Source organism: Spinacia oleracea, chromosome 5, assembly GCF_020520425.1.
Source record: "Spinacia oleracea cultivar Varoflay chromosome 5, BTI_SOV_V1, whole genome shotgun sequence".
In the NCBI taxonomy this organism is placed as follows: Eukaryota; Viridiplantae; Streptophyta; class Magnoliopsida; order Caryophyllales; family Amaranthaceae; genus Spinacia; species Spinacia oleracea.
In genome coordinates this window covers 28,086,559-28,149,594 of record NC_079491.1, presented here as the reverse complement: position 1 = coordinate 28,149,594, position 63,036 = coordinate 28,086,559, and the positions used below count along the sequence as shown (strand labels likewise).

At 36.0% G+C, this 63,036-nt stretch overlaps 4 protein-coding genes across 13 annotated transcripts in view; all 4 read right to left on the bottom strand.

Annotated features, from left to right (window-relative positions):
• Positions 1-25,737: 25,737 nt before the first annotated feature.
• Positions 25,738-26,688, bottom strand: LOC110775928 (F-box/LRR-repeat protein At4g14096-like). Its single transcript, XM_021980526.2, has one exon. The coding sequence runs from the start codon at positions 26,686-26,688 to the stop codon at positions 25,738-25,740; it is 951 nt and encodes a 316-aa protein (XP_021836218.2).
• Positions 26,689-37,762: 11,074 nt separating this feature from the next.
• Positions 37,763-41,423, bottom strand: LOC110775927 (F-box/LRR-repeat protein At4g14103-like). The gene is made up of 4 exons (XM_056828720.1): positions 41,183-41,423; positions 39,148-40,127; positions 38,818-38,964; positions 37,763-38,726 (listed from the first exon to the last, which is right to left on the bottom strand). Exons 2-4 carry the CDS (start codon positions 40,108-40,110, stop codon positions 38,379-38,381), a joined length of 1,458 nt encoding a protein of 485 aa, XP_056684698.1. The 5' UTR covers positions 40,111-40,127; positions 41,183-41,423; the 3' UTR covers positions 37,763-38,378.
• Positions 41,424-43,627: 2,204 nt separating this feature from the next.
• On the bottom strand, positions 43,628-55,371 carry LOC110795444 (mitochondrial import inner membrane translocase subunit TIM10-like). 9 transcript variants are annotated; one of them, XM_056828627.1, is made up of 9 exons: positions 55,182-55,371; positions 53,298-53,349; positions 53,097-53,188; positions 52,888-52,935; positions 52,766-52,824; positions 52,238-52,290; positions 51,821-51,859; positions 51,647-51,716; positions 43,628-44,100 (listed from the first exon to the last, which is right to left on the bottom strand). In XM_056828627.1, exons 3-9 carry the CDS (start codon positions 53,167-53,169, stop codon positions 44,050-44,052), a joined length of 393 nt encoding a protein of 130 aa, XP_056684605.1. In that variant the 5' UTR covers positions 53,170-53,188; positions 53,298-53,349; positions 55,182-55,371; the 3' UTR covers positions 43,628-44,049. The 9 variants fall into 9 exon arrangements, with proteins under 9 accessions (XP_056684605.1, XP_056684606.1, XP_056684608.1 ...); XM_056828628.1 differs by having other exon boundaries at positions 53,148-53,188; positions 55,182-55,370; XM_056828630.1 differs by having other exon boundaries at positions 52,766-52,807; positions 53,148-53,188; positions 55,182-55,366.
• Positions 55,372-62,152: 6,781 nt separating this feature from the next.
• LOC110795445 (glucuronokinase 1) overlaps positions 62,153-63,036 on the bottom strand; it is an 11,383-nt gene continuing 10,499 nt past the window's right edge. Inside the window, exons 5-6 of one of the 2 annotated variants that reach the window (XM_022000460.2) lie at positions 62,810-62,970; positions 62,153-62,731 (exon numbers count right to left, since the gene is read on the bottom strand). In XM_022000460.2, coding sequence (XP_021856152.1) covers positions 62,488-62,731; positions 62,810-62,970 — 405 coding nt within the window. In that variant the 3' untranslated portion in view covers positions 62,153-62,487. Of the gene's footprint in view, positions 62,735-62,809; positions 62,971-63,036 lie in introns of both variants that reach the window. The other variant, XM_022000459.2, reaches the window with a different exon arrangement.

Below are 63,036 nucleotides of genomic sequence, written 5' to 3'. Positions count from 1 at the left end.
CATACAATTGGGCCAAATTCCATTTGGGCCTTTGGTAAAGCTAAATCTGAATTTTCAGATTTTTAATTTGTCAATACTTATGGTTTAATAATTTTTTTTTAATTTTTTTTTTTACAAAATACATAATTACTAATAAAAATTGTTTATTATTTGCAGAATTTCTATGTTTTAATAAATAGTTTTTATAATCTAATTAATTACTAATAAATTATTTATTATTTTCAGATTTTATTATCAATTTTATGAGAATAAAGATTCTAGTTTTTTTTTTTTTTCAAATGGAATTTAAATATTAATTACATGAAAATTTAGTTATAAAATATATATATGTATTTCGATTAAAAATTCGATTAATAATAATATTTTCTTTAAATGTTGAAATTATATTTTACTAAAATTCGTTATTTATAATTTCATTACTTATAAAATTTATGATTTATAAAATATTAATTTTATAATTATTTATCGATTTAGTACTAATTCAATTATTTACTATTTTTAAAGAAATTGGACTCGGAGCTCAGGACGAACGAACCCAGGCAAATCCCTAGGGAATCGCGGAGTTAGGTAACGGCTATTGCTAGTACCCGCAGTTCCCTTATAAATGCGATTATGAAATTATAACGTTATGATTGTTTTATGAACTGAATGTTTTAACATGTCTTATGAATTGCGGGAAATGAAATATGATTTGATTGAATTATTTATTATAATATGATTTGATTGAATAATTTATTATATAATTTGATGGAATTATTTCTTATTTTATGATTGATTATAAAATGATATTATGATTGATTGAATTTCTTATAAAATGTTGTTTATAAGAAACCATGAAAGAAAGGATGTTTGATCATATGATCCAAAGGAAATATGTTACTTCAATCGAAGTAAAAAGACTAAAATGTAAAATTAAACGAAACATGATAAATGAAAGTGAAAGACCTAGTCCGTTTGGCAGTATATGTTCACAGGTTACGATTCTCGGTCATGCATGTACCCACGGGGCATCCGCCCATTGAGCCAAGGCTCTCATGTTTTTCGGGCCAAGGCCCCATGTTTTATGGACAACGGTCCATCGTGGAAGACGTTCCACCATGTCATACTTGCCACGGCTAGCATGTGCACCCAAAAGTTATGAATGAATTAAATAAAGGACTTTATAAAATGTTTTACATTATTCTATTCTCCATGTGTTATTAAATAAAATGAATTGAAATGAATTTACGTTGCTAGAATAGTTCGTTACTGAGTCTTCGGCTCACCGTTATTTTGTTTTCTGTTTTAGGTACCGCTGGGAACGATGGGAACGAGTAGTGGCGAGGATTTCACTTTAATAATATTCACTTAGTTTATGCTTAATGTTTTAATAGTTTAATTAAAGACTTTTAGTAAGTTATGTACTTTTATTTTGATAATATAAAGGATTATTATATATTTTCGGAGTAATTAATAGCTTACGAGTGATGTTTGCCTTGTAATTTCCAAAGGGAAGTTACGGCAGGTAATGCCCCGACCGAATTAGGTTAATTCCGCTGCTAATTATGCTTTAATAATTGAATTAGAGGTCGGGGTGTTACATCCAATACTAGCAAAAAGAACAAAAGATTACACAAAATTTCTAATGTAGCTCAAATCTAAGTTCTACGTTGTTTCTTTGCATGCTCGGACGATGAAAATGAGGACTCATCCTCCTCGGCAATTGGCTCGGGACGTTAACTAGGAGAGCAATCCTTTTGTCGCCGGTAAGTGAGAAGCTACAAAGGAGATGAAAATGAGGACTCATCCTCCTCGGCAATTGGCTCGGGACGTTAACTAGGAGAGCAATCCTTTTGTTGCCGGTAAGTGCTGGAGGGCGTGGAGGAGGAGTAAGCTAGTGGTGGAGGGCGTGCACGTGGTGGTCGAAAACCACGCCCTCGAGGAACATGTGAGGTGGAGGAGGTGTCGGGTGTACACTGGGACGAGGCTAAATCATATTGTTGGAGGATATATATGGTCTTGCCCCACTCTTGATAAGGTCTCAATGCAAGAGGAACTCAAATTGCGTAACGTATCAAGAGTGAGAGGATGGGCCAAACTGGGAGGTAACTCTACCGCAGAATCCACAGCTCGAGTGCATCTTGAGGCAAGATCAACCAATGCATGTGACTAAAAAAAAGAATGTGAAACAATAATTAGAATTCAACATTAGTTATGAATATAAACATTATACATGAAAATGGTACAAGGATTAATTTACCAAAATAATATCAGAGGAAGACGACTGATAATGAGTGGTGGGGGGTGATCGTGTAACAGGAGTAATGAGGAGTCTCGTGATGTTACAATACCAATCCATATACTCCTTCATCCTCTCACGATGACCGGCAAAAGGAGTGCCTTGAACAATCCGACTCTCACGATCACGCCACTCCTCCACATATTTGCGATGCAGCATCTCTTCAAACTTCTTGTTTTTATGCCGTCGATCCACATTATGAAGATCAACACTCGTGTCACACGCAACGGGAACTGACTGTTCCAATCCAAACTGACGCATCACTCGATTTGGGTAGTGGTACTCAACAATGTCAAAGCAAATCAACGGTACAACTGAGCGCCATATATCTCTATCACATCTACAAATGACGGGTAGTAAACCAAGTACCGTCTCTGAATATGGCTGCCAAGTCATCTACAATAAGTAAAAAGTGAGTATTTAGGCAATTTTAGGTGAAATTAAGCAATTTTAGGCTATTTTGGACAATTCTAGGTGAATTTAAGCCTTTTTAAGCTATATTATGTGATTTAAAGCTATTTTAGGCGAACTTAAGCGTTTTTAGGCTATATTAGGTGAATTGAAACTATTTAAGGCTAATTTAAGTGAATTTAGGCCATTTTAGGATATTTTAGGTGAATTCAACCTATTATAGACTATGTTAGGTGAATTTAAGCTAGTTTAGGTGTATTTAGGCTATATTTTGGTGAATTTAGGCTAATGAAGGTGAATTGAAGCTATTTTATGCGATTTTAGGTGAATTTAGGCCATTATTTGCCATTTAAGGTGAATTTAAGCTATTTTAGGTGAACTTAAGCGTTTTTAGGCTACATTAGGTGAATTAACTATTTAAGGCTATTTTAAGTGAATTTAGGTCATTTTAGGATATTTTAGGTGAAATTAGGCAATTTTAGGATATTTTAGGTGAATTCAAGCTATTGCAGACTATTTTAGGTGAATTTAAGCTAGTTTAGGTGTATTTAGGCTATATTTGGTGGATTTAGCCTAATTAAGGTGAATTGAAGCTATTTTATGCGATTTTAGGTGAATTTAGGCCATTATTTGCCATTTAAGGTGAATTTAAGCTATTTTAGGTGAACTTAAGCGTTTTTAGGCTACATTAGGTGAATTAACTATTTAAGGCTATTTTAAGTGAATTTAGGCCATTTTAGGTGAAATTAGGCAATTTTAGGATATTTTAGGTGAATTCAAGCTATTGTAGACTATTTTAGGTGGATTTAAGCTAGTTTAGGTGTATTTAGGCTATATTTGGTGGATTTAGGCTAATTAAGGTGAATTGAAGCTATTTAAGGTGATTTTAGGTGAATTTAGGCCATTATTTGCCATTTTAGGTGAATTTAAGCTATTTAAGGCTAATTAAGGTGAATTGAAGCTATTTAAGGCAATTTTAGGCCATTTTAGGTGAACTTAAGCCTTTTTAGGCAATCTTTGGTGAATTTAAGCTATTATATGCCATTTTAGGTGAATTTAAGCTATTTTAGCCTATTTTAGGTGAATTCAAGCTATTCTAGACTATGTTAGGTGAATTTAAGCTAGTTTAGGCCTTTTTAGGCTATGTTTGGTGGATTTAGGCTAATTAAGGTGAATTGAAGCTATTTAAGGCGATTTTAGGTGAATTTAGGCAATTTTTGGTGAATTAAGGGATTATTTAGACAATTTTTGGTGAATGTAGGCTATTTAAGACAATTTAAGGTGAATTGACCTAAATTAATCTAAATTAACATAACTTCATCTGAATAGAATCGAGCGAGCTCAAATTGACGTTAGTTGACTTAATTGACCTAAGTTGACCTAACTAGTTGAATTGATCACAATTTAGACCAAAGTTGACCAATATTGACTTAAATTGACCGAATTTGACCTAACTAGTTGAATTTAGGTCATTTTAGTTGAACTTAGGTCAATTTATGCTATTTTAGTCGAATTTAGGTCATTTTATGCTTTTTTAGTTGAATTAATCACAATTTAGACCAAAGTTGACCAAAGTTGACTTAAATTGACCAAATTTGACCAAAGTTGACTTAAATTGACCAAAGTTGACATTACTAATTGAATTTAGGCAATTTTCGTTGAATTTAGGTCAATTTATGCTATTTTAGTTGAACATAGGTCATTTTATGCTTTTAACTTGAATTAATCACAATTTAGACCAAAGTTGACTTAAATTGACCAAATTTGACCTTACTAATTGAATTTAGGAAATTTATGCTATTTTAGTTGAATTTAGGTCATTTTATGCTTTTAACTTGAATTAATCACAATTTAGACCAAAGTTGACTTAAATTGACCAAAGTTGACCTTACTAATTGAATTTAGGCAATTTTCGTTGAATTTAGGTCAATTTATGCTATTTTAGTTGAATTTAGGTCATTTTATGCTTTTAACTTGAATTAATCACAATTTAGACCAAAGTTGACTTAAATTGACAATTTAGACCAAAGTTGACCTAGTTGACTTTAATGCACCTATATTGACAAAAATTGACCAAAGTTGACCTAACTTGAAACAAAAGAAGCATTTGAGTAATTAGTAAGGTGAGATATTAAATACCTGTGTCTCCTTTTGATGGTCAAGTGCATCCCTAAAGAAAGAGAGTCCACTAGCTGTATGGCCACATGAAAAGTGAACCCTAAGCCAACTAACAAAACAAGTAAAGTAAAGTGTTAGTAAAGTAAAGTGTTAACAAATTACTTGATTTATCGAAGTAGTAACGAATAGTTAAACAAATTAGTTACCTGCATGCTAAGGGGTCCACTCCACGCCATGGGCGGACCTACGAATACCCGGAGGGGTCCAGAGGGACCCCCATTATTTTTGAAAAAATTGTAAAATTAAAATTAGGGTAATTAATTGCACTTAAAATAGTTAACTTATGTGTAATTAACTTACATTGATGACAATGAAATACACTTGTAGTATAATGGTTATATGAATATTACATTACACATGTTGCCAGGGTTCAAATCCCCCTAAAAGGATATTAAATGTGATTTTTTTTTCCTTTTTTAGTCTTTTACTTGTCCTTCGTAGATCATCTAAATTCTTCATGTTTATTTTTTTCCTTTTCCCTTTGCAAGTCGTTTTTCCTTCACCGTTTTATTTTTTATTTTTCCTATAATGGCTCATGATTTTGCTTTTACAAAAACACAAAAAATAGTAATGTATCTTTATACTCCACTTTTATAGACTTATAGTTGTATGTTTTTTAGACTTATAGGCTTAATTAATTCAATCTTATACTTCCTCCGTTCCTAAATAGTTGCACCATTTTGACATTTGACACTATTCACTTGTCTTGCTTTGACCTCAATTTTCTACTAATAAATAAATTTAAAAATTATTATACAAAGTATTATTAGGTTTGTCTTAATATATATTTTAAGTATATCTACTTTTATAATTTTTACTAATACATAATTATAAGTATTGATGGTCAAAGTTATGCATTGGCAAACGTGAAAGTCAAAACGGTGCAACTATTTAGGAACGGAGGAAGTATAATAGCGTAATTCTCCATAAGCGTTAAAAATGATATTCCTTTTTTTATTAGTGTCTTGGTGTTCTATTTGTTTAGTGGAAATTATTGTAATAAAGGTAATCTCCGTCAAAGTATGAAAAACTCGTTTTATCAATTGTAAATTGAAATCGCGCTAAGTTATTGTTGCAATTTGGACTAGGTGTTGAGTTTTATTTTTATGAAAACCCAAAATTAAAGTTCATAAATCCTTCATATATTTTATTATGGCATTCTTAATATTTCGACTACTTACCAATCCACTTTAACCCCCCTAAAAGAAGCAAATACGAGAAATTAGAAAGTTAAAAATCATAAAAACAATTTGGACCCCCATTTATAAATTCCTGGGTCCGCCCCTGCTCCACGCTGATGCTGAGTACCAAGAATAGATGGATCGTCGTCGACCTCAATAGGATGATCTGGGTTAGGAGGTGGAGCATCGCGAACTCTCGAAATTCTCGGACGACCAAGGTGAATATGCTCCCATGACCATAACTGCAGAAGTATAAGTGGACCACCAATGTCACGGGATCGTCTACGAGCGGTTCGGCACATCTGTCGATACAAATAAGCAAGGGTCGCACTCCCCCAGCTGTATGTCCCAGCTCTACGCAAGTCGCGAATCAATGGCAAGTAGACGAGCTGCACGACATCACCGCTCTTATCAGCAAACAAAATGGACCCCATAAGTGCAAGAATATATGCTCGGCTAAACCTCTCATAAACAATATCAGCAGCGTCATCAGGGGGGCCCTGACTGAAGTGTCGCCTCAACCAAGTCATCCTCAATGATGAACCCTGGAGAACAGGTTTTCCATCATCACCAGGCTCTAGTCGTATCCCTAACAACTCCTCGACTAAAGCTGACCACACCTTAGTACCATCCCCTGTGACAGGAGCCCCATGAACTCTGAGCCCCAACAAAACAACGACATCCTGTAGAGTAATAGTAGCCTCACCAACAGCCAAATGAAAAGTGTGCGTCTCCTGTCTCCATCTCTCAATCAATGCTGTGATCAAAGACCTATCTAAGGCTAATCCACCACCAACCAATCTGTGTACACCATAGAACCCTGCTAACCTAACAAACTCCAAGACTCGATCATGTATCACCCACTCTCCTAAACCAAGCACATGCTCCCGACACGTCAAAAGCCTGTCCATACCCCCTCCCCAAACATCCTCACTCCTATGCTCCGCCTGCAACGTCAAAACCGAAGTATCACGTGGGCCGGGATGGATCGTCGGCTCCATGAGACCTGAAAAAGAAGTTTATTAGAAACTCGTAAAATCACACGTCAAAAGAAATATATGCACAAAAATTAAACTTAGAATCACACATCAAAAGAAACATAAACTGAGTTTATTACCCCGATGATCCACACCACCCCTAGCTGCACAAGTTTTCTTATTATGCCCTTGACGTCGACAAATGCTACATGATTTTACATTGACACTGCGTCGAGCACTCGAATCCATCTCATTAGGGTATCGAGACGACTTTGGGCATCCCACACCACGCCGTTTACTTTTAAGAGCACTTTTAATCAATAACCAATTCAAAAATTAAAAATCAAAGGATAATCATTTTAAATTAATAAGAATAATAACATCGCTATCTCAATTAGCGGTTGGAAATACATTAACAATAAAAAAAATGCAGTTCATGGCAATTCATGGAATCATGATCATAAACCATCAACCAAACCTAAGCATGATCTTCATATAACATCATCAAGAAAACCTAAACATAGGAACGATTTCTAATGAATTATTAATAAGCTACGAATATATTAATTCAAAAAAAAAATTAGGGCTTTACCGGTAGAAGCACCGACGGCCGGTGGTGGTGAGGTCGAAACTCGACGGCTGTGGTGGTGACTCAATTTCACGACAGCGGGTGATGGTGAGGAACAAATCCGACGGCCGGCGAAGGCTGAGGAACAATTCCCGCAACCGAGGAGCGAAGGGGGAAGGGTGAGAATGAGGAGCGAAGGCTGGCTGTGGCTGCGCTGGCTGTGGTGGTTGTGACGGCCGGAGGAAGGGTGATGAAGAAGATCGACGGCCGGCAGAACGGGAGCCGGCGGTGACGCTAAGAAGACAGGGAGGAACGGCGCTCCGGAGAGAGAAAGAGAAAAAAGCGGGGGTTTTTTTTTTTATTTTCGTAGTGAATTTGCGCCTGGAAGGGTGTATGCTTTGAGACTAAACCGCCATCTGAGATGGCGGTTCATTAACAGCAAATCGCTATCTCAGATAGCGGTTAACCTATACAAATCGCTTTCTGAGTTAGCGGTTTTGCGCTGATTATTTTAAAAAAAGAACCGGTTCAATACGCTGACGTGGACGGTATGGTGGGAATTAATAAGAAAAGTAACGTATTTTGGGAATTAACGTATCTTTGTGCAATATTGAAGGAAATCGCTCATCCCTTCACTGCGAAAGCTGTCATTGCTCTTCTAAGATTATTACTCCCTTTATCCTTTTTGTTCTTTACGTATTCCGCTTATTTTTTACATTGAGAAATTTTTCCTTTTATATTATCACATAAATGTCAATATTTTATCAGAAATTGTGCCAAGAACGTAAAGAATAAAACGGGACAGAGGGAGTACTATTGTTCGAGTAATACTCTTGGGGCAGGATCTCTCATGAACTTCATTGTTTGTAAAACTTCAAATATACATATATGAAAGGTATAGGTAGTATTTTGTGATTTTATATTCGACATACAAATATGTGATTATAGGGTGCAAATTAAATGAGCCGAGACTCTCAATAAACTACTCGGCTTCGGGCTTGTTTAAAGCACGTTCATGTTCGTTTATTTAATAAATGTGCCGAGCTTGAACAACTTTTGAAACTTGTTTAATAAACGACCTTGAACATGAACATATGATGCTCGTTCATTCAATTTCATGAACAACTCGTTTATTTATGTTCATAATCAAGTTTGTCATACATAATTGTTTTATATATATATATATAAATCGTATTCTAACTTTTAACATCCAAAAAAGTATTTCATAGAATATACATATTTTTGAATTTAAAAAGCTAAATTAGTGCACTTTCAAAATTATGTTTTCAAATGGTTAAACTCTAAAGCGCAAAACTCGTTTAATAAAAAAAAAAGTTGTTTATGAACTCAGCTCGATTAAAAAAAGAGACGTTCACGAACCGTTAATGAACAAAAAATATCACTTAAACGAACTGAGCTTGAAAATTTTTGGAGCTCGGTTGAAAGCTCGTGCTTGGGCTCGAGCTCGCCTAAACTAAGTGAACATGAATATGAACAGGGTGATACTCGATTCAGCTCGGTTCGTTTGCACCCCTATATGTGGAGGTGTGTAGTAGTCATGCTAATTTTGAAACTCTGAACATACAAATATATGATTCAATTTACGAAACACTTAATACACAAATACAGACAGTTTAATAATACTAAATTAATGGAATATTTTATTCAATATTGAATTGACAAAGAACATACATACAGTAGTATAGAAATTGGCTTATTGGACATCCTCCAAACACGATCATGATCAACACACCTAGGTCTCGTCCAAATCTCTTGAATTTTTTTAGTTTTTGGTAATCTTGTAGGGATGTTCAGAATCAGTTTATTAGTTAAAACATAGCCGGTGCCCTCATCATCATCTCTATCAATTCACCATGAAGAGACGCGACAACTCCGACTGGATTGGCGTCCAAATTCGCTTCTGATAACCGACTCCCAAATTCGCTTTTGGTAACCCGTACAAGTTGATATATGAAGTCGAAACTATTAAAATACTCTTTGTCATATAAGTTAGTGCACACTTTGGTAGAGGACGTATTCTCCAATCCGATGTTTGATACTAATATTAGCCGTCAAATACAGTATACTAGAAATGAAGAAATTCCAGTTAATTTCTCTCCAAAATTCATGATCCGTGAAGTTTGCATCATATCAACCAAGTTGCAAATATAGATACCAAAATCTTGTTGAAACCAAAGGATGTTGTTAGTTGATCCATGCATTACTTTGTTGGATCTTCGAAGAAATCTTCTAAATAATCTTCCATTCCTCAACTTTAGAGTATCATCCACAAAGTTTTCCGCGCGAATAAAAACTTGCATCAAATAAGTCATGCCTTGAAAAAATCGGTACGAGTTGTGTTACAAATTAAAAAATAATTCATTTTCTTGACATGTCGGGTGGAGGGTCATAAACCGGATTTAGCGAGGCGTGGTGAGTATTAGTTAGGGGTGTTGGTATTGTCTATGTAGAAGTTGTATTGGTAGAAGTTGGATTGGTGTTGTGGCTTTGGTAGCAAAGGTAGGTGGAAAGGTTTGGTCCTCGTCTCTATGTGTTTTAGAGAATCTTTGGTTTTAAAGGTTAGAGTTTCCGAGTGTGAATTTGTCAAATGTTTGAAAGCAACTCTTATTTTTCCACTTAAAAAATAAAGCGTCAAATTAATGGAATTGGATTGGGTGTGTATTTATAAAAGATGAATAATTAACTTAATTTCAATTTGATTTAGGTCATAGTTTTGGTTTGACAACTTCTTTATGGAAATGTAATTGGAACTTAATTGCTTGTGCATCAAAGGGAATCAAATATCAGAAATAATTGTATTTTCATTTGGGTTTATGTTGGGTAATCAGATAAGTAACTGTTAAGGTTGTGAGTGCATGACAGTAAGAAAATTAAAGAGGTAGATGTTGAGAAGGGATAAATAATAGAGAAAAAAATATATGGCAAAAAAAAAAAGCAATCCGTGGAGTATAATATACATTTTAATTTTTTGTTATAAAAAATAATATATTATTTTATTATTTATTAAAAATATGAGTAAAAAATATATTCATCTTCTTTTTATAAGTAACCAAATGTTTTAATTATATACTAGTGTTCTTAGCCAGAAAAGTAGTATAGATTAAAGATGGACACACAATACATATAAATACGAGAGTACAAGAAAAGAGCTCTTATAGAGAAAGGGCTTGTAGTATATGGCTACTTGTCGTTGTGTGCATTTGTGTCTCCAATTTGATGATCAACTCCTTGTTTATAGGAGAGTATGCCGATGGAATTCCACTAATGTGTAGATCCTTCTACAATGCAATTATATTTATGTTTAGCTCTTTCTAGTTGTTTCACAATTATATTTGTGAGTAAGATACTAGAAAGAGAAATTACGTACACCCCGTAGAGAATTCTAGAATAATTTAAGTTGGTCTATTAAATTTGGGCCACAAACTCAATTGTAATGATTTTACACATATATTTATATGTTTTTTGGTGCATAATAAACATCTTGTATACATGATATGTCCATCATGTAATTTGACGTCAATAATTGTTCGAATCCAAGACCATGCTCATATGAAGTACCAAAAAATTTAAAATTAGATGTTGGTTTGAGGATAGCATGCAGAAGGCAACACCGCCTTGTAAGTTGTAACCACGCTACATAGAAGTTGCTCATGTTAAAAGGCAAGCAAAAGTAATTAAGTAGAGATAATACCTAAATATGGAGAAATTGTTGTAGCCAATATAATTCAAATTAAATCCTAAGGAAGTTTTTGGTTTGCGGAGTTTTAGTATGATCAAGTAAGAGTTTGGAACAGGGAATAGCAAAAGGGTGTTTTAAAGTGTGAAACATTTCATAAAAATGTATTATACGTACAAATCAGGGGCGAAGCCAGACTCGGTTATCAAGGGGGGCCGAACACTTATTAAGCAAGTAGGCTTAGCCGCTTAGGGGGGCCAGTCCAATAGAAAGCTATCTACTGTTAACTCGTTAGTTTTTTATTTAATAGGTGTGGTTGGGCCTTCAGGGGGGCCATGGCCTACCTAATCCCTCACTATGCTTTGCCCCTGGTACCAATGATAAATAAAAAGAGAATTACATACTTCCTCCGTTTCATAAAGTTCTTTACGCTTTGGAAAATGTGTCAAAATTATAAAAATTTTGACCGTAAATTCTCACCATTATATACATCAAAACGTTACATGTAAGATCTTGTTAGATTGGTCTCTGGATGTATTTTCAGAATATCAAGTTTTTATAATTTTTTCACATACGAAATTGGTTATATTAGTAGTTAAATATTGCATTAGAGTCCGTGCAAATAATAACTGTAAAGATTTTTTGAAACGGAGATAGTAGTAGATAGTAAGAAATAATGTCTAAGATATACCAAAATGATTAGCCTATATATATATATATATATGTATGTTTAGCAGATGACAGGAACATAACACTAATGTGTTGGGTCTCTCTTAATTAGGTTGGTATCAAACGATTTCAACGTGACAGATAGTGGAGGCCCTAGGTAATTTTAGTATCCTTTTGTAGAACTTGTCTTTGATGTCTGGTTGAAGAGTGTAAATTGTCATCTTCTGCAATACTTTAGAATTCCAGAGCAAAAACTTGATCACATTTGTTTCCACATATTGGCCTCTAAACGACTTGATTCTGATTACCTTGAGCTGATGCAGCATGGAACGTGGGATTTTTTCAAGATCAGACCATATCCAATTAAGAGGCCGACTGTACTTGCGGATTCCATCCTCGTTTTCCTACATTCAAAGAGATTGAACAAACGAGGATAATCAATTTAATTTACTTGTATCATATAGTATTGGTTGCAGACGAGTAAAAGATTGAACAGGAAAGTCAGAGGACAACTTACCATTTGCAATGTCAGAACCTGTAGGCCGGGGGAGGCTCTGAGGAAGTAGAACAGCATTTGGCGCACTAGAAAATCGTGAATTGTGACCTCCAAACAAGCTAATTTGTGAAAACGGGGCATTTGTAAAAGCAACATGTTGGCTAGGGCCTTGTTTATATGAAAAATACAAGAGCAAATTAATATAAGCTGAAATATTGTATCATTGTGGACAGCTTCTTCCAGTAGACAAAAAGTAAACACAATTGCACAGTTAATGTCGAGTTCCATTTGTTATAAAACTCTGAACTAACTAATTACTCCTTTTATGTTTCTGACATAAGTAAACATGTGTTACAGAGGGAATTTAACTGAGTATTGAATGGAACTGAGTAATGATCAGTCTGTTATGTAATGAAACAGGAAATAGGAAACAGGAAACTTACAAGAGTTTGTTGACCCTAAAGTTTTGATGATGACAAAGCAAACTCCTGACAATTGGTTAAGTTATGTTGCATAATAGGTTCCGAGATCCTTAGAGGGATAATGCTAAGTTAAGGAGATCCTGAGTTGGATAAACTAAGCAACGTGGAATATAAGCAAGTAATTGATGTTGGAATTTAAAGATGGAAAAGCGCTCAAAACCTGCCTGCCAGGTTTTGGAAAACCGGCAGGTTTCTCAAAACCTGCCTGCCAGGTTTTCCGAAACCGGCAGGTTTCGAGTGTAAGTTGAAAATCGGACTTAAAAGACATTTTTTGAAGTGAACCGAAAACCGGCCGGTTTTGGAAAACCGGCAGGTTTCGAGATCGGTTCTTGGTGTTGTCCGTTTTTGATCTTCTCTTGGATTCCTCCTTTATGATAACCTTTTAAGTATTATTTATGGACAATTATCATTCTGATTATGGTAATTAAGTTGGTCCATTATTTCTCTTGATTATGGGGGTTATCAACTCTTCATTATCATGGGTTTATGGTTGATTAATATCATTGAATTCCTTTGAAACCTTTGATTTCTTTGGATTGTTTTGTCTCCTCCACACATCCTATAAGTACTCTTCATTTTCTGAGTTGTTGGTACACACATATATTGATCTCTTCCTCTCCTCCTCCTTTCCCTTTTGTTTTGGATGGAAGAATTTTGGTTCATGATTAAGTCATGAATATTTGTATCTCTTCAAACCGTTTCCTTCTTATTCTTTTGGGCATAAGTTTATGTGGCTCCATCTCATCACCCAAAAGTGCCTTTGTGTGTTGAGAGTTGTGTAAACCTTAGGGAACGAATCGGTGGATACAATTGTGCATCCCGGTTGCACCGAATCTCGTTTTCAAGGCAGTGGTTTGGTTACCACGGCGCAACGATTTCCTAAACTCGTTCTTATTCTTATTCTAGTATTTGCCTTGAAAACCCAATTATTACAACAATTTGAAAACGAGATATATTTCAATGGCTAAATACTTCTTATGATTTTTGAGGAAATTTATATTTGTGAGTTTGAGTGAAAAATAAAGGGAATTTAGAAGGTTTCCAAAGATGTTTTTCATTCACGTTTTTCTGGGAGAAGTCTCTAAGATTGATCCGGATCGAGGGTCATCCGTGGTCCGATTGTCCTGAAATTTTGACACAATATCCGGGACATCTTGGGCTTGATTTTTAACGGTCGGATTGTCATTGGATGATCGCGATCGTCAGTTACAACTTCAACAACGAACCTGATTTTTCTGGATACGGAAAGTCAAAAGTAACGTCTTGGAAGAAGATGATTGATGAATGATGGTCATGATATCGTGATGGAGGATTGATTGAAGATTTTGGAATGTCTTACAATACACATACTTGATTTAATATCAAGGGAGGTTCATTCTAAACTACTTCTTTTAATAAGATATTATTCTAACATGTTCATTTCTAATAGTCATTTCAACAAATTATATTTTGTGAAGATGACAATATTAAAATTGATTTTTATATTGTCAAATGATGTTTGTTGGAATGATTACTAGAAAGTAGAGTATTTGAATTATTTATGATGTATGAACATGTTATTGCACTCTACAGTTTACTTTGGTTTCATGCATGTTTAATTTCATGAGGAGACCTTAGTTTTATTAAAGTTATGTTTTTAGTCTTTTAAAGACTAATGTGAATTATTTGTGCATTGTCATATTTTCCTTGGTAGAGGAATTTTGGGCTTGTGACTTTGTGTACTTGCTTTACTAAGGGTATTTAGTAAGTAGTTTTATTCTAATAGTGATTAGATTATTAGCCTTGTACGTTGTCATTTCAAGCGCTAACTTGTCATAGTAATATTGGTGTATACGTATGATTCCAAGTTCTTGTTTATCACCATGAATATTGGGTATGTAACTTCATAATCAATGGTTTCTTATGCATTGTTGGAAATATGCATATTTAATTCCTTGGAGTTTTTTGTGTACCCATTGGAGCAAGTTATCATAAGCTTGTGATGACCCCCTAGAACATAAGTGTTTGAGTTTGTGGAAGCAAACTATGTTAACCCTTTTCCTTGGAATATGTTGAGTGAGTTTTTACGTATAATATTTTCCTTGGATGTATACCTGATTATTCGAGTCACTACACTTTTGGGAATTTGACCATTAATCTTGTCATGATTGGTATGGTGTTGTTTAATGAATTTTCTATGGTTGAGACTAAATAGCCTTTTTATTTGTGTTGGTGTTGGAATTTCATTAAAGTTGGCCAAAAGTTTTGAGACTTGAGTTTTAAGGGTTTATTGATCTTAAAATGGTTTTATGGGAATTGTTGAGTACATAATTTTATTATGGCATTTCTCATAGTTTAACCTTGTTGAGTGATCATTTTATGATCTTAATTTTTGGGCTTATTATTTCCATGTGGGGGTTGTTTTTGAATGCTCATGTATTTTTGAGAGTTTCTCTTGGGAAACCTTTAGACCCCGGTGTTTTTTGGAAAGTGGTTGTGAGTCCAAATATTCGAGATTCGAAATTTTTAGGTGTCATGTAAAAGAGACTTTTAAGTCCACTATATGGGAAGTGCCTAATATTTCAATGTTGGACTTGTTTTCTTGGTCCTTGTATTATTTGATTGTACTCTTTTTATTATGCATGTAATTCCATGACTTATTGGGATGTTCATCTTATTGATGAGTTTTGGTATGTATTTTTTTGAGTATTCTCATTTTAACGGTAATTCTTCTTTTAGCATGTTTGTGCATGATGCAATTAATTGTTTGGCTATGCATGTTGGGTTTAAAGTGTCTCTTGCTTGATTGTTCTATTTTCTTCTAATTCTTTTGTTAGTAGTGAACAAGTTGAATTTAGAAGAGACTTGAAGTCAGAGTTTTCAAGGCATGAGAATTGCCCGTTATGCTAAAGGACGTTTTTATGTATGCCTTGAATTTGTGTTGTGTTTTCAATTCCTATGAGTAAGACCTTAATTCCGTGATTTGTCAATGGAGACTTTTTGTCGTTAACCTTTGAGGGGAAGCTTTTGGGAGTAAGTTAAGCTTACTTGTGAGTTTCGCAACCTACCTAAGGAATATGAATATCTAGATGTTTTCTTGAAAGGGTTTCATGACTATTCACCGGATGGTTATTAGGAGTTTCAAGGCTATACTTGAATTGGGAGAACCTTATCAACGTAAGGGAGTGAGATTTTCTTATTCTTATTATTTTGGGAACAAGTTTTATATCACTTAGATTTTTGAGCAGTTTAATTTTCATTCCTATATTGCATGCTCTTTTATCATAGGTATGTAAAGTGATTGTTCTAAGTGGTAAAACCATGAGTGATGAGTTCCCATGCTTGAGGATAAGAATTATGTGTTTATGGAATTCATTATGTGTGTTGGAGTTATCACCATTGTAATGGTACATGTACCTTATCGATATCTTGATGCATATTGATTGTGTAGAATTTGAATTCTCATAGTTGTTTAGATTAATAAATTGGGTGGAGAATTTCAATTCTTATTTTTCCAAGGTGATAATTATGTGTGGTTATTTTACTCGATATGTGGATGATGTGCTCAAGTTATATTTACATCACATGTTGAATATTGAGTTTTAAACCTTCATTGAATTCTATGTCTTCTCCCTTGAAAGTTGAAAGTGTTATTTAAGTAAATGGTTTTGAGTAATATATGAAAACAAATGTTTGGTTTTCATAGTAAGTCATTTTCTTAATTTTTGAGAAGATTTGTGGAAATATAAAATCATATCATTTGTGGGTATGTGTGGAATGTAATTTTTAGCTTCAACATTTAAAAGGACCTAAAACATGATTTAGGTTGTGGACGCTAGTATATTTTCCGCTATGATAATGATATGTATTGTTGGTATTTTGACATAGCTATTATTTGTGAATTTACTGTGAAATAATTGAGTTGTTTTTAATTTCACAAATTTTTAGTGAACGAGGGTTTGCTTCATTTTAAAGGTATCATGGATAAGGTCGAATGGTATTTATTTGCTATGTTTTCAAAGTATGTCGCTTTGAAGTTTTCGATGCAAATTATAGAAGTTTGATATTGATGAAGTACTTTCACTAAAGTGGCTATGTTGATTTGAGGATCATACTTTATGAAGAACTTTTTGTAAAATTGAGTTTTACAAAATTGTCCCATCAAATTTAATTGGTGTTAGTTGAACCAAGAACAAAGCATCTTATAATTTCTTTACCATGTGTGCTTTTGAGTGAGCATATACCATTTAAATGTCCTTGCTTATGGTTATACTTTCTAACGGAAAATCTTAATGCAAGGTACGCTATGCACTATGGTACGAAGATTGAATTGGGACATGTAATGATCCTTGATGGTTGAAATGTCGAGGGGGATAGGCTTCATGCCCATTTGAGTAAAGTAATAAGCATTACTTGCTTATCCCTATGGCATGTGTTGTAATGCTTGAATGAGGTTGAGTCTTTGAACTCTTAATGGTAGAGTGCTAGTTGAGATGCACTTTAAAGAGAACCACCGCTTGTATGAGGGTTGAGTTGTATAAACTCTTAATGAATCTAACATATTGAAATGGACGCATTCAACTTGTGGATTCACCAACCAAATTATTTGAGAGGTTGAACATTATATTATGTTCTTAATGAATCTATGGTCTTGTGGGGGTTAATATAGCTGCGAGGTAGCTCTTGATGGTTCACTAAAAGTGAACATAATTTAACCCTATTGACTAAGTGCTATTTTGAGAAGCACTTGAGGATTCACCTACGTGGTTGTGAAGACTCGCCATCTTCTATGGAAACTTGGGCAGTTTCCTAGAGCTTCCATGAGAACTAAGGTAAACGCATGGCTTAAAACGCGTACACTTTGCGGAGTCCACATAATCTTTGGAGTGAGGTATGTGTTGTGGGGGCGTGACTTAAATCTTCGAGTTTCAAGGTTAGTCCACTATTTGATCAAGGACTTAAGGGTTTCAAGGTACGTCCACCCTTGGGTTTGTAAGTCATAATTCACTTCACTAAGCATTTGGTTTCAATTTACTTTATGTAACACCAAGTGTTATGTATTAAGCTCCTCTTATGCCCAATATCTTCCTCTTTCATTTGGTATCTTTTCTCATCTTTAGTGGGGGATTGTTGGAATTTAAAGATGGAAAAGCGCTCAAAACCTGCCTGCCAGGTTTTGGAAAACCGGCAGGTTTCTCAAAACCTGCCTGCCAGGTTTTCCGAAACCGGCAGGTTTCGAGTGTAAGTTGAAAATCGGACTTAAAAGACATTTTTTGAAGTGAACCGAAAACCGGCCGGTTTTGGAAAACCGGCAGGTTTCGAGATCGGTTCTTGGTGTTGTCCGTTTTTGATCTTCTCTTGGATTCCTCCTTTATGATAACCTTTTAAGTATTATTTATGGACAATTATCATTCTGATTATGGTGATTAAGTTGGTCCATTATTTCTCTTGATTATGGGGGTTATCAACTCTTCATTATCATGGGTTTATGGTTGATTAATATCATTGAATTCCTTTGAAACCTTTGATTTCTTTGGATTGTTTTGTCTCCTCCACACATCCTATAAGTACTCTTCATTTTCTGAGTTGTTGGTACACACATATATTGATCTCTTCCTCTCCTCCTCCTTTCCCTTTTGTTTTGGATGGAAGAATTTTGGTTCATGATTAAGTCATGAATATTTGTATCTCTTCAAACCGTTTCCTTCTTATTCTTTTGGGCATAAGTTTATGTGGCTCCATCTCATCACCCAAAAGTGCCTTTGTGTGTTGAGAGTTGTGTAAACCTTAGGGAACGAATCGGTGGATACAATTGTGCACCCCGGTTGCACCGAATCTCGTTTTCAAGGCAGTGGTTTGGTTACCACGGCGCAACGATTTCCTAAACTCGTTCTTATTCTTATTCTAGTATTTGCCTTGAAAACCCAATTATTACAACAATTGATCCATGTCAGACACTACATTGAAGAAATAATCATTAAGCAAGACGAGATCCTTAGGCGAGTTCCTAAGGCGAGATCCTCATATATTATGTGGATACTCGATGTTCCAGAGAAGGAACAAATTGGGAAGACTTCGAGTGAAGCTTCTAAAGGTGCAACATGAAGACTACAACATATGAGTTTATGTTTAGGATTTATTTAAGTATTTAATATTGTTTATACGTAATTTGGAACGAAAGGAACCTAAGTATTTTGGTACGTTTTAAATTGAAATATATTAACTGTAATTATAAAAGAGTTTTAAGTTGGAAAATCTTTGTTAATAAATAAAATGAATTTAATTAATAAATGTAAACATAGGATTCTGTTTTCATTCTCCTTGTTTCTCAAGCAAAAGATTTTCCATGATCCTTAAAACTCTCCCACGTATTTCTATTTAAACGTGCATTTAGTGTTTTGATTTGGTCTCCCTGTTTCTCTCCAACTATGCCCATGTTACTGAGCAGTAACTGTTAGTGGGAAGTTGAGGAGAACATGGGTACCCAACCTTAGGTAAAACTCTCCTATAAAAGGAGAAGAGTTTTGGCTTTTCAAAACACAACTGATTTCTACAAAATCTATCTTAAAGAGCTTAAACGTTTTAAAAGAATCAGTTGGCAAAATAGAGTTTTCCTTGAGTTCCTTATTATTATAAGCTTTATTACGTACTAGAATCTATCTATCATATTGTATTTTGGGTTTAAGGATTGAGTGATCCTTGAGTGACTTAGAGTTAAGTCAAAGAGAGAAAGATTGACTTAGAGTTAAGTCAAAGAGAAACAGAGCGACTTAGAGTTAAGTCAAAGAGAAAAGGAGCGACTTAGAGTTAAGTCAGAGAGAGAAAGAGGAGCACAGTAATCGAAGGGGATTGCTGTGGGGAACTCGTGTTCGAGAGGAACTCGAGTTAAAGAGTGTATTTGTAATAGAGTTATTGCATTAATACAAAAGAGTAGTGAGGTTCTTCTTGATTAGGGTCAAGAAGGTTCCTCCGTTTTATATCTTTCTTCGCTCATTGTTCTCAGTCTCTTTATTGTTTAAATTCCGCAAGAAACTTACTCAAGTTCCCAAGAAACAATTCACCCCCCCTCTTGTCAAGTGTTCCTACTGAACTATCAGTTGGTATCAGAGCAGGATCTCACAAAAATACAGGAAACCCTGTTGAGAAAAAGTTCCTGGAAAGTATGAACGCTTACGAGAAACTAGAGGAAGGTTATTCCACTCAAAGACCTCCAATGTTCAACGGAAAATTCTACACCTACTGGAAGAACAGGATGGAGATCTACATCAAGGCAGAGAACTATCAAGTCTGGCGAGTCATAGAAGTCGGTGATTTCGAGGTAACAATGATCAATGCTCAAAATGAGGTAGTTCCTAAACCCATGTCTGATTTTACTAAGGAAGATTTTGAGAAATTTGAAATCAACGCAATGGCTGTGAAAATCTTGCATTGCGGCCTTGGACCTCATGAACATAACAGAGTTATAGGGTGCAAGAGCGCAAAGCAAATCTGGGATCTCCTTCAAATAACTCATGAAGGAACTAATGAGGTCAAACGTTCAAAAATTGATTTATTAATGTCTAAGTATGAACGTTTTGAAATACAACCAAGAGAAACAATACAGGAAATGTTTACTCGTTTCACTAATATCACTAATGAACTAGTTTCTCTTGGAAGAAATATTCCCTCTGATGAACAGGTTAGGAAGATCCTAAGGAGCATGCCACAGGATGATAGATGGAGAACCAAGGTCACTGCATTGTTTGAAACAAAGGACTTCACCAAATTCAACATTGAACAATTGGCGGGATCCTTGATGACTCATGAATTACATCTAGGAGCAGCTGTTCCTGAGAACCGAGGCCTTGCTCTCAAGGCTGAGGAACAGGAGGACTCAGAACCTGATGAAGATGAGGTTGCTACGTTGGTCAGAAGAATGAAAAGATTTTACAGGAACTCTAAACCTGGAAATCTAAGAGGAAGGAACTCAATGAGAAAACCAAGCGGTTCCAAGTCTGACCAAGGATGTTTCAAGTGCGGTGATTCTGACCATCAAATCAAAGACTGCCCTCAGTGGGAAAATGAAAAAGGGAAAGGCAAGGGAAAGGATCAATATAAGGAAAGATTCAACAAATGCACCTTTGCCAAGCCCAACTTCAAGAAGGCAATGATCGAAGCTTGGGAAGAAGCCACTGACTCGGAAGAAGATGAGGATCAACCAGAAGAAACAACAAACCTTTGTCTTATGGCAAAGATCGATGAATCAACACAAGATCCATCACGTGAAGTAAGTTCCTCAACTCTTCAATCTCTGTCTGTAAATAAATTAGTGGAATTATTGATAGAAACTCTAGACATTTTTAAAAAGCTTATCGTAATAAAGGCTCAAAGTGACAAGGCAATGGAACTTAGCAAAGAACACACAACCTACCTCGATAATGTTAAATCTGATGTACATGGTAGGTTCTTTCAGTTGCCTGACAGGAACACCTCTCTTAAAGACTCTTTTAAAAGAGTTGAAAATGTACATATTATGCTTGATGAAACTAATGAAGTTCAGGAACAGAAGGATTTCGAAAATGGTTTGATTCACTTCACAGATAACAATGAGGAAACTTCTCCAGCTAGACAACATAAAGAGACAGTTGAATCAGGAGTTCAAGAAATCAAAGTGAATCAGGGAGTTCCTACTCAAGAGGAACAAGATCTTAGAGTTCATGATCCAGAAGTTCCTGTTCCTGAGGATCACCCTATTATTAAACAGGAACAAGGAACTCGAGGATCTCAAGGAACTCAAGAAACAGAAGTAACTGAGGAAAGTTTGAATATTCTTGTGGCTCAATCTCAACCTAAGCCATGGAAACATCAGAGTTCCTCTCCAATGGATCTGATCGTCAGCGACATTGAAAGAGGAATTGTGACAAGATCTGAACTCAGGAACTTCTGTACTTTCCATGCGTTCCTCTCCATAATCAAGCCAAATAACCAGAAGGGGATAGAACTCAAATGGATGTACAGGATCAAGCTTGATAAACGTGGAACAATGGTCAGGAACAGAGCAAGGTTAGTTGTTAAAGGCTACAATCAACAGGAAGGTACTAATTTGGAAGAAACTTATGTTCCTGTTGTTAGATTAGAAACTATAAAAACTTTAATTATTTTTGCAGCCCTTACAGAAATTAAGTTGTACCACATGGACGTCAAACGTGTCTCCATAAATGAATTTTTTAAAAAGGACGTATGTGTGGAACAACCTCCCCATTATAAAAATCATGAATTTTCAAATCACATCTATAAGCCTGACAAAGCTCTCCATGGGTTAAAGCAAGTTACAAGATCGTGGTGCGAAATATTATCTAAAATCCTTCTGAAAAATGATTTTAAACGAAGCAGATATGACAAAAATTTATTCTTAAAATCAAAAGGAACTGACTCACTAGTTGTACAATTTTACGTTGATAATATACTGTTTGGTACAACTAATGAAAATTTGTGCAAGGAACATGCAAAGTAAACAAGCAGAAAGAAGCACGGGAAAATGAGATTGGACCTCGGGATGATCAAGCTGAGATAAGTAAGCAGGAAAGTTCCTCACAAGGTATTACTTTTATAGATTTATGCATAACTACTATATACCATTATAAATACATGTGCGTAAAGCATAACTGAAGTTTACCATTGTTAAGGAACAACTAAAAATTTAGAATTAAAATATGTATTTAATTAGTCAGTAATATGAGATACGTGATTCAAACAGTTCCACTAAAATATGAGGATCATGGATATATATTTTTTCTTTTACAATTTTTTTCCCTTTTATTTATTTTATTTTTCCACCAATTATTTTTATTTTCTTTTATAAATATATCCAATTTCTTTTATTCCATTAAATTTTATTTTTTCCAAAATTAAAAGCTGATGGATCACACCTATGGATCTCTCATACCCAAGGCCACTACAAATTCAAATCTCACCAATTCAAAACACATGATCCTTTCCAAACACAAGGAACCCTAAAAATTAAAAATCCCCAAATTAAAACCCTAGCCATGAAAAACAGCCAAACTGAAAACCACCACCACCACCATCACCGGCGGCCGGACCCAACAGACCACGACCACCGGCGACCTCGGTTCGGCGACCGGACTCGACCCGGCCAATCGACTGAGCCCACCCGCTAGCCTCGAGCCCAGCCGCGAACCACCACACATTCGTACTTCTCCCCAGCCACGAACCACCACCTCCTCACCCCACAACAACCCTCGGCGCCGGCCACCCACACTAACCCGTCGTCCGACTCCGACAAACCAAACACCGTTCCTGTTCCCCTAAACACCGAACCGTCCGCGAACACCAGCCCTCACTCCACCCAGTTCGCGAACGCAAACCCTCGCCCTGCCCGTTCGCGCCCACCATCGATTCCCAGACCCGTTCGCGACCCGCCTGCCCTGTTCGCAACCACAAACCAAGCCCCGACCCGTCAGAGAAAAACCCACACCCCCCCGTGTTTCTGTTCAGTTCGCCGAGAGATAAGGAGGCCCAACACCGACCCGCGTTGGGTGGTGAGGTTATTGCATAAACCAAAAAAAAAATAAAAAAAAAATACGGATTGTTCTAAGGGGGAAATTACCTCATTCCGTGTTCCTTCGGTTGATGATGTAAATATGGTGACAAGGGTTTGCAATTAATATTGAAGATTTATGGGTTATGTGTTATATTAAAAGGATGGCGTTGTTATACAAAAAAAAAAATAAAAAAAAATAAAAAAGAGTAAATATGAAAGGGTTAACAACGTGGTTCCTAAGGTAAACAGTCCTCTGTTGTTTGTTGATACATCTTTTGATAATGAGAATATTGATGAGAAAGTGGAAGAATTAAAGGAAGCAGTAGAAATTGAGAAAAGATGTGGATCGATATGAAGTTGTGAAAGGACCAACCTACACTTGCTACATACCAAAACCATCCTCCCTGATCCTAGCTGTGTTACATTATGCTTTTGATTTTTTTTGGAATTTTTTATTTTATTTTTTTATTTTTTTTGTATGTAACCATCTGTTGGGAAACATACAATTTCTCTTCCTTTATTTCTGTGGAACTCCTAAAAGATCGTATCTCTAAAAACTTGGCTTGTTAATTATTATGTTTTATATTCGAATTTAGTACGTTGGAACTTAACTTTGAGGCTAACTTAGTTTGCCAACCGTTGATCGGAGGGCGCTATAATCGGTATATATTAGTACTGTATTTTTCTACTTTTTGTTAATGCCAACAGGGGGAAATGAATGCAAACTTAACTTAAATTGATCACTTGAGTCCGTCTCACTACTCTCTTCTCGATGTAAGTTTATAAAATTTTATTTCTCGTTTTTAATTTTATTTTCGTTTATTAAAATTAATTTCAATTTTCCTTAATTTCATTTAGGAAATTTAGATTAATTTTTATAAAAATACTTTATTTAATTTATTGTTTTATATTTATGCTTATTGATTATTATTGCATTTAGTGAAAGTTTGCTTTTGTTGTCATCACCAAAAATGGGGAATATTGTTCACCCTAAAGTTTTGATGATGACAAAGCAAACTCCTGACAATTGGTTAAGTTATGTTGCATAATAGGTTCCGAGATCCTTAGAGGGATAATGCTAAGTTAAGGAGATCCTGAGTTGGATAAACTAAGCAACGTGGAATATAAGCAAGTAATTGATCCATGTCAGACACTACATTGAAGAAATAATCATTAAGCAAGACGAGATCCTTAGGCGAGTTCCTAAGGCGAGATCCTCATATATTATGTGGATACTCGATGTTCCAGAGAAGGAACAAATTGGGAAGACTTCGAGTGAAGCTTCTAAAGGTGCAACATGAAGACTACAACATATGAGTTTATGTTTAGGATTTATGTAAGTATTTAATATTGTTTATACGTAATTTGGAACGAAAGGAACCTAAGTATTTTGGTACGTTTTAAATTGAAATATATTAACTGTAATTATAAAAGAGTTTTAAGTTGGAAAATCTTTGTTAATAAATAAAATGAATTTAATTAATAAATGTAAACATAGGATTTTGTTTTCATTCTCCTTGTTTCTCAAGCAAAAGATTTTCCATGATCCTTAAAACTCTCCCACGTATTTCTATTTAAACGTGCATTTAGTGTTTTGATTTGGTCTCCCTGTTTCTCTCCAACTATGCCCATGTTACTGAGCAGTAACTGTTAGTGGGAAGTTGAGGAGAACATGGGTACCCAACCTTAGGTAAAACTCTCCTATAAAAGGAGAAGAGTTTTGGCTTTTCAAAACACAACTGATTTCTACAAAATCTATCTTAAAGAGCTTAAACGTTTTAAAAGAATCAGTTGGCAAAATAGAGTGTTCCTTGAGTTCCTTATTATTATAAGCTTTATTACGTACTAGAATCTATCTATCATATTGTATTTTGGGTTTAAGGATTGAGTGATCCTTGAGTGACTTAGAGTTAAGTCAAAGAGAGAAAGATTGACTTAGAGTTAAGTCAAAGAGAAACAGAGCGACTTAGAGTTAAGTCAAAGAGAAAAGGAGCGACTTAGAGTTAAGTCAGAGAGAGAAAGAGGAGCACAGTAATCGAAGGGGATTGCTGTGGGGAACTCGTGTTCGAGAGGAACTCGAGTTAAAGAGTGTATTTGTAATAGAGTTATTGCATTAATACAAAAGAGTAGTGAGGTTCTTCTTGATTAGGGTCAAGAAGGTTCCTCCGTTTTATATCTTTCTTCGCTCATTGTTCTCAGTCTCTTTATTGTTTAAATTCCGCAAGAAACTTACTCAAGTTCCCAAGAAACAATTCACCCCCCCTCTTGTCAAGTGTTTCTACTGAACTATCAGAGTTGCAGCAAGAGACAATGATAGATATTTGGTGCTGGTAATCCCTGATAGAATCTGAACTGCACGATCCATCTGGTACATGGTTCTCTCATATATCTCAATATTCCTCAAGTCAATGACTGTTCTTTTGAGCTGTGGAAACGAACCCACTAAGAAAAAATGACACGTATCATCCATGATGTATAATTTCTCGAGCACTGGAGCAGTTATTTCAAATGTATGCTGGATATCCTGATCTGACTTGGCACGAACCATTAGCGTCAACCTCTTAATAGCAGTACCAGAAATCTTATATAGTATATGCTTCTTGTAATATGATCTCACATCTATTACCAACTCTTGAAGCTGTGGACAACGACAGAGAAGCTTCTGACAGAAATTAAAATTTGGATGATCTGGGTACAAGAACTCAACATGGAGTGACTTGAGACTTGGAAAATAATCCTCAAGAAGAGGAACATTAAAGAGGTAGTCCACCCTGAGCTTCATCTTTTCCAGAGATTTGCTCACAAAAAGTTCTAGAGGCAACTCAACAACGCGACAGAACCGAATTTCCAGTTCAAGCTCCTGAACATTTCGACTCAAAGCAAAGGAAATGAAAGCACGGAGACAATGTACATCCACAGACCGGTACCAACTTAACCGGAACTTTTTAATGTTAGGTGCATCACAACGTTCAAGTACTCTTTCGATAAACATCATAAATCCTCCAGGATTGTCATTTGCTTGTGTTAGGTGGCATAAGGTATTATCATCAAAGTCAAAGCTGTCAATGGTTGTCCAATAATGGTTCCATCTTGAAGAGAGCACACTGGTTGATACAGCATTCTTTGTTGGAAGTAATGAGAGGATACGAGTTATGATGCCATCTGGTAAGTTTCTGATCTTGTCTTTCTCACCATCATGGCTCGCCTTCAATTTAGAACAAATTCCCATCACTTAACAATCAAATCTGGAAGAGAAACATGCATAATGTTAAAATATACACTACAACATTTCCATGTTCAGCTGATGCAAATATGATTGTTATCCGTACACAGCCATTTCAGAAAACAAAATGCATTGTTACTCTATCTCTATTATCATAGATAGAGTGTATCAGCATAGCTCAGTATAAACTCTACTCCCTCCGTTCCTAAATAAGTGTCCAGTTCCCATAAATATCGTTCCCTTATAAGTGTTCAGTTTCCATTTTTGGACATACACCTTTCCCACTTTTTTATACACGTACTTATCCCACATTTTCACACACTTTTCACATTTTTCTATAAATCATTACTCCCTCCGTATTTATTTAAGAGATATACTTGGTCGGGCACGCGTATTAAGAAAAAGAATTGAATGAAATAAAGTAATAAAACAAGTGGGGTTTAGTAGATATTTTAATAAGAAAAACAAGTGGGGACCATGTCATTTTAGAGAGTGGGGGTGAGGTTGGGGTGTAGATATATTATTTAATTAGATGGTGGGGTTGATAAGTTACTAAAAATGACAAGTGTATCTCTTAAATAAATACGGCCGGAAAAGACAAGTGTATCCCTTAAATAAATACAGAGGGAATATTGCTTTTTCTTACATATTCTACCCTTTTTCCATTTTTCAATCAACACATCCACTTTTATTTATACTTTATCAATAAATAATTATCTACTTTTTCCTTTCCAAAAAAAAAACATTCTCAATCAATAACTCTTACACACAATATAGTTTTATTAAATCCCGCGTAAATGTCCAAAGTGGACACTTATTTAGGAACGGAGGGACTATTATTTTGTGAAGCCCATATTGTTTAAGTGGTAATGGACTAATGGTTGCACGTTTCATGACCCTTCCTATATCTTCCATGACCTTCGGAACCAAGAAAATGGGTTGTACAAGATCATGTTAGGAAGTGAGTAAAAAGAAGAGGCAGTGGAATTAGACACCCACTAGAAGAGAAGTTAGCAGGAAATACATGACTAGTTGACTACAAGTGCAATAGTTAATTGGTTTGAAGACTACCTTTAAAAGATAAACGAAATAACCTCCGCTATGACCAATTAACAAGTTATTTTCTCAATAGAAGCCGACCCATTAAGGCACCCTAGAGGGCATCTATAAACATAACCGCTACACGTGAATAGCGCATGTAACAATAAAATTAGTAAGCAAGTTCAGTCATATAATTCATTACCATTCTTACATCTGGCCGTCTAGGATAAGAATTACTCAATCTATCCCAATGGATAAATGACTATTGATGTAACTCGAAGACGTGCAAATTTAACTATGTATCAAATTCAAATTCAATTTTTTGTTTCGTAATTCGTTCTTTTTTTGTTTGAATTTGACATTGAGTTTCTCATTGTTCGTCTCTCATAAGGATTGCAATTCATTTCTAATGTTACCCTATCAATCCTAGCATGACACCGAAAATTGACAACCTATTTTATCAATAGAAGTCTTCCCGTAATCCTAAAAGCCTGAAGAGCATCTGCCAAATTACTCAATCCACCCCAAATGATAACTGATAAGGACGGTTAATTAATGTAATCACGAAAAATGAAAATTTAACTATGAATCAAATTCAAATTAATAATAAAATCGAATAATCAATAACAATAAACATTTCAATTTAACATGATTATAATAAGATGTAGCTATAATGACAACAAAAATAAAGGAAAAGAGCAAATGTACCTGTAAATTGGAGAGAATTAAGTTGAGTGTTCCGTCTCCTACGTTATGAAAGAAGTTTAATAACCTAGACAACTAGTCAATTAATCAGTTACTCCCAATTTCCCGCCAAAAAAAAGGAACTCCCAGTTTAGCTTTTAAATTACTTTAGGAATAGCGCTCAAAGTATTTATTGGGGAATCATGTGGCGGGAAGTGTCAAAATTATGGCCAGGGACCATGAATTCTTCCATGTTAATCTCATTAATTTTCCCAATCAAAAGACAGTCAATGTTATTTGACGTGGGTCTCATGTACATTCAACAATATATTTTCGCAATGACACATTTGCTAAAAAGGATCTTTTATAACCTCAATTTTGCGAGAAAGAACCTTATATAATTTTTTTTGTGAAATCATACCTTAATGTAAATTTTTTTTGCGAGAAAGGATCTTGTATAAATTTCTTTTTGTGAAATCACACCTTAATGTAATTTTTTTTTTTGCGAAAAACAACCAAAAGTAATTTTTCGGCATTGACTTGCACGTGAGAATCATAAATTGCTTTATTTTGCTAACCACACCCAATTTTCCTCCAAAAATTTTAAGCTTTAAAACCTAAATTTGAAAAAAAAATCGAAAAAAAATCAAGTTTGAAAATTCAAGACTCGGGAAAATCAGTGTCGTTAGCCAAGTTAAGCCACATGTGTTGCTCACGGGCAAGTCTATGGCCGGAAAAGCTCGATCAATGCCGGAAACTTCCCTTGGGTCTTTTCTCGCAAAAAAATTACATTAAGGTGTGGTTTCACAAAAAAAATTATATAAGGTCTTTTTTCGCAAAATTTGAGTTATAAAATGTCATTTTTAGCAAATTTGTCTTTCGCAATACATCAACAACCATGTAATATACAATTAACGACTAACATTATGCAATAAACATCTATTCAATCAACAACTACAAATACAGTCAATCACTTACAAAAAAAATAATATTGCATTTGAGTAATGGAGTACATCAGAAATCATAGAATACAATGTCAACAAACATATCGTACGTACAATCAACACATATTGATATGAAGTCAAGAGCTACAAATATACAGTATAATAGTTAAGAACTTAAGATTATACCAACCATAATTTCCAGCAAAATATTTATGAAATTATCATTTAATTGAATAGGTTTCCACCCACTGAAATTTACTCAGAATTTCTCAGGGATTATGGGCCATGGCTAGGGATGTCAATGGGGCGGGGCGGATGCGGATGTATGTCCCTCCATCCCCATCCCCACCTAAAATTTTCATCCCCATCCCCGCCCCATCACCCATGGCGGGTACAAAATTCATCCCCATCCCCGCCTCAACGGGTATAAACTAAAATCCATCCCCGCCCCACCACCCAACTAGGTATCCATCCCCGTCTTATCCCCGCCCCATACCCGCGCCAATATCCGCCTAATTTTTCTTATTTAGCAAACATTTTCCATATGTACGAAGTAATGAAAGTTAACTTTAGAAAAAAATTACCTTACGACTAAAGAGACATATATAATAAAAAAAAAATACCCGTCATAACAAAAAAAATCTATACAAAAAACTTAAAATTCTCACCTAAATTCACATTATCACCTAAACATGCACATAAATACAAACTCACCCCATCACCCATGGCGGGTATGAAGCGGGGCGAGTGGGGATGGGGTGGGGCGGGCGGGGATGGGGCGGGTTCAACACAAAATCCACACCCGCCCCATCACCCATGGCGGGTACGATTTCTATACCCATCCCCGCGCGCCCCATCACCCGCCAAACCTACCTCCATCCCCGCCTACTTGGGGCGGATGCGGGGCGGGTCTACCACGAAACCCGCCCCACTGACATCCCTAGCCATGGCCCCATGAGGCCATGATCATGGAAGACCGAAGACGGACACTGAGGGGAATGTAGGCTATGTTCTGCTCGACTTATTTTGACTTATTTCAGATAAAATAAGTTCAGATAAGTTCAGTTAACTTCAGATAAATTCAGATAAGTTCGGATAAGTTTAGATAATATAAGTCCAGAAAAATTAAGTTTTTTCACAATTTCACATAAAAATAAGTTTGTTTCAGACAAAATAAGTTCAGATAAGTTAAGATAAGTTCAGTTAAGTTCAGATAATATAAGTTCAGTCAAAATAAATCCAATAGAACGGAGCCTTAAGGACCGAAGGATAAAATACATTTTCAATTATTTTCTTGATTACATGACATCTATAAAGATAGTATAAGAAATTGAATCAACAAAGTTCGCTCCAATCATGTTTATAACATGGCAACAAGTGGATAAGACATGAGTTGAACGATTTACCAAAGTAATGCCTATATAAAACTTATGTCTCATTCTGCATATATCGGAACATAATTTATTTATAAAATTACCATTTACGTATTCTCATGTAAAGTTAATCTGTTTCTTTTCTATAACCCTTATAAAAGCCACAACCCCAAGTTTGGAACAGTAAAATAATGTGGAATACCCGTTTTACCCTTACGCCTTTGCCACGTTGGGCCTGCTTTCTTTGCCACGTTTGGCTCATTTCTTTGCCATGTGCGATCTTCCTCCTCTCCCTCACTAAGTCAGTAATGGCGCCTCTCCATTACTGAATCATTAATGGCGCCTGCTTTCTTCTCTCACCAGCCCAGAAAAACTCACCATTCGCCCGTCTTTTTTCCTTTTCCTCCTTTCACTAACAAGCCATGGGTTCGAACTCAAAGTAAGAACGAACGAAACCAACATTTTGATGGGAGGGGTGGGCGATCTTTTGATGGCGGGGGTGGACCTTTCTTTTTCTTTTGAATTGCCAAAATTGAGTCAGAGGATAGGCTGCAATCGTAGGCGAGATCGGGTTAGTGTCGGCCTCTCCCTCATTTTTTGCAGAAATCCCAAGAATTTGAAGCAGGATGGTTGATTATTTGTCCAGTTATGTTGGTATTTTGATTTGATGTGTCGTAATTTTGGGGTTTGTTTTGACAGGTTTTCAGTTTTGGTTTTTGGATTGTAGGTTTTTAGTTTGGTTCGTCGTTTTTTGGGGGTTTGGTTTGCCAGATTGTCGATTTTGATTTTAGGATTTTTAGGATTATTAACAATTGTTTGGGATTTTGATTTTCAGTTTGGTTCATCTTATTTTTGGGGGTTTGATTTGCCAGATTTTTAGTTTTGGTTTTAGGGTTTTAGGATTTTTAGGATTATTAACAATTGTTTGGGATTTTGATTTTCAGTTTGGTTCAACTTATTTTTGGGGGTTTGATTTGCCATATTTTTTGTTTTGATTTTAGGATTTTTAGGATTATTCACAATTGTTTGCGGTTTTGATTTTAGGGTTTTCATTTTGGTTTGTCTTATTTTTGGGGTTTGGTTTGCCAGATTTTCAGTTTTGGTTTTTAGATTTTGTACTATTAATCGTTCATTGTTGTTTTTGTTATAGATTAATCAGTTTGGTTTGTCATATCGTGCGTTCGTTGTTGTTGGTCATGGAGGAACTTGGGAAAGGCTACGAGGGTCCAGGAGGTTCTAGCTCTCGTCACTGGGAATTTTCCGGCCAGCGAAGCTAGGGTCGAGTTTTTGGCTCTCCGTCAATCCAAGGTTAGAAACTATCATTTTTTTTAAAAATGTTATAAGTTTACTTTTAATTTGTAGTTATGCTATGTTAAGGCTCAGTTTTAATTTGTAGTTATGAATTGTGTTATTCGGTTATACCAATGACTATATCTTTTATGTTACACTCCTTTGCTTCCCTTGTGTTGTGTGCCAAGTATTGTAAAGAAAATGGGGTGTGAGGCTGCTCATATATGGTAGTACACTTACATCATGCTTACAACTATAGTTGTTTTATCTTGTAAAAGCCTTTTGCTTTCTTATCATACTTTTCATTTGACATTTCTGTTATCTTAGATACTCAATAATGTGCCTTTTTTTTAACTGTGCTTTTCAGAGTTTACCATTGGTTCAAAGGTTTTATTTTGTTTCATTTTTTTTTCACAAGTTTCATTTGGTGTGTTTTTTTTAATATATAGAGGTGCTTATTGCATTTGGTTCCCAAAATGCGGTTGGAATTTGGAAAGCGATTGGAATTGAGAATATTTTAAATAGCCTGTTCACTACTCTCACAATGACTAATTAACACTTACACAGTTTCACCACTATTTTTCAACACACTAATTCATTACTCACAACCCTAGGAAAAGTTAGAACCCTAATTCTACTTTTGCCTCCCAAGTGTGTTCTTCCCAAAACTCTAGAAACCTTGATTAAGATCTAACCTATCAATCATCAAGGCGGATCTACACTGTCGGTGAACCAAGTAGAGGAACTACGATTAGATTTCTTGTTCATGTTCGTAGACATAAGAGGAAAACACGCTACAAATGTATGTATTGCTTAATCTGCACTTTATACATGCTTCCTTGCTTTGGGGTTATTCTGCTATCATGTTATGTATTTAACTGTAAACCCCTACAGTGGTATCATGAGCTTCATGTGAACTAAGTACTTTTTAGCATATTTCATATGTTTTATGTGTTGTCGAAATTTTCTGAATTTTTCTTTGCTTTTCGAATATTTTTCTTGATTATTGCATGAATAGTTAAAAAAGGTATTGTATTCATAAAATGTCATAATTTCGACTTTTCTGACCATAATTTGATTTAAAACGGCATTTTGAAACAAATCATGGAAACAGAATATCAAAAACAGGCCCCGAAGTTGGATTTTTTGGGCATTTTTGTTGTTTAATGAATTAAATCATTAATTTTGATGCATTTTTTTAATTTATTATATGAGCGAATCAACTTATAAGTAATTGAATTTTTGTCTTACTTGTTTATAATATTATAAACCTATGATAATTTTTTCGTTCATAAATTTTAATTATAAACCGGCACCCTAATTCCAATTTAACCTAGGTTAATGGATTTTAGTTCGAAAATTAATTTTATTAATTGGTTAGATCTGAAAATTTATTTGAAACAATTGGAAAATTCACGAAAAAATTCAGAAAAATTCGACAATAATCACAAACATATAAACATGCTAATAAGTACTTTAAATACATGTAGCTCATGTTACCACTATAGGGGTTTACAGTTAAATACATAACATGATAGCGGAATAACCCCAAAGCCAGGAAGCATGTATAAAGTACAGATCAAACATTACTTATGTTTGTAGCGTGTTTTCCCTTGGTTTAACGAACAAGAACACAAAAAAGAACTCCAAATGTCGTTCCTCTACTTGGTTCACCGACACGTTCAGATCCGTCTTGAGATTGATGGCTTAGACCTCACTCAAGATAGTTTAGCTTTTGGGATGAACACTTTAATGGAGGCACAGAGAGTAGGGTTTCTCTTACCTTAGGTTAGAATATGATGTGAATTAGAATTAGGAAACACTTAGGTTTTAGGTTATTAAAGTAACCTTGTAACCACCAAGCTAACCGGCCAAAACAGAGTGGCCTTCACCGGCCAACAGCTTGGCCCACGACAACAACACGCATAGCAGCGCTGCCAGCTGTTGGGCCGCGGGCCTTGGCTGCTGCTGCTACTCTTCTTTGTGCGCGCGCGACCAAGGCAGCAAGGCTATGACCCTTTGCGTTGGTGCCTTGTTGTCTTGCTCGTGGGCTTGCTTTCGTGTTTGCTTATTAAATTATCATTCGATAATTCATTTATCGTTTCGTACTGATCCATTGTTGTACGATACGATTATTCGTTTCGCCTAGCTTACGAATATACGCAACACGATATACGATTTTACGATCCAATGTTAAATCGTATAATTATGTTTTCCGAACTAATTTCCCGAAAAGCTATTAAATGAACTTCCGATTCATTTAATCCGTTTATCTGTTACATGTCAATTATGTGACCTTATAGGTTCAGTCAAGAGTAAGCTGTGAGCCTAATTAGGATTAGAACTCACTGATCGGAAGCATTGCTCCAGCTAGCTGTTCCGATCACTTGATCTCACTGAATTAATTGTTCGTAATTAATCTTGAACCTTTGATATTAGACTAATGCACATTGGGTGAAGGACACATTTCCTTCAAAATCGGATAACGAGTTATCACAATCAGGAACATGTTTCGTTGGGTTAAAATCGTTTTTGGGTTGGCATCAGATAGAGTGTCAAATCAAGTTCTGTTGTTTGGGTGATTTTGGTTATCGGTAGGGGTGTTCATGAGTGGTTAACCGTCTTGAAACTTGATTCGGCTCGGTAACCAAAAGTTTTGGCTCGACATTTTAATGACATGTAGTTGTACCATTTAAACTGTAACTATTTAAACTGTAACTGTATAAACGGTTCACCGCGATTTCAGTACGGTTACCCAGTTAACCATTAACTGCCAATTACTTTTTTATTATTATTTTCGAACATATTTATGATACTTGTAAATATTTTACAATCTTTTTTAAAAAAAAATTAACATCATTAAAATGAAAATCAAGTGAAACAAAAATGGGCACGAGCGAGTAGTAAGCTAAGTCATGGCCTAATATATGGGCTAAGAAGTAAGTACCCTAATTGGGCTAGCAGTGCACAATTTTTTTTTTTTTTTTTTTTTACTGAAATACTTTATTGTTACAATATAATTTTGTGATTTTGTCACCTACCACTAAATTAAATTAAAATATTTATAAAATAAAACCGGTTTTTTCGATTAACAATTTGGAAAATTATAACCGTAACCGTCCCATTTAACGTCAATTTTACCGATTCGGTTACTGTAACCGTTTAAGTTAATTTTTCGGTTTAGTTTACCGCCTGTTTAGTAGGAAGAGCAATGGATCGGACTCGAGTCAGATGTAGTAACTCCGAATCCGATCCATTTAAATTTCGGACTCCAAAATTGCATCCATATCCATATCCAAATCCAAATTGCATCCATATCCATAATCATGCGTTAACTTTACTTACATAAAACTTGTATTTTTTCAATTCTAAAATAAATTAGAAATCTTATTTCTCGTTTACCAAAATCTAATGAGTTTCTAATAAATAAATGAACTACAAATATACGTGCTTTAATTAAATATATTAGATTAAATTAATTGGGAACTTCCTTTTAAAAAAAAACTTATGTAAGAAAAATAGTATACTTTGAAATAATTTTGGGTCGGATTTGGACTCGGATTCGGACTCGGTTCGGATTCAGATTTAGGTCGGATTCTGACTCGGGTCGAAGCCTCTGCAGACTCCATATCCGATCCATATCCATTCTGATTCGGATGTTTTTAATCGAATTCAGATCCGGACTTTTTTTTCACGGATTCGGATCGGATTTTTTCCTTCGGATCGGGTCGGACTCGGTTCAGATTCGGATGTGATTGTCATCCCTACTGTTTAGTCCAGTTTTTCCGACTTTTGGTACTTTTCACGGATCCGGTTTTTTTATGGACGCCCCTAGTTATCGGTCATCTTACGGTTGGGTGTTGGGTTCGGGTCATACAATATGAGATCAAAATCGGCGATTGGTATGGTCGGGTGGGATACAGATTACGTTGTTCATATTTTAACATTTTGGGTTCCGATCGGTTAGGAATATGGTCGGTTCAGGTTGGATTCTCGGGTGGGGTCGGTTTTTAACAACTCTAATGAAATATAGAGAAATAGTTGAACGATTGGTGAAAACATTATTCTTTTACAGAGTAAAACATAGTATTCTCATTTTTCATCCAAGAAATTTAATTACGAGTATCCAACGTTGATACAGGATCGGATAAGTTTGTTCAATTTTTTTTATTTTTTTAAAATAGAGCAAAGCCGCTATCTCGGATAACGGTTTTATCCTACTAAAATCGTTATCTCCTAGTAAGAACGCTATTTGAGATAGCGGTTTAGCTCATTGAACCAATATTTTAGATTGGTTTTCACAATAGTAAAACTGCTATCCCAAATAAGCGGTTTTAGTGGATATAATCGCTATCTCAAATAACGGGTTTGCTCTGCAGGGAAGAAAAAGAATGTCGTTATGGTCCTATGTGATACGGAGTAGCACATTAGTAATTAAGTTATATACCGGTGCATAAAGGGAAATGAGTTTTAAAAGAACTATACTTCTATAATTGTTCGAAAGAGTTAGCGTAATAGTGGAGACAGTGAAATACGGGAGAGCATTTATGATATAGGGTCGTTCTATATATTTACCTGGTTTTCACTTATTTTTTCTGAAAATATTTTATTTGAACTTGTGTTACTTAACTAAAATTATTTAAACTCACAAAACTTATTTCAGTTATGAATTATAGTTGGATAACCCTTACTTTTTTTCCGAACTTATTTTAACTTACTTGAATCGGGTTAACAAAATTTTATATTTAACCGCAGTAGTAATAGGACGTAGTAATAGATAACTACGTATGAATTATTTACCCGCTGAAAGGAGTGGGATATCATGATTTTCGTAGTTTGGAAAGAGATGAAGAGTATATTGCTATTTGCTAGTCGTATTGATATATTGCTAGTCTCAATGTTGCATTTGATATCGGCAAGGCTTTAAGAGGTATCTTTGTTTGAATTTGTTACATAAATGTTACGTTTAGTGGCTCCGTAACATAACAAGAAGTTAGAAAGATTCAGTATTCGATGCTCAGTCATTTCACATATTTTAGATTTCATAACAACATACAATTAAGAAGCTAATCATTTAACAAATGTTCTCAACCTCATTAAATAGGACGGGTTTTAAAGGTTGAACTAGTGTGTAGTCCGGGCGATGCCCCAGTTGTTACTTTGAATAATTAAAATTCGAAATTTTTTTTCAACTCAATATTTGACTAAGATACATGTAGACCATAAAAGAGAAAATATTCATTAAGTTCATCAACTTCACCGTGTACATTACCTTCACCATGCAAAATAATTTTCCTAATGTTTGAATTGTTTATTTCACGGTTTTCCTAATATTGTAACGGTTATTTTTATTCTACTATAGTCTATACGAAATAAGAAATAACATAAAAATTTAGTTGTTTTAGACTTCATGTTTAACCTGTATTATAAATTAACGTGCATGGATAAATAACAATTAGTGGTTGGTTAAGATGGTAATGAGAGTTATTCTCCAAACTTGAGGTCTTGTGTTTGAACCTTATTGTATTGATTTTTGGTTGTCAATAACATCACATAACCTTGGTGAGTGGATGATGTGGCGTAAGCAGGAGAGTTCTATGTGACACATAAACATTTTTCGCAACGCCTTTTAATATATTAGTATAGATTTATACAGAGTACATACATGTGTGTCAGTGTGTGAAACATGTAACATGCTAAACATTACAATAAGCATAGTGTTATGTCAATGCCTCAAATAGAAAGGTATGGATCAAATAAAAATAGGAACGGTATGAATTAAACACCCTCTAAATTACGTAGTCGCTTTTAAGTTGAATCTAAACAATGTCACTACAATTCAATTTACTACATTGCGGAATCAAGCATTGTATGCAGTTTTCTATCTAAATGACTGAAACTGAGAACTTGGTTGGTTGATACCATCATCAACAAACAAGTAGACTGCGACTAGAATTCAAACTTGATCGTGAAAATCGGTGTTCAAGAGACCGACAGATATCTGGTGCTGACAGCTTCACCTAGGCCTGTTAGAAGTTTAGAACAGTCCGTGCTCACGACATGATTAGTGACCTGCTAAACTGTATGCCAATCAGTCATCCATAATGTAGAATAGGAAGATTGTTAAATCTGTTAACAGCAAGAACAGAGGAAGAACAACTTTAAACAACTTTAAATCATCCAGAAGCAAAGCTATGAAACCTAACAGCTCATCTTCCCTTGCCATTTGAAACTCTGCAGTCCGTATGCACATCCTTATCATTATCAGAAGATTACATTACTCCTCCATATTATAAAGCTGCAAATTTATGTCCAAAATGTCTCCTCCTTTTGAACTGTAATATAATTCCAATGGCATCCACACTCAAATTTGACTGCTGACACTGAAAAACAAGGAGGTCAATAACCAGATAAAAGAATCGAACCAGAAGTGCTCATAAACTTGAACATCACAAGTGCTTGATGCTCTTGGAAATGCCAATAACTTCTCTGCCACTTTCTCATCCTTTTTATTAGAGAAGAAACCTATTATCATCAACTCCAACACCTGGCAATGGTTCAATAAATATTCCACAACTTCTACTTCATCTTCTTTTCCCCAAAAGGACTTGATGCCTATTTTTTGCAGTCGCTCCAACAAACAACTAGGAACACTTTCCGGTGGATTCCAGGCGTATAATTCATCATTGATTCTAAGATCATTGATCTCATCCTAAAATAGAATAAAATTAACTATTATTAAACCTGGAGGGATTTTAAAAAAAAACATTAATCATAACAATGCTGATCAGGTTAAAACTCACATGATCCAGAATTAGAACTTCTAAATTGGGAGTGCTCTGGAGCAGCAACGCCAAACAGGTCCAGGCTGAAGATGAACTTGGACTGACAATCAACATAGTCACATAACGAAACGTGGGCCATGGATAGCTGAGAGCTGATTCAAGAACCTTCACACCAAGCACATAAATTTGGCAATTCAAACGGAATTGAACAATATCGTATGCACCAACAATTTTCATAATTCAACAGTTAGTTAGGCATAAACAGCATTGGAAATGGAGTAACGGAATTTTACTTGTCATATACCTAAATACACTAACGGATCTTAGGAAAAAAGACAAGGAACTTACAATTAAAGTATCAGGATGCAGTGTCAAGATATCAGTGGAACGGATCCCATGGAAGAGTTCAAGCAGTCTGATGGCATGCAAAGGTTCTATATCTCCATAATTTTGGGTGAGATAACCAATGTGCACATCACGAAGGCCGTACAGATTATTCAACACATAGTGAGCCAAAGAATTATCATGTATTGAGAGATACTCAAGATAGGGCGTGTTTATGATAATCTCATAGTTTCTAATTACAGCATACCCTTCTTCCTGCAGCCACAGGTCCAATCTTTTCAGAGTAGGAACTGAAATATCCAAATTTAGTACTTCGAGGTCATCAAGATAACACCATAACCTAAGTCTTTCCAACAGTGGACAGCAGGACAAGAGGCGATGTAATACAGCAAGATTGTTAGGGAATATGACATTAAGATCTAGTGACTTGAGATGAGGAAAACATACAACTGAATCAGGTATCTGAATATCAAAACATGATCTAAGATCAAGGGATACTAAACTGCTGCAAGTAAGATTGCATATTGGCAACGGAAATTCAGGCAACTCAAATGGTCTATGATTCACATAGAGGCTCAGCTTTCCAATGTTGAGGCTTAGTACATACCGAATCCATGTGTTTAGACGGGGTAAATCTATTCTAACAGGACATGAAAGATTAAAAACCTCCAAGTTTGTAGAGTTGCAATTTTGAAGTACATGCTCCACAAAGTTTGCAAAACTATTAGGATCAGAATTACTGCCCCACAAACGTATACTAGTTACTCCTTTCCAATGGTACCTCCATCTTGACGATAAAATGCTAGTTCTTACTACTTCCTCCATTGTAAGGTAAGAAAGAACATCACAAATAATATGATCCGGTAAATCACTAATTCTGTCAGTTTGTTCTACTTCTTCCTTAGATTTAAGCCGCTTACATAATTGGCTCTTCAAACCCATTTCAAACTCAGTCTCACAATCCATTGATCAAGTAATAAATTCTGCAAAAAGACATAGCCCATCGTTAATAATTGATTCAAACCATAAATTCTCAATCACAACACTGAATTAAGGGTGAGTTTATGCCTAGTATGGAGGGGAGTTTGGAGGGAGTCTGGAGCCAGAATTTTGGTATAATGTGGTAAAAGACTACAAGTCTACAACAAGTTGGTGAGTTTGAAATCAAGACTCATTTAAGAGACCATTTTTTTTCTCCAACCAAATTCAAATCATGCTACATTATCACACTTCATCCTATTTAATTATTTTGTTATAATTATCTTTTTTTAATGAGTTGAGTATGATGTGAGTCTAGGTAATGCGTAAAAATAGGAAGAGTAGATAAAAGTTAGTAACTTGGACTAAACATTCGCAATTTGGATTATACACCCGGGTGCACAGTGCTCATTGTGCACTCTGTTGAACATTTTATTGAAAATCTAATGAACATTGAGAACGATTTCACAAAATAAATGTACTAGTGAAATATTTAAACTATATGTTCTATGGATTTGAACTATATGTTCGTTGGTTATATGTTCTTTGGGTATGAACAATATGTTCTTTGTATTTGAACTATATGTTCTTTGTAAAACAGGGTGCACAGTGAGCATTGTGCACCCGGGTGTATAAACAATATTTTGCTAAACATTGGATTAACAACAAGAAAACCAATACAACATTGGATTAACAACAGAAAGAATGCAAACATGTATTACAGCAAAAAGTCTCTATCAAACCATAAATTCTCAATAACAACATTGGATTAACAACAATAAAACCAATACAAATGCTGAATTCAAATGAAAAAATCTCAATCAAATCATAAATTCCCATTCACAACACTGAATTTACATGTATTTCAGTTTTCAAATTCTAGATATAAATGAGCACTGAGACATAAATAGACAAATTAGGTCAAATTTGAAATTCACACTTTCTCATCCAACGGTTTTAGCTATCTAATTGAACAATGAAACTACCAAATTTGACGACAGCAGGTGCAAAATCAGAAATTAATAATTACATTTTTCTAAAAAATTTGAAGATACCAAACCTGTGAAAGCCAATTCCCCTAAAAAAATAGAATAAATTAAGATTAGATTTTCCCCTTTTTTCGAGGACAACGTTGATATTCGTGAAGATTTCGCGCCAAGCACCAGTTGCAAAATCGCAAGTTGTACATGCGTGAGTCAGGGATGGCAACGGGTAGGATCTGGACCGGATCTTCTAGGATCCAGATCCGTTTTTTAGGCAAGGATCCAGATCCTACCCGGATCCGCTGGGTAACGAAACTGAGGATCCTAACTTATTTTTTCATCAAACGACCCTAATTTTCATTTCAACCTTAAAACATAGTTTAATAACTTCAATAACAACACTATTTGTCCATACAAGCATTCACTAAAATCATATTATACAAATCCAACATAAATAATATTAAAAGTTCAACAAACTCCAATAATGTTACAATTCTTAAGTCTTTATTTTTTATATTTTAATTTTGTTTTAATAAAAACGGGTAAACGGATCAGGATCCGGGTAATGACTTAGGACCCGATCCAGATCCGTTTTTAAAACCAAGGTTTCAGATCCTACCCGGATCCGTCGGGTCCAAAAATTAAGAATCCAGATCCTTTGAAAACGGATCTGGATCCCCGGATCCGGGTCGGGTCCATTACCCACTGCCATCCCTATGCGTGACTAAAGATGGATCCGGGGCATACTTCGGACCAAACTACGGAGGGACAATAATTGGGGTCCTAAACTCGATTCTTGTTCGCTTCGGGCACAACTAAGGCCCTGCTCGGCAAAATTAGCGTTAGCAGGTAGTGGTTGAGTAGCGGGTAGTAGTTAGAGTAGCGAATAGCGGTGAAATGGTGAATAGTAGCGGATAACGGTTAGTTATCAAAGTAGCAGCTAACTGGTATGTGTGTTCGATAAAAGTAGCGGTTGATATTCTAAAATAAAATAAAAGGTAGAACATTGTTTATAACTTTATTATAAATTTGTCAAAAGTTATTCGCTACCTTAAAAGCTACTAATTCTAACGTTTGACAAAAGCTGCTCAAACGCTACCTCTACCGTTAACTGCTACATTACCAAACACTTACAAATTTTACAAGTAGCGTCTGGTCAAAACGCTACTCGCTACCTCAAACGCTACCGCCGAACACGCCCTAAGTGAAGACACGCATCACATATGCATGTATACTAATTATGATAATTAATTAATTGCAATTTTATTTGATCCTGGTTTTAGAATTTATTTCGTCGGTCGATTAGATCGTTCATAACCGAACCGTAGTAATCATGAGCACATAGTAAATTAATTTAATTTAATCAATATTGACATGGATTAATTATTAAAACTAGAATGAATTAAGGTGGTGATTAAAATTGGAATAAGTCAACATTTGACCGGTTTATTAGAAAAAATCATACTTTTGATAATATCTAAATAAATTTAACTTTTATACCCATCATTTTTTAAACAAGTCAAAGCAATTTATAACCTGCTATTGCAGGATGCGTAACAAGTCATTTTTATATTTAAAAAAAAAACTATTCAAAACAAAATTTGACACATTTTTCGAGGCATGATTTTCGACTTAAACTTTTAGACAAAATTTTCGAGCCACTATCTGACACATTCTACAAGGGACATTCTTTGAGACGAGTTTATGTGGTGATTATTGACATGCCGTTGTGATGACTTTATGACATGTCCATTGTTCCTTTCCTTTTTCCTTTAACCTAAAAATAACAAAACAAAAAAATAATAAGACCATCCCTTAATACTCGCCCTAGTTTGACCAACACATAGATTTAGGCAATTCAATTGACTTATTAATTTATTATGTGGTAGTTGATAGTGGGGTATTTTTCTAATATAGTTAATGGGAAATGTGTCAAATAAATAAGCTTAAAAAATACAAAAAATGTATAGCCCTCTTCCCATTACTCAATAGAGCAATTCCTCTAACATAAATGTGGAGTCTAAAATTGTGTAGGTAGCTGTAGGGAAACCAGTGGCTGGATGAGTACATTTGTTGCACACGTTATGGGTCATTCCCCTAAGAAATGCTCTTAAACAAGAACATATTGTCGTAAAACAAGAATAATCCCACTCGTTTCTCTCACTTTAATTTGTATTTACTTCCTTACATAATACAGTGGCAATCTACAAACCATTACAACGATGTTTGTTCCAAGGCTCTTGTATGGACTCCCTTTTGACGACTGACAAGTAAACAACTTGGTTCTGAAATGGTTTCATGGAATTCCTAATTGATAACGGTAGCTCTGAAATAGCCTCTTTAATTCCTCTGGGAACTAGCTCTTCAGTATTGGCCCCTTTTGCACATACATTCGAGACCACGCAACGAAAGCCAGGCGTGTGGATTTATTTACTCAAAGGGTGGCTATTGCATTTGCATACAATAACAGATTAGTAATGAGAAATCACAGAATTCTAGTAAAAGAAAAAGATAACCGCAGATTAAAAGAGAACAAATAATTCAATAATATTGTTTATTGTCATGCTTCAATGAAAGGGTAATACAGACTAAACAAAAAAAATCTGCATTCATCCATATTAAATACAAAATCGAGGTTCCAATAGCCTGAAAGCTCTCTATGTCATCCTGTAATGTGAACTATCAAAAAAGATATAATGAACAAGAAATCAACTATGAATATATCGAAATTTTTACCATCTTCAACAAAATCTGTCATGGGGTATGAGGTAATGAATCCTGTCATTATCAAAACTCTCCAATAATGCTGGCAGAAGGATCTGGAGATGAAGGGAAAACATGAACAAATGTCTATGGTTTCAAGTGCTTATTCCCCCAGGTGGTCAGTAATGAATTCGCGTAATATTCAAATTTCAGCAATCTGTAACTAACAGGTAAACAACATTTACACGCCACGCCGACCATATGCAAGCAGATGACCAACTAAATTATTCACCTGAAAAAAGCATATGAAAGAGTTCAGAATAAAGTACAACCTCTTGGGGGAATTCCCCTTCTTCGTTATACCCCCTCGGGGCCTCGGACCACGGGTGAAGTAGCTTAAGATCAGACATTTTCAGCAGCAAATGAGAACAAAAAAAGATAGAAAACAAAGTGCAAATTGATAAATTTTGTCATGTGAATGCCCATACCTCGATTTACTTGCAGGAAAAACTAGGGGTGTTGCATGCTTCAGTCTCTCAGTTCCCATTCCTGGGGTTCTAAAAGACTAAACGTCCCTATTTTGATACCCAAGGGTCATTTAAACGCCTATACAGACTAAGGTTATATGATATTGAGTAGTGCAAGGAAACCTAGGAGTGTCTGGAAACTAGTTGCCTAGTACCAGAAGTTTTAGTGTTAGAACTCCATAGGTCTGGTCGAGGAGGCTCGGCCATCTAGTGAAGAAACCAATAATCCTAAACTGACATAATTTTGTCTTTAGTTCTTTTATGGCTTATCCCCTGAGAGTTTTTGACGTTTGCAGGCTTCATAAGGGGTAATATACTTAATACTTGCCAACCAGGTGGGAAAACTAGTGCCATATGTCATGAACATTTCTTATATCTTATCTAGCATTGGTCACATATTAAATGTCCCAAACTCACTAAAACCGAACACCCTCTGACAAATAAAAGGCGCATAAGTTAGTCAGTCAATTTGATCACCATCATCCATCTTCGAACTTCTCAGTTGTCTCGATTCCTGTTTTCCACCTACAACTACATGTCTACATAAACTCAAACTTTTGGCAAAAATAAAACCTTTTGGAGCAAGAAACCCAACAGATCTAATTTCAGATAAGATTATTTTTAAGGAATTTAGCTTAAAAAAATCCATCCTTCACTGTTCAGGTATTTACATCCCCAAAAATTAAATCATCTGTCTTTCTTGGTTAAAGACCTGCAGATATATCATTAAGAGTGATATGGGATAATTCCAATTTTAAAATACTACTTCGTATATGAAGAGTGGCCTGCCAGTTGGAGAGGGAATAAATCAGAAATGTGGCTTATTATTTTGGAACAGAGGGTGTCTTCCTCCAAGTAGTAGCAAAAAATCTGGTAACTTTTGAAGCAACTGAGGCATGCCAATTGCACATACATATCAAGAGGCAAGATTTCGCATGCTTGTATAGTTGTATGTCCGATTTGTTAGTCCTTTGGCTTATAATAACAGTTATATCCTTTTTTCTTCTTTTAACAGATAGATCGGCAACCAAAGTCATAAATTTTAAATAAACCCTGACTCCATGATTACAAATTCACAATACCTCAAGTCAAAAGTTAGAACCTCAGTCAGACCCCAAAGGCAGCACAAACATACATACAAACTAGTTTGCTTTGTCTTCCACATGCCTAAACCATGCAGGATTACAATACACTGATTTCACATCCAGCAGAGTTATCTAAAACCTCATAGAGAGCATATTGCTACCAAAGGGAAAGAATTCGACCAAGACTGTTAAAAGCCGATCAGAACTCATTTCTTTGATTCACAAAAGAAGGCCAAAGACTGATTTGCCAGATCCTTCAGAGCTTAAAGGTTCACCTACAGATTTGTTCAATACTTCAATACCACTATTGTTCACCAGAAATTCAGAAACTACCAAAAATGTTACACTGGCTTCAATTTTTTTTATACAGAATATCCTTTATGCCAATCAAAGAAGATTTACCTTAAAAGAAAGACTTCCCTAGTGCAGAGAGGTCAACTCCCAGGCAAGGGTATTGATGTCAAACAAGGGTACGTGTAGGTGCCCGACTCAGATATGTTATGAAAAGTATGCATGAATTTTACCCAAAATGAAGGGTCTAGTGGCTATACCCATGTCTGAAGAGTCCAAATAACATAGCTCACAGGCCACAGCTCAAAGGATTCAAATAATGGGTACTTGAGGTAAATTGAAGAGTCCAAATAACATAGCCCATAACCCACATACCACAGCTGCCCCACTCCGACCCTTCTCCGTACTTTTGTCTAGTGTTTAAAATGGCAAAAAGTTTGTTGGTTTCTCAGAACTCCATCAACAGCTATTTTTTCAAATAGTAAAATCTAATCCTCAATTACCAGTAAGAATTCTGCTGCATAAAATACATCACAATTCACAAACATAGCTAACATCCTTTCCAGCTAAAAGCCAGGATATAGGCAAAGTTGTAGACCTTTGGACCTCCCCAACTCCACCACTGGTGGAATCAATAGTTTAGTTCTAACCTTTTTTGTACCAATATGAAAAAGTGATTTAGAAAATGTTAGACTAAGTACATATTAGGAATTAGTCTTTGATATTTAAATTAATCTTGTAATTTAAATGCTTTGCAAAGATACGGCTACTGCCTTCCTAAAGTATAGCCTAGGTTTAGCTACTGACTTCCTATAATCTAGGAACTATATTTGTATATATTGATAGCTGACAATCAATAATATTCACGGAATCAATTTCCTATATGGTATCAAGTTATGTTTTCTTCTACCTCTCAATACCCTAGCCGTCGCCTCCCCTCCTTCCCTCTTTCAATGGCTGAAAAATCTTTCCACTCTGCTTTGACTGTCACAAACGTGAAGTCCATCATCCCTATCACCCTTGACATGGAAACCGGCCACTACCATGAATGGGCGACGCTCTTCAAGGTGCAAGCCCGAGTACACTCCGTACTTGAGCACATCATCCCACCTACTGAAACCACCGAAATTGCAGCCTACAACGCAGCTAAAGCTGCTGATTTACCCCTCTGGAAGCGGCTCAACGCGGTGGTTCTGCAATGGATCTACGCCACCGTGTCTCATGACATTCTAACCTCCGTTCTCGTGGTGGACGATGTTGCGGAGAAAGCTTGGAAACGGGTGGCTCAGATTTTCCAAGACAACAAAAACACAAGGGCGGCATATCTTGAAACGGAGTTCACCACCACCAAAATGGATGAATTCGGGTCAGTCATGGCCTACTGCAATAGGCTTAAATCTCTAGCCGATCAACTTGCCAACGTCGGATCACCGGTGTCCGATCAAAGGCTAGTGTTGCGCCTCCTTGCGGGTCTGCCGGAAACTTATGCCCACTTTGTCACCACCATACAACAAAAAGATGTCCTGCCTTCCTTTTCTGATGTATGCTCTAGACTAAAACTTGAAGACTCTGCCGCAAAAGAGCGAGCCCGTGACTCTGGTCCAGCAGCCCTAATTGTTGATGATGATGCTCCACCACCACCTCCACCACCGCATAATCCTGGAGGTAACAATAATTCTAATAATCGTAATTATCATAATCGTGATAATAATCGTGGCAGGAATTATAATAAAAACCGAGGAAAGGGGAACAACAACACCACTGGCCGTGGCAAGCCTGGCCGTGGCGGCGGCGGACAGACCCACAACCACCAGCAGACGGTGGCTCAACAACCTGCAGGGGCATACTACTGGCCCTCCTGGCCACCGCAACACTGGGCACTTCCCCCCTGCCCCCTTATCCCACATCTGCATGGCAAGCCCGCCCTCCTACACCAAGGCCCAATGCTGGTAATGGGATTTTGGGAGCAGGCCCACGTCCCCAACATCAAGCTTATTCCATGCATGGTCCGTCTTACAGTGGGTACGCACCAACGGACGTCGAAGCTGCCATGCACACTTTATCCATGCATCAACCAGATGACAACTGGTACATGGATACTGGAGCAACTTCCCACATGACTGCCAATACAGGTACTCTCACGTCTTATTTTAATTCGAGCAAAAATAATAGTATTGTTGTTGGTAATGGTAGCACTATTCCAATTTGTGGCTATGGACATACATCCCTAATCCCGCCTAATCCCCCATTGCATCTCAAAAATGTATTACATGCTCCAAAACTCATCAAAAACCTTATTTCCGTATGCAAATTTACTACTGACAATAATGTTTCTATTGAGTTTGATCCTTTTGGGTTTTCTGTGAAGGATATACAGACGGGGAGCCGCCTAATGAGATGTGAGAGCACCGGGGACTTATACCCTATCAACCTTCCAGCCACAAAAAGGACCACCTCACCATCAACCTTCATTGCCGCCTCACCTACCCTATGGCATTCTCGGCTCGGCCAACCGGGACATGCTATCCTTTATTCTCTTCGTAGTACTGCTTTAATTGATTGTAATAAGGCCCAAGTTTCTTTTTGTAATTCTTGTCCTTTGGGGAAGCACATTAAATTGCCGTTTCATGATTCAATGTCTGTTACTACTATGCCGTTCGATATCATTCATAGTGATTTATGGACATCCCCTGTTTTGAGTTCTACTGGGCATCGATATTATGTCCTTTTTCTTGATGATTATAGTAATTTCCTGTGGACCTTTCCTATCTCAAATAAATCACAAGTATACTCTATTTTTCTCTCATTTAAGGCATATATTCGAACTCAATTCGAAAGAGACATCAAAACCATTCAATGTGATAATGGGCGGGAATTTAATAATGGGCCATTTCATTCTTTTTGCAACACTAATGGGTTAAAATTTCGATTCTCTTGCCCTCATACCTCCCCTCAAAATGGTAAAGCAGAAAGGAAAATAAAAACCATTAATAACATAGTGCGTACAATTCTAGCCCATGCATCCATGCCACCCTCCTTTTGGCACCATGCACTCGAAATGGCCACATACTTAACAATGTCTTACCAGCTAAGGTTCTTGAGTATCAATCACCCACTCAAATTCTCTACAAATGCACTCCGTCCTATTCTCATCTCCGGGTTTTTGGGTGTCTATGCTATCCTCTTTTCCCATCTACAACCATTAATAAGTTGCAAGCAAGGTCCACACCGTGTGTATTTTTGGGATATCCGTCAAACCATAGGGGATATAAATGTTATGATTTATCTAGCAAGAAAATAATCATCGCACGACATGTCCTTTTTGATGAAAATAATTTCCCTTTCAGCAAATTACACACACCTACATCAACTTGTTACGAGTTCCTGCATAATGGGATTTCACCTTACACCATTCATTTTCTATCAAGGCCCAGCCATGTAAATGAGCCCACGGCCCAACAGACACTCTCTTACCAACCCACATCCAGTAGCATGCCAGCTACAGACCACAGCTCATTGCCCAACTCTCCTGCGGCCCACTCCCCTGTGGCCCACTCAACAACTCCATCAACAGCAACCATTACCAACCCTCACCTTGCTGGCCCAACTTCCTCACGCCCAAACCAACCAACAATTCCCATTCCACAGCAGCCAACCAGAATGTCCACTCGTAGCCAACATGGGATCTACAAGCCCAAACAACCATTTAATTTAAGCACTCTTACCACCACTCCCATTTCGCCTATACCGCGAAATCCGGAAAGTGCTTTAAATGACCCAAATTGGAAAGCTGCTATGGTTGATGAATATAATGCTCTAATTAAAAATAAAACGTGGGAGTTGGTGCCCCGTCCTGTTGATGTCAATCTTATTCGTTCTATGTGGATTTTCCGTCATAAAAAGAAATCTGATGGTTCTTTTGAGCGGCATAAAGCCCGTCTTGTTGGTGATGGCAGGTCTCAACAGGTTGGAGTTGATTGTGAAGAAACTTTTAGTCCGGTTGTCAAACCGGCTACTATTCGTACTGTTTTGAGCATTGCCCTTGCACATTCTTGGCCCGTTCATCAGTTGGATGTTAAGAATGCTTTTCTTCACGGTAATCTTAATGAGACTGTTTATATGCATCAGCCTGTTGGATTTAAAGATCCAAAATATCCTCATCATGTTTGTCTCTTGAAGAAATCACTATACGGGCTAAAGCAAGCTCCACGTGCATGGTACCAACGCTTTGCAGACCATGTTGCAAAACCATTGGTTTCACACATAGCCGATCTGATCACTCTCTCTTTATTTATTGTAAAGGCTCTGACATTGCTTACATTCTGCTATATGTTGATGATATTATTCTCACAGCTTCTTCAGATGCGCTCAGAAAATCTGTTATGTCTCTGCTTAGTGCCGAATTTGCTATGAAGGATTTGGGCCCTTTAAGCTATTTCTTGGGTATTGCTGTTACCCGTACTTCACATGGCATGTTTCTATCACAGAAAAATTATGCAGAAGACATTATTGAGCGTGCGGGCATGACTGATTGTAAGCGCAGTCAGACACCTGTTGACACAAAAGCCAAACTTGGCGCAGCATCCGGTATCTCTTGCGGTGATCCTACCCAATATCGTAAGCTCGCCGGTGCCTTGCAGTACCTTACTTTCACAAGACCAGATATCTCCTATGCGGTTCAACAAGTATGCTTACACATGCACGATCCAAAAGTTGACCATATGAATGCTTTGAAACGTATAGTCAGATACGTTAAAGGTACTATTGATTTTGGTCTCCATCTGTATAAATCATCCCTTGCTTCTCTTGTCTCATATACAGATGCAGATTGGGGCGGGTGTCCAGACACTCGACGTTCCACATCCGGTTACTGTGTTTTTGTGTTTTTCTTGGAGATAATTTACTTTCATGGTCATCCAAACGGCAACCCACTATGTCTAAATCAAGTGCGGAGGCCGAATACCGGGGAGTGGCTAATGTAGTCTCCGAGTCCTGTTGGCTACGAAACCTTCTTTTGGATAGACAACACTCCTGTTCATTGGTTAATTTTCTAATTCCTGTACGATCAATACCTTCAACTCAAGACATAATTTTGGTAGCCATTGTCTCACTTCTCTTAAAGAGGCTTCCACCTAGATCAACGTGCGTTCTAGCTTGAAGTCATATCACAAACTAGTCACTCCTAAAGACAGAAACTCTCAAGAACCCAAGTCCCCACAAAGAAAAATCATGTATCATGAATGCTTTAGGACCTTGTTCAAATAAAGATCTAAAATAGAGAGGTGCTCACCCTAAGATTTCGGAGGAGGACTAAACTAAACTCAGCACAAGTTAAATTTGACACAGATGGAGGTATCCACAAATCATTGCCATCCAATCTTTTAATGAATATGAATAGTTTCAAGAAGGGTGACGGGAAAAGGTAAACAGATTCCTGCCATAATTCCTCTCCTGATTAGCCCTCCCCGCCACACTCCGCCACACTCATTTATAGCAAATAAATAAGAAAAAAGGGGAAGAATTGTTTCTCATTTTTTCGAATATTTGATTATAGGAAGAGTGATTTAAGCATGCCTACAACTCTTCAATCCTCCATAACACATACTTAATGATCCAATTAGAATTAAGTCAAAATTGCATTAGAGAAGAAGTTCCCTTTCAACCTTCCCCTTGCATAATACATAAACCATAGACCCTGTTCGTGTATTACATGTATGCATACGCTTTCATCGATAATGAATAGCAACAAAATAACGCATCATCTATTCATCTGTATGATAGAGTTTTTATTTTATTTTATTTTATTTGAAGGGTTATATGGTAGATTTTTAAAAAGCAGGTGACATGTACCATCCATAGATGCTTATTGGCATGGCATGTAAAAAAATTTACTCCCACATTCACAAAAGTATGTTATTGTGTCGCAGCTGATTACCTGCCAATACTTTGAAACACAACGATCAATGCAACTATTTTCACCAAGATGGAGTTCACCTTCCTTGTACCTAAACAGACAAGGGAAAAGTTTAATTTTGTGATATCCTTAGGCAACTCCATGTAGGAGGCTTAAGTACAAAAGAGGTAGAGTGTCAGTAAATAGTATATATACCTTTTCTCAACACATTTTTCAAAGCAGGTATGCGTAAGGCTGGATCAGAAACAGGTATATGTTAAACCAGAAAAAGAGAATAAATTAAGAGGTGTGACGCTTAAACAATACGGAGTAACAATTATTAGCTAAGGTAACAGATTAAATGCTTGAGTGAGGACACAAAGACTTAGCAGCAATAATGGCCATGTAATAAGAAGGACCACATTTGCCACTTCAGAGTGTCACCCTTCGGAGGCAAAGGGCTGTCTCCATTTAAAATGAGCCAGATACCACTTGCCAAAGTCTGCATTAGATTCTAAGTTGTCTTCGCCACAAGATGTACAAGATACTTCATCCTACTTAGTGATGATTAAGAAAGGGTACCTAAAGAAGAGCACTGATTTCCAAAAATATATACATTGAGAAATCACGCACCTGTTGAACAATGCTACCCTATATTCCATATCACTTATTGTTGTCCCAATGACCTACACAAGTGCAGAGAGTGGTTGGATAAATTTAGCAAAATAGAGTGGTTGAAAAAGTGCAATTAGCAAAATAGAAAGAACTAGAAAACAGGCTCAAAAATAAAATTAGACACATTTCGCTGAAACAATTAACTTATTTTCACATGCTTGAAATGACATGCCTCCTTCCTTCCCACCCCTTCAGGTAGACAACTGAATCAGTACCAGAACCAAATAGTTTATTTGACTTGACTAAATGACTTGTTAAAATCTTCTCCCATAGCATGTCATGACTGTTAGCATTACACTAATACAGTAAATTAACGTCCAAAGATAACAGATAACTAAAGCACTAAAACAGCAATTAGAATTAATGTTGAAGCCCCGGGGGAACAATAATAACACCCCCCAAAAAAAAAATCTTTCTTCTCTTACTAATTACTATTCGTCTATTTACATAAAAGAAAAATAGAAGGTAGTCAGAAAAGTAGAACACCTTTTCCTTATCCAAGACGGCTTTAATATCGTCCAATTTGATCTGGAATTTCACATAATCTTCATTAATGTTAGCTTGTAACAAAATTTGTAAACAGAAGTTATGGGAAAAACACAATGTACCTCTTGCTTCTGAACAGTAGAAGAGACATTGCTGTTGGCCATTTCTTCCTGTAAAGAAATAACAAATCTATCAGAGAGAAAGAAGTTCTAATTACTCCCGACTCACCCAGCAGAACTTGCAGAAGGTAGTAAAAAACACAGCACATGAGCACACCAAACAGAAGTCACTGAAATTCTTTTGTATCTCTTCACTAAGGTCAGCTTGTTACCAAATCTATCAATAGAAGTTATGAGGGGGGAAAAAACAGTGTGCCTCTTGCCTCTCAACAGTAGAAGGGGCATTGTTGTTGGCCATTTCCACCTGTAAATCCATAACAGATCTATCAGGGAGAAACCACATTAAGTTACTTCTGAGTTCTGACTAGCTTAATTCAAAGTTTCTAAAATAAAAAAGGCAAACACCAATGTACCTCTTGCTTCTTAACGTTAAAAGTAACTATGACCTGTGAAGCCAGAATAAATCTATCACAGACAAACCAACTCTTGTTATTACTCATCAAGTAAGGGTGGCAAACAACAGCAGCTGCTCAATATCTAAGAGACAGGAAGCTATAACATGACCCTATACATATGCAACCACACATGTCCTGATTTCCTTTCCCTGTATGTATGCTAAGTGCTTGTCACTCATGCTTGAAATGAGATTTCCTCTCCTTTCTTCTCACCCCTTTCAGTAGAAGAAGATTGTTATCATTCAGCCAGAAATATAAGCGACCTAGCTTATTACTCAAAAGAGTTAAAAAATATCCACTAGAATGATAAGGTAGTCCCACAAGCTTATATAAAACTCCAACTAACAAAATGTTTTTATACTGATTTTTCACTGGTCCGTTCAAGCTGTTTTGTGTGAATTAAAGTAAAATAAAAAAAAAGGTCCCTTAATATCATTTCACAGTTTTAACTGTTTCAACTAGTTTTACCAGACATTTCTAATAGAACCAACTAACTTGTCATATTTCACCAAGCTTTTCAATATACTTATCATATAGTTTGCTTTGAACAAACTGAATTCAGAAAAGAACCATCTCCAATAGCATGTAACAACTATAGGCGCTGTTTGAGGGGGTAACTTTAGGAAAAAACACTTCTTCTGTTCTGTGTTCATTGCAACATTTGCTTTTTCCATAAGTTCCACATTAATAGCAACAACTCTCTTTAGCGAAACATTTTACACCTAAAGTTACAAATTTTCCCTAGTTTATTTACTTTTTGCACTCCTCCTTTCATAGAATCACATGGGTAAAGTTGGACGACCCCCATCCCTTTTCTTCTTTCTTAATCTTTGTGCCCAACCCAATTATTGCAATAAATAAACAATGGAGGACGTAGTAGTACGTTAGAGACTACAATGGAGAAACCAAGAAATACAAACACCATCACCTCCAGTCCCCACTCTTAAAAGAAAAGTTTTTAAAACAGAAGGTTGTAAGATATATAATGGACCTTTTCCATACCCAAGGCATGTATATTGCTGATTTGCTGTCCACTTTGACATGGAATCTCACATGCATTTCATTGAGGTTGGTTTGTTAATCCATACTTCCTCCGTTTTTTATTATTGCACCATTTGGATTTTGGCAATTGAATATGAATTCAGAGTTTGATGCTCCTATACAATTTGTAATTGGAAAAAACGACCATTATCTAAACCAACCATTATCTAAGGTTAAAAGGGGTCAAAACTCAAAAAGTCTAGAACTAAAATGACCCATGATGCTTTAATGTATTAAGCTACTATACTAGAATACTACAAGTGGTTGTTAAAATAATAAAATCCAGACTGGGATCATAAAACCTTACCGGAATACATTCTTAGTCGGATCCCTATATACCCAATCAAATTACACTATTACTATGCCAATTACACTTGGAAGCAAGGAGTAAAATGCAATGAAATCCGCAGAAAGAAATAGGCAACAATTGAATACAATGTAACCAAATTGAAAGATCGTGATACTTCCGCATCAACAAATACTTGGTCGTACAGCTCGTACTACAGTATCCTACTCCATACTTCCTAGAAAAAGTTCAACTAATTTAAGAAGTCAAAATTATAAGAACAGTGTTTTTATCAAGTAGTGCGGCAATAACATTATCAGAAATTGAGGTAGCAAATTTAACTCAGGTAAGCAAAAGTGGGCAATTAGACATTAAAAAAGACAAAAAAAAAAAAAAAAAAAAGCTAACAGAAAACCCAACAGAATATATTGAACAATTTGAAACCATCCTATCAGAAAATTACAAATAAAATCAACAGAAATAACACAGAAGGATAAAAAAAATCGAGATAATACCAACAATAGCAACAGATCAAGAGAGGGAGATGTAGTTGGCAGAGGCGGCGCCGACTAGAGGTGGTGGTACAACTACAAGATGCTGTTTTTCTTGGGGGATTTTAAGAGGAGAAGGAGGCGGGAGGAAGAGGAAGGACGGAGCTAAATGAGTTTGAGGAGAGAGAAAATTCATTCCTTTATTTTTTGGAAAAATTGTCAAAAATTACTTCTTTTTACGTCACTTTGTGAACTAGTACCTTATTGTTCAGTTTTGTCAAATAATACCTTGAATTAAAAAATTATATTAAAAATGACACCTTAGAGTAACAATCCGGGCAAATTGTCAACTTTCTGGCAATTGACTCCGTTTGTTGGCACACTTTGAGTGGGAAAAATACGCGTGTGAACACTCTCTCAGCAATTAACCACATTCAAAATTTTGGTTGAGAATTCCAACGCTCTTTCTTCTTCCCATTTACTACACTGCTCTCATTCCTTCCCTCAACCACCATTTTCAGTAAAAATAAAACCTCAACTCTACAATTTAGCACTTTCATTCTGATTTTCCTTTCACAATATTGATAAACTTGTCATGATTCAACAAAAGACGATTCCTAACAGATAGGTAATCTGGATTACAAGTATAACCAGAATACATTTCCATTTGCTAAATCTCCTTAACACGAGCAATAGACTGATTCTTCATCCGAGAAATCAGATTACCAATAGCTCTTTTGCTGAAGCTCCGAAGGAGTGGGATATGAGATTATTGGTTGGTAGTGTTGTTCTTATGAGATTGCTGGTTGTTAGTGTTGTTTTTATGATATTGTTGGTTGGTAGTGTTGTTCCCACCAAAAAAAACCAGTTTATTTTCCCCCAAAAAACCTGAGATGGATATGAGTTTGTTGGTTGGTAGTGTTTTTCTTAAAAGAGTTCGAGAGGCGCGTGATTTTTTGGTTTGTTTGTTTCACACGCACAATTTTTTGGAGGGAAGCATGAGTCAATGGCCGCAAAGTTGACAATTTGGCCGGATTGTTGCTCTAAGGTGCCATTTTTAATGCAACTTTTTAATTCATGGTATTATTTGACAAAACTGGACAAATAAGGTATTAATTCACAAAGTGAGATAAAAAGAAGGTACTTTTTGACAATTTTACCTTATTTTTTTCCAATGTCCTACAAACTTTTGTAAAACGTCATCCCACAATCATTTTTCGGTTTTTTTTTTTTTGGTTTTTATTCTTACCATCTAGTAGTATATCTAATTATCTATCTATCTATATACTACAAGAGAGGAAATCTATATCTAATTATCTATCTATCTAATATACTAAAAGAGAGGAAATCAAAGTGGTGATGATAAATGTCATTCATTGATTCGCCTCTCTTTTAATATAAATAATAATATATATTTTTTAAATCATCTCTATTATAAGTATATATAGAATAATTTCAAAACCTTAATTATACAAAATAAATTTACACGCAGTACTGTAGTGTATATGCACATAAATATCTTTGAGTCATTACTAATTTACATACTAATTAATGTGTATCCAACAATATTGCAACATGTATTTCCATAATAAAAATATTACGTAATGCAATATAATGTAAGAATATAATATAAGGATTTTAATTAAAAGTAGACATATATTTTATAAACTCATATAAAAACTGAAAATGAATATAATAAAACTCTAAAAAACGAGTGAAATTTTAAATGAGAATAATTCAAAAGGAGTAAGAAAACATAATGGCAATGTTTTCCATAATTGGTCTAACAAAGTTTACTAATTTGTAATACAAAATTAAGTTTGTTAAACTTGTTTGCTATGGAGTACTATTGTTATAGAATATAGATAATAATTAATAAATATAGTACCATGAATAAATTTATTAGACCAATTATGGAAAACATTGCCATTATATTTTCTTACTCCTTTTTTAATTATTCTCATTTAAACTTTCTTTTGTTTTCTAGAGTTTTATTATATTCATTTTCAGTTTTTATGAGTCTATATGTCTACTTTTAATTAAAATCCTTATATTATATTCTTACATTACATTACGTAATATTTAATTATGGAAATAAATGTTGCAATAGTGTTGGATACGTACACTTGATGATGGAGCGAGTTTAGATTTTAGGGTGGGCTAACTACAAAGATAAACATAGATGATTAACTAATATCTATACTAATATATTAAAAGGCGTTTATAAGAACGTATATGTGCCACGTAGATCTCTCCTTATTACGCCACGTCACCACTACTAAGTATCATGACATGTAGTTGACAACCAAAAAGCATGTAGCAAGGATTGAACAGTAGACCTATTGAATTAAAAGTTACCATTCTTACCATCTTAGCTAGCCACAATGATGTTATATTTTTCTATTTAAATAATAAATACAACCTTTTTAAAATGAATAATAATGAATTAAAGGGGGAAAAAACAAAAGGGAATTAATTACTTAACTTATAAATGTACAATTCTTCTATTCTCAACTTAAGCTTGAAAAATAAAAAAATTAGGGTAATGGAGTGTAATTATGAGTGCGGAAGAGGGAAACATTGACAAGAGTATAATAATCAACTAATCATGAAGAAGAGAACGCGACTTTGTTTTGATTTTCGGATATGGGAAGGAAGTTTGTTGATCGGCCACAAATCTTGAATGGAAATCAGATAATAGCACCACATACGCACATATTTAAAATAAGTAAATCTCACTACAAATTAATTAAAACCGGAGCAACGCCCGGGCCACAAACTAGTTGACTAATAAATAGAGATTTGGTGTTGGTGAACGGGTATAAGGATACCATGTATCCACCTTAGTGATGGGTTGAGTTTGAATTATTGGATTTGAGAAAACTCACCAAATTCTAATTATTTGTGTCACTTTTTAAATATCCTTTTATCAATATTATAGCTAAAACAATCCATTTTAATAATAAACATATGTCAATATATGCAAATGTTAGTTGAAAGGATTTGTTGTGACTTGATTACCGAATATAGAGATGTCAGATTGTTAGGAGGACGAGTTTCTTTTAGACCCGACACCCCGCGTGCAACCACCCCAAGTGGGCGGGGGTGGAGGAAAGTTTGGTGGGTGATGGAATTAAAAAATGTATTATTCACATCTGTCAGGGCGAGGATGGATCTTAGATTGTTCGCGCCCGTCTCGCTTATCCTTCAACTAATTGATTATGAATATATCAACATTTCTTTACTACTAACTACGTATTATAATGTTTGTTTGTTTACTCAATTTTTTTATTAGACAACTGAATTGTCGAAAACTTTAGAATGGAGTTTTAAATTTCAAAGCTTTAATACCAAAAAGAATGTTAAATATAGGTGGTTTCAGGCAGGTGTGGATACACGGGTGGGTGGTGGAGTGAGGATGATTTTTATTTTTCACCCCTCGAGGCGGGATTTGGAGGGGTGGGTACCGCTCCTATCGTGGGTAGTGAGGATGAGATTGAGAATTTTAGGCGGGTACGGGTGTGGAGGTTCCGCCCACCCTCAAAATTATCTCTAGCTGAATAAAACAAATGGTGGAGGTAAGTGATAAAAGGTCGGGTAATGAGGTAGATGTAACGAGAATTAAGTGGGTATGCGAGTATGACTATCGAAGTGAAGGGTGAATGAGAATAACTTTATGCTTAACACAAGGGATGAATAGGGTTGATAATAATTTTGTCTATGTACCCTTATTTGTTAGTATTTTTTAGTAAAATAAGATACCAAGTGGGACAATAACAAATTTATCCATCATTAATTTTAACTAAAAGAATATATAAGCTCTTTGATGATGATTGTCTACCGGTATAGTTTTAGTTTCATATAAATTTATATTTAGATTATAAACTGTGCTTGACGACCAACCAAGACAATCAACACTTGATCGCATCAGAAAAGGAAATGATTATGCAAGGGAACTGATGATGTGAGAAGTGTTGTTCCCTCTCGCATGAAACACACTCAAGACATAGACATCACTGAACAACAACCCCTTAAATCAAGGGTTTGTAATGTGGTGTTTATCAATCAAAAGAAGTCATCTGACAATGTTGCGGAGGATGACCAAAAGTTTGTTTTCATGAATCATGTGACAGCGCAAGAAGTCTCGAATTCTGATAATGAAATAGAGACCGACGTGGCTCCCAAAATACTTGAAGATGGGGGGCAGATGAATGTGGACGAACTAAAAGAGTTAAACCTTGGAACTCTTGAAGAACCACGTTCTGTATATATTAGCTATCTTCTCACTCAAGAGGAAGAACATGAGTATGCTAAATTACTCTCAGAATTTAAAGATGTCTTTGCTTGGAGCTACAAAGAAATGCCTGGTCTTGACCCAAGAATGGTCGTCCAACGCTTGGCGATAAAAAAGGGTGTTAGTCCAACGAAATAATCTCAAAGACGTTTTAGACCGGAGTTGATCTCTGAAATTGAATTTGAGATAAACAAACTTATTGGTGCAGACTTTATTCGTGAAGTCAAATATCTCACATGGATAACAAATTAAATGTAGTCCCTGTGAGAAAGAAAAATGGACAATTACGGGTTCGTGTAAACTTCCGTGACTTGAACGAAGCATGTCTGAAAGACGATTTTCCGCTACCAGTCACGGAAATTATGATAGATGCTATGTACGACTAGTCATGAAGCATTGTCTTTCATGGATTGTACAGCTGGATACAATCAAATCCGCATGGCTCCCGAAAATCAAGAAGCCGCAACATTTCGCACACCAAAAGGGATATTTTGCTATATAATCATGCCCTTTGGATTGAAGAACGCAGAAGACACATCAAAGTGAGATGTAGAAATTTTTTGAAGACATGATACACAAGATAGTGGAATGCTACTTAGAAGACTTAGTAGTCAAGTCTAAAAAGAGGGAGAGTCATTTGTCTGACCTCCGCAAAGTCTTTGAAAGATTATGTAAATGTCAACTAAAAATGAATCCCCTTAAATGCGCATTCGGTGTCACATCTGGAAAATTTCTAGATTTTATTGTCATGCATAGGGGTATCGAAATCCAAGAAATGTGCGAACCTCAAAACCTTAAAGAACTTTGTGGCCTTCAAGGGCGTTTGGCATACATTCGAAGGTTCATCTCCAACCTTGCTGGAAGATGTCACCCATTTAGCTATCTCATGAAAAAAGATACTCCGTTTAATTGGGATGACTCGTGTCGCAGGGTATTTGAAAGCATAAAAAAGCACTTGTCTTCTCCACCAGTGTTGGGGGCACCAGTCAAAGGAAAGCCTCTTATCCTTTACATTGATGCACAAGAGTGGTCGTTGGAGGCAATATGTGCTCAAGAAATAGAGGATCGCAAAGAGACGACTCTTTCCTACCTAAGTCGGACGTTGGTGGGTGTTGAATTGAACTACTCACCCATTGAAATTTTTTGTCTTGCTTTGGTTTTTGCCATCCAAAAGTTAAAGCATTACATGCAGGCTCATGATCATGCGGTCCATGTCATCTCAAAAGCTTACCCCATCAAGTATATCCTTTCAAGACCAGTTCTCTCAGGACGACTTGCTAAATGGGTTGTACTCATAAAATAGTATGACATTGTGTACGTGCTGCAAAACTATGTGAAAGGTCAAGCAATAGAAGAGTTCTTTGCGAATCATCCAGTGCCACCTGAATGGGAGCTTTCTGTTGATTTTCCTGGGGAGGATGTGTTCTACATCGACATACTCCCACCTTGGGAAATATATTTTGACACGGCTGCTCGTCAAGATGGCGTTGGAGCTGGAGTTGTCTTTTTGTCTCCAGAAAGGCATGTTTTGACTTACTCGTTTGTGTTAACTCAGTTATGCTCAAATAATATGGTTGAATACCAAGCCCTCATCTTAGGCCTCCAAATGGTCGTGGAACTTGGACTAAAGGACTTGGATATTTATGAAGATTCACAACTGGTGATAAGCCAACTTTTAGGAGAATATGAAGTCAAGAAAGAGGATTTAATTCCTCATCACAAACACGCAACAAAATTGCTTGAGAAGCTTGACACCGTTAAGTTAAATCATGTTCCAAGGAGTGCCAACAGGCTGACGCACTTGCAAGGCTTGCAGCCACTTTGGCACTGGGGGCAGAAGAAACCATGTTTGTATCGGTTTGCAACCGTTGGGTCGTTGCCTAACGGAGACGAAATTGAAGATGAGGAAATTTAGGAAGTTGACATGATTACTGTTCATCAAATTGACCAGGAAGATTGGCGTCAACCAATTATCGACTATCTAAGTCATCAAAAATTGCCTAGTGATCCAAGGCATAGAATGGAGATTCATCGTCGATCCCCTCGATTTATACTTTTTAATTGAACTCTGTTTCGACGATCTTTCAATGACTCATAGTTGAGATGCATCGGAGACGAAGAAACAATGAAAGCCATGGAAGAGGCTCACACTGGAATTTATTGCGCACATCAATTAGGTCATAACTTGTAAAGTTTAGGACCTGATTGATGTGCGCCACAAATTCATTGGTAAAGTTTTATGCGGGATCGCAACATATATCAATTTTTCGAGTACATTCAGATGAATTAAATGGAAATCATCATCGCGGCTACAACAAATCGTTAGACCCCCTTTCTGAAAAGGCTATATGTTCCATCGTTATATACAAGAGACATTCTACAACGCAAGATCTATTCAACGACCGTAGTTTGGATGAAGGAAACCTTTATTTGATTCAAATGGTCATGTATTTGTTAGATTTTTATTAATGAATTAATTTTTCTTTCAAAAGAAAAATTACACAACTTAAAAACTCAATGATCTCAAATGGATTTTCATGGCTCGACTCACTTAAAAGCCTTGTATATATCGACTCACTTAAAATCCTTGTATACTTCCTCCATTTTTTATTATTGCACCATCTATCTTGGGCACAGGAATTAAGAAAGGGGGTAAAATGTGAGAGATTGACAAAAATACCCATGTGATTAAGTACAAGTGTTTATGTAAAGAACAAGTGGGGTTTGGTCCCCACCACCCATATAAGGATACAAATGTCATTTCATGTAGGTAAACTTGCTGAAAAAGGATATGGTGCAATTAATATGCAACTTCCATAAAAGGAAAATGGTGCAATAATTAAAAAATGGAGGAAGTATAAGCTAAATAATAGACATGGAAAACAAGAACCTCCGATAAGCATATTCTAAATATTAAGCACTACATAGCTATGTAAAGGGTAATATGACGAGGGAATGTGTCCTTGGGCATATGACCCTACCATTTACCTATGACATTTACTTCTACCATTAGGCCAAAGGTAATGGTAAGTTCTATCATGTGGAAGAAGAGTTTCCGAGATCCATGTCATTCAAAAATGATGAAGCAACTTGAACAGGTTGAATGATAAAACCAGCCTTCTCACAGGCCTCCTGTAGAAGCTCAACTTGGAGTGGTCCTGCAGGGCAAAATGCAACTACAGCCCCTCCACTTCCGGTAAATTTTGACGCAGCCCCTACCTCCCGTGCTATTTCCACCATCTTTAAATTCATTTCCCCAAGAGCATCATCTCCAAACATACTTCTGAAAATAACAAATATGTTACAAGGCCAAACACTTTACCCATGATACATAGTATATACAATGCATACTCTTTACCTACGAAGGTCAAAGTTGTGATTCATCAGGGAAGCCAGTTTTGCATAGTCCTTCTGGAGTAATACTTGTCTTCCCTCCACTGCCAAATTTGCAACTTCTTTCATTGTTGATCTTATAAAATCATCACCATCTAGCCATCTTTTTCTAACAGTACTGTGAACCTGTCCAATCCATAAAACAAAAAAGTTTCTCAACTACCAAATTATTTCCAGTGGAAATCAGGAGTA

Coding starts and splice junctions, on each gene's coding strand:
- LOC110775928 (XM_021980526.2), bottom strand. CDS start 26,688: ATGGGAATTTGTTCTAAATTGAAGGCGAGCCATGATGGTGAGAAAGAC.
- LOC110775927 (XM_056828720.1), bottom strand. CDS start 40,110: ATGGATTGTGAGACTGAGTTTGAAATGGGTTTGAAGAGCCAATTATGT. Junction 38,965..39,147: donor TGCATCCTGATACTTTAATT/GTAAGTTCCTTG, acceptor CTTGGTGTGAAG/GTTCTTGAATCAGCTCTCAG. Junction 38,727..38,817: donor AAGTTCTAATTCTGGATCAT/GTGAGTTTTAAC, acceptor ATTCTATTTTAG/GATGAGATCAATGATCTTAG.
- LOC110795444 (XM_056828627.1), bottom strand. CDS start 53,169: ATGCCCCTTCTACTGTTGAGAGGCAAGAGGCACACTGTTTTTTCCCCC. Junction 52,936..53,096: donor AACTTCTATTGATAGATTTG/GTAACAAGCTGA, acceptor ATTTCTTTACAG/GAAGAAATGGCCAACAGCAA. Junction 52,291..52,765: donor CCGTCTTGGATAAGGAAAAG/GTGTTCTACTTT, acceptor GCACTTGTGTAG/GTCATTGGGACAACAATAAG.